At 37.6% G+C, this 72,089-nt stretch overlaps 3 protein-coding genes across 4 annotated transcripts; 2 read left to right on the forward strand and 1 right to left on the reverse strand.

Moving 5' to 3' along the window:
* Positions 1-24,739: 24,739 nt before the first annotated feature.
* On the forward strand, positions 24,740-31,557 carry LOC113045573 (uncharacterized). Its single transcript, XM_026206005.1, has 10 exons — positions 24,740-24,994; positions 26,083-26,189; positions 26,296-26,436; positions 26,662-26,813; positions 27,014-27,150; positions 27,369-27,462; positions 27,576-27,911; positions 28,054-28,240; positions 28,328-28,455; positions 28,751-31,557. The coding sequence occupies exons 2-10, from the start codon at positions 26,108-26,110 to the stop codon at positions 29,069-29,071; spliced, it is 1,578 nt and encodes a 525-aa protein (XP_026061790.1). The 5' UTR covers positions 24,740-24,994; positions 26,083-26,107; the 3' UTR covers positions 29,072-31,557.
* Positions 29,430-31,561, forward strand: LOC113045572 (uncharacterized). Of its 2 annotated transcripts, none has more exons than XM_026206003.1 (2): positions 29,430-29,900; positions 30,183-31,561. In XM_026206003.1, exons 1-2 carry the CDS (start codon positions 29,463-29,465, stop codon positions 31,494-31,496), a joined length of 1,752 nt encoding a protein of 583 aa, XP_026061788.1. In that variant the 5' UTR covers positions 29,430-29,462; the 3' UTR covers positions 31,497-31,561. The 2 variants fall into 2 exon arrangements, with proteins under 2 accessions (XP_026061788.1, XP_026061789.1); XM_026206004.1 differs by having other exon boundaries at positions 29,430-29,895; positions 30,178-31,561.
* A 25,136-nt stretch (positions 31,562-56,697) lies between these two features.
* Positions 56,698-70,352, reverse strand: LOC113045574 (cadherin-7-like). The gene is made up of 3 exons (XM_026206006.1): positions 70,217-70,352; positions 69,822-70,073; positions 56,698-58,981 (listed from the first exon to the last, which is right to left on the reverse strand). Exons 1-3 carry the CDS (start codon positions 70,242-70,244, stop codon positions 58,473-58,475), a joined length of 789 nt encoding a protein of 262 aa, XP_026061791.1. The 5' UTR covers positions 70,245-70,352; the 3' UTR covers positions 56,698-58,472.
* Positions 70,353-72,089: the final 1,737 nt, after the last annotated feature.

Below are 72,089 nucleotides of genomic sequence, written 5' to 3' on the forward strand. Positions count from 1 at the left end.
AGTAATATCAAAAGTAACAATTACTTTCAACAACATTACTTTCCATGAAAAGGAACTAAGTAACACAAATAGTTACTTTTTATGGAGTAGTAGCACAATAGTGTAATTCACTACTTTTAAAAAAAGTATAACTTTCCCCAACACTGACTGATTCTGTCTCGCAATGTGACTTAATTTCACTAGTGTAACTCTATGTCAGTTTAACATATGAATCTCACAATTCGTCCCGTTCAATGAGTTTCAGCTGCTGAGTTATTTACATATTCTTATTCTAAGGCAAGTTATTTATGTTGTGATTTTTTTTTTTTCAAGTAGTGTAAATTTTGAGACTTTTTATTTAGAAAACAAAAAAAGTTCTATCTATTAAGTACAGTATATGGAATGAAATATTTTTTGTTTGTTTTGTTTTTTGTAATTATATCTTTATTTCTTGCAGTTGACTTTATTTCTCATAATTGTGACTTCTCACCATGTGGCTTTATATCTCCCTTTCAACTTTAGCTCACAACATCCTATTTATACTCTGAGGCAGAAACAGACTTCCACATATCTCAAGCACAATATAGAGCGAGGGCCTATATATAGGGAAGAAAGAAAAGAGCTAGCTAATAATAGTTAAGTGCCCTTTATTTATCTGTCCAGGATACTTTTTATTAACCATGTCTTTATTATGATTTTTTCCTCAGAAAGGCTTTTCTCTTTTCCGACAGCTTCCTATGGCACCTTCTGAGTCGTAGGTGGAAGTGTGCGGTAAATCCTTTCCCTGGACTCACTATGCAGTCACTACTTTTTCTGTGAATTTAACAGGGAAACTTGGAATAGATAGTAAATTGAAAAATGCGAGAGAAAAAAAAAAAGAAAAAAAAATTGATTTGAAAAAAAAGTCACCAATCAGTTTACAGGAATGTATCCGCATCACTGAAAGCATTACAGACCTAGCGTGATGCTATCAGATTTCCCCAGCGCTGGCAGTATGCTGGTTCTGTGTGAAGAATTAGGTCAGTGTGACCATAAAGGTTCATGTCTTTATTGCCACGGTGACTTTCCCCTGAGAATATTGCTAGCCATGCACTTCAGAGCATTAGCTAAACCCCCAGACAAGGCCAAACTGAACGCAGGTGGTGTCACAACTGTGCTGACAACATAGTCTTTTCCATCTGTTTTCAGAAAGAGCAACCGGAACATTCATTCTCTTAAAGCCACCTTACGCACTTCAAATGAGCATGAGATATTAAAAGCATTTTACAGCCCAATTAATTGCCTTCACATTGTAATAAGTACAAAATGTATCCCTCTGGATTTAGAGGGACCTAGTTAGCTGTTAAAACTAAAATTAAGCAAAGCTATTAGAAACAGTTCCAAAATTATCTTCAAACTGCACATTGAGTGAAATAAACCTAATTCTGATGAGTTCATATGGCTCAGGGAACAATGAAACTAAGTTTAAATCTCAAAATCAAAAGATATTTCCAAGAGCTGCCACTTAAGAAGCCTAATATGATCTCCGCATATGGTTTTCCTTCAGGGTTCCTTCAGGAAGCATTCACCCCTTGAACACAAGTAAAAAGGTTTCTTCCTTCAATAACAAAATAAATGTAAAAACACATTTATAAGTCTTTTTAAAGACTACTAAGGATGCCGTGGAAGCAAATCCTCCCTGGATTTCTTCATTCCTCCCAGCCAGGCAACTTCTAACAGAGCAGAGCATAAGAAACATACACCGCCAGTACTGTGGTAATGAGCACCCTTTCACTAGAGTGATTTCAGGTTGTTCACATGTTACTGTTGTCAGTTTATTTCTTGTAGTGTAGATGTTGCTGTCCGGGGCTTGACAAGGAAAGCAGTCCAGAATAGAGGGAACAATTTAAGAGTTTCTTAAACAGGAAGTTCAAGTGCTGAAACTTAACAGCTGTTCTACTGTGGAAGTCAGAGCACGACTCATTATCCAACTGTCTACAGAGAGCGTTGTTGGGGAATTATTGGCACTGGCATATCATTAACAAGGATGCTTCAGTGCAGTGCACTTCTGAAAGACACATTCATAAGGGCCTTCAGTCTTGCTGAATTCATCCTGCCTCCGCATGGACATGTACGGTTCAGCAGTTGTCTTTATATGTTTACCTGTGAGTTTGTTATGCAGGAATTCTCTTCCTTTTGTTATATTTCTCTGCAGCTGTTGCCTTGGCAGAGATTTCCGATTCAAGAGTGTTCTCTTTGAAACTGTCTGTAACTTTATTTGGAGCATTTCTTAGTTTTTTATTGGTGCATTATTTGGCATTCATTTATCCAAACTTGTTTACTGGTACCTATAAAATACACTATCATTCAAAAGTTTGTGGTCAGTATAAGTTTTTAATTTTCAAAGTAATACCTTTATTCAACAAGGATGCATTAAATTGATAAAAATAATATAAAAGTTTGACATTTTAACAAGTTTTTGATGAATGTATAACGTTTATCACAATTTCCACAAAATTTAGCAAAAACAAACAAACAAAAAAAAAAATTGTGCAAAAAGTAAAATTTTTCTGTATTTGCAATCATATAAATGATTGGTGAGCATAAGATACTTTATTCAAAAACACTGAAAAAAAAAAAAAATTCTTACTGACCCCAGAATTAATTTGAGGCAAGTATTAGAGACAAGATCACAGACAGACACACGTTTGATTTTTTTGAATTGTGGGGACTTTCCATAGACTTCTATTATTTTTATACTAACCAAACAATATTTTTTATCCCCTAAACCAACCCTAACCTAAATATACCCTTTACATAAAACCTGTTTGCATTATTAAACTTTTAAAAATGATAAACATAATTTAATATTTGTAATATTTTCTTTTCATGTCATATTGCATTTTTTGTTTTTCAGGTTTTACTAGCATAAACAATTACACATGCCCGCACGCGCGCACACAAACACACACACGCACAGTGGAGTTCATTAGTGTCACTTTGAAAATCTGGAATACTGTAGTTTAATTTAAAACTTAAGTGTTTAGGGTTTTGAAATTTAAAGCAAATATTATGACAAAAAATAACCTGAACTATTTAATATTCTGCTTAATCTTTACAAGTAGGCTACTTTGTGTAATATAAAAAAAAAGAAAGAAATTCGATATTGGTATGCACATTTTAAAATACGTCTTTAAAATGTCACCATCATGAATTAGAAGCAGTAACACCTTTTGATTTTTTCTCATTTCAAAAACAAATTATTTGTCCTTTCATGTAATTATGTTTCACAGATGTTTTCATTTGGGACCAGATACTACCACAACTCTGAGATTTGTGTGGAGTTGGATAACCTGTTCCAGCTGTTCAAATCAGCATGTTTTGTCAGTATTAATGCAAATAGAATCTTACCAACCCAAGCAACCAACGGCGAACCGAGCCTGTGTGAGTTTCACGCAGACAGTGCACGGTCTGCTGGGAGTACTAACAATAAGAGCTCAGTCCCAACGGACCCTCAAGATGGCGGCATTAAGTCTGTGACCACACAGTGTACAATGTTACCAGGATGTTTCAGGGTTTTAGTCATTAACTCAAGGATTGAAAGCAGAACTAATCGGTAATATTTAATTTGGAACTAATTATGCTTATAGTTTACATCAAATGCTTGTGGAGAAATATAAGACAAAAAAGAAAGAACTCAAAGAGGCCAGTCACTGGAACCCAAATCATTTAATGCAAATTTCAAGAATATTGGAATCTGGTTTGCAACCGTCATAAGTGCATATCTGGTTGTAGAAAACAACAACAACAACAAACAAAAAAAACATGTTCAATATTATTGTAAGGGTTGTTGTGAGACTGACAGACTGACTTACTGTATGTTTACAATATTATCCTGACATTTTATTCTGAAACAATACAGAAAAATCTTTAAGCTTCAATATCTTTAGAGTAGAATATAGCAGAATAGTAGACAAGATAGTAGACTCTTTTACTCAATATTAATAACAGACATAGAATGTAACATAGCAAGCGAGTAAAATAAATAGTTTGCATAAACCATGTTGATCCATACCAAACACCAAAACATAAAAACCCAGCATATTACCTTTTATGAGTTCTTCCTGATTCATGAAATACAAATTATAAAGTAATAGACAGTGTAGGTTGTTTTTTTTTTTTTAAAGATAATTATGTAGGTTATGTAGATAATTATAAGAAATTTGGATAAAAATTTTTTGGTTTGTAACCAGCCTACCAGATTTCTTTAAAGATATTCATTTGTTTATAAACCGGGAAAATGCATGCATAGATGTATTCAAATCTTATCTGATCATATCAATCAAAAAAATCATTCAAAATGAATCCTATCGTATTTGCAAATGCATTTAAAAAAAATGTTTTAAAAAGTACAATTTCTTTATCCTATGCAGTTAGAAAGTGTTATCTAAATGTGTGCAGTAAGACAGCGAAGACAGAATGTACCAGTAGCTGGGTAAGGGATAAAAACAATGACAGCAGTTGAAATGATTTTCCAAATGTAAACATCAGGCTTAGTCAGCTAAGTTCATATAAGCTTCATTATTGTGTCTGCTAGGCCCAGTTAAATGTCAGGTAGATTTCATTATGTCAGGATTGCTGACCATATTGCTTTGTAAGCCTAATAATAGCAAATAACAACAGATTGCTCTTTTTACGGATGTAGTTTCATTGCTTCATTTTCCCCCCACATCTGTTCTCCCCAGACCTGCAAACACAAATTTGATTGTGAGCTGTATATTAACAGACACAGAATGTATTATTCATAATAATTATCATGTCTCCATCACAATCCATCTTCTTTGCAAACTTCCAGAATGGTTTTGCGGCAGAATCTCTATTCAATTTATTGACTCATAAACTTGTACGTAATAATGAGTTAAGACTTAGTGCTATTTGAAGCCATCTGAGAGTATGATGCCACCTAAAAATTTTACTTTTTATTTCATTTTTCTCTCTCTGTATACAGTTTTTTGATATTTCATCACCCCCTTAGCACCCAGATAATGTCACCTACCCAGACTCATTAAAAAAAAGAAAAAGAAAAAAAGATCACATGCCTATGGCATAATTTCTGCAAAATGATATTATGTTGCACGTTTCATGACACATTTAAAATGAAATGTCCAGTGAGTGGCTCTAAAAGCATGTCATTATATGTATCACGACAGTTCGGAAAGGAAATGCCCGATGAGTGGCACTGAAAGGTTAATTATCTATTGCGCTTGAAAACTAATGTGCCACCCACACTAAAAGTAACCGACAGTTTTAACAAAAGCAAAAGTGACATAAAAAAAAAAAACACTTGCTGAAGCAGCTATGAGATTTTATCTTGCATCTAGTCATTGAACTTTCAAATTGGGATGTGTGTTTCATGGGACTCTTATCTGGTTGCTCCACATTGCAAGTTCAACACTGTACCAGGTGAGCTACCAAGCAAGTTTACCAAGTCAGAAATGCCATACAACATCAAAATGTATTACTTTAGAAACGCATACACAATGATAAAAGGGTTTGATCTTGCTCAGTGCCCTTGTAATCATAATTTGTGCTAAAAGGAATAAAAATTTTGGTGTTTGCTTGCACTAATTTTCATTTCAACTGTAAACTGCAGTAAATTACATTTATAGGTATGTTTTTTGAGTTTTGAAAAAAGTCATATTAAGTAGGCCCATCCTTCTTCACTCTTGAGTGTGATCACTTGTCCTGCAGTTAAGCCAAACTCAGTAAGCTCCTCTGCAGTGCCTGGGGCTGTAGTGGGATCAGCAGCTCAGGTCAGTGCATGAAAGTAGAGCAGAAAACAGTGAGAGATAGACAGGTACTTACACACTTGTTTGCAGAATAATCGTTAAGTGAGGAGCTGAGTGTAATGTTATGTGTGATGCTGAGTAGGCAGCCCCTTTAATTACACACTCTCCTGAGCATGTCATTCCCATTCCCTAAGCAGAGGCCAGTCTGCCCTTTATAGAGAGCACCTCCTGTACCTCTCCCTGTCCTCACCTCAACCTCTGAGGCATATTGAAATGCAAACGCACACACTTGCCCAGAGACAGACGCACACATGGATAAATATGCAGACTTCTCCCACATTGCCCTTTATAATGACAGATTATATTAACTCCTTAGCTGCTTAAATTGAGCTTCCGTCTGAAAACTGACAGATCCACCAGCGCTTTTATTAAAGGATGTGTCTACAGAGCCTCTCTCAGGATTAATCTATAAAACATAACACAGCTGGATTAAAAGGTCTTTGTGAGCGCAGAGAAATGTGAGGGATATAAGGCACAAAGGCAGACACATATTACAAACTTCACACCACTTGGCTATTTGGATCCATTACATAGCTCTGCAGGAATACTTGATTCTGATTGGTCAGTTGCGGCATCAAGCGGTCAGATATTTCCTAATATTCGCTGTTGTCCATGGCAACGCTGTGCATTAAACCACTTATTCTGTAATTTAAATTAGCATTGTATCATGTCTCTCATATCAAGCCGCATACTGCCTGTGTCTAATATATATTATCGTAGTTGATTTGTTGCCAGTCTGACTGTTTTAGAGAGCACTGTAAACAGACAGTTTTTTTTTCTTTTTTCTTTTTTTGTCTAAGTGGATAATATACAAGTACAATTGTAAAATAATTGGGAAAAATCTATTTCACATAGCCATGCATGGGATAATGTACTGCACAGACAGTTTGTTATTATCACAAAAATGTATGGCAATGGGGTATTGAGGTTTTGAAATGTAAACTAAACTAAAATATGGAGCAGAGTACATTAAACCTGGCTCAATATATTACTTTAGGTCACCATCTCTAAAATGTGCACATTGTTGCATTTAGCCTATTAGTGGCACAGAACTTTTAAACTGAATGTGAACCAGCTGTTACCATTCACTTCTTTACCATGTTGAAAAAATCAATAATGAATGTGTACTTATATCCAGAAAAAAAAAATGCCTGCCAATATCTCTTCATCCCTGCACCACTCTATTCATAAACACCCAATTTAAAGAAAATAATTAAAATGTTAACACTTAACTGCTAAAATATTGGTTATTCTCTCTTCAGGCTAATGGATTTAATTAGGATAATTTGCATCCATTCAGGTGGTTGCATACACATATGTAGCTCAAATTGCATACAAACACAAAAGTTCAGATATTTGAAAACTTTCAAAGCTCAAATTACTTCCCAAATTTAAAATTAAAATATTTCAACACATCCTAAGCTCAAATCAATCGAGAAATTCCACATATCCATATGGCCAGGACTCCATGCAGCTCCAGTACTACTTTAAGTGTACTCAAGGCTTTATGTGTTGTGTCGTATCCATTTCCAGAACAGTTAAAAGTAAATATAAAGCACTCATCTGACATATTTTTGCACTCTTTCTGTGTTTATAAAGTGTATTCTGTGAACAATTTGAGGTAAACTTAGCCATGCCATTTAGATTAAGGAGATGCATTAAAGAGAGTCATTTGATTTGCCATGCACTTATTTATGTACAATATAACTACCAACTAATTAGCCCTTTGTGGTAAAAACAGTTATTTGACCTCAACCCTAATTAGCAGTGTTGCAAAGCCTGTGATCAATTATATGTAAGTCAATCTTTTATTTGGTAACCTTAGGTTATAACACAACACATGAACTGTACATGAGTCAACCTCTTCATTTATAGTTATTACTCACTTATTTGCAGGCACATTCCTTGGCAACTTATCCATTGTGATCGAAGAGAATAGCAAATATCACAATCAAAGCCGTTTTGTTATCTTTGCATTGGCTAGTCTACTTGTCAGTGTATTGAACTTGAGAACCCAATAAGTCCGACTTGAATGACTCCGTGAGACTGCTTTTGTGAACTAATTCATTGAAAAGGTCTATCTAAAAAGAATGAACATTGGACGTTTCTACTTCTTTCTTGAACATGGAGCGCAATAGTGAGTTTTGGTCTGTTTTTCACCCAAATCTACCTAATGACTTAAAGCTATGCCCATTTTTACAATATAATTGTTTTTGAACTGCATGGAAAAGCGAGACTGGCAAAGTCTTTAGAATTTCTTCTTTTGTGTTCCATGAGTCACAAGCTGTAAGTCACACGGGTTTAGAACGACATAAGGCTGAGTAAATAATGACAGAATTTTTATTTTGGGTGAACTATTCCTGTAATGGTAAGAATGTAATTGCTTGCTGGTAGTGCAGTGCAATTGAGAATAGATAGCTGCGGACAGCTTGTCTTCCTACTGTGATTGACATTTCCATTATAGTTAATTAGAGCTCTGCTGCTCAGACAGGTCTGGACAGATAGCATTACCTTCCTAATGATGAGACACTAAAACCACACCCAACCCACCAATCTTGAACAGATAAACAAAAGCACAAAATAAAAAAAGAGAGAGAAATGGATGAGCAGGGTGAAAACCAACCAATTTACAGCAATTTTTGAGTTGTCACTTGTGTGCCAGAATTGTTCTTCAACAGCTCATACTCTTAGCAAGAGCCTGTACAGATAAGCAAATATTTACTGCACAAATTCTCGCAAACGTGCTAAACACTGACTCGATATTAAACTCTGAAATTAATCCAAAATGGTTAGTTAGAAGCAGAAATATAATTGGGTCCTGACAAATACTAATTAACACTATTCTGCACAAATCCACAAGATATTTATCAGTATACAGAGGATGCTGAAAAATTCTAATAGCATAAATGTTTGAACTATTAAGGCATTTCCATATCCTCTACTGGACAGTCAGTGATGTTATTTATCATATTTGTGCTCTGTTCTTTCTAGTTTGCTGCCTTGCTGTCTACATAGGCACCATCCTAATTAAGATTAAACCTTTTATGTGACTTGAACTAGTTTTGCATGTTACTATGCTAATGAGACAATATAAAAATATGTTCCTGTGGCTTAGTAGTACATTGTGTTAGCAGCGCAAAAGGTTGTAGGTTCAATTTCCAAAGAACACACATACTGATTAAAAAAATTATAATAATTTATAGCCTGAATGCACTGTAAGTCGCTTTGGATAAAAGTGTCTGCTAAATGTATAAATGTAATATTAAAGATACTTGTACTGAATAATACATATATTATTAGTCGATATTCCTGTAATTTAATCCACTATTTTGGATTTTTTTTTTCAAGCTTTTTGCAATGTATTCAGAGAAAGATAACAGACCAGAATCAGTTGCATTCTAAATGAGGTGAAATACAAAATACTATGCCATATCTTATAGTTAAACTACATTTCTGTCATGACAACTCTCAGAGAGTTTAGCATGGTAATGTACATGATGATATTAATTTGTCTGGTCTTGTCATAATAGATCTGCAATGCTGCTGCTGTGGCAGAGCAAGAACCGGGGCTTGCTACTGCATATATATCCACAGACATTCTGCTGTGAGCATGTAGGAAATACTGTTGCTGCACATATAAGGCATTCAATATGAAATATCCCCTGTGTATAATGTACATGAAGCCACACTGTAAGCAGATCAATAAATGTGGAGCTGGGGAAGATGGAGGGTTCCTGTAGAATTCTGCAACTGCTACAGCAAGCACTAGCTGAGTATTTGAATGTTGCAAGCTCATTGGCTGCTAATGCAAAACGAAACCAATCAGCTGCATCATGTGAATGATGATGTAATTACTTCAGATTGAGTTAGAACATATTGGCCTGCACCATGACAAATCTTTGTATGTGAGCTACATTTTTGAAAAAGTAAACTGCGCACAAAAAAAAGATAACCACATTGCACAATACATAAGTGAGCAATATATTGTGAATATATTAATATTATGTGCTTAAATCATTGACTGAGTGTTTGCTACAGCTACATTTTAGCATTTAAAATGTTAGACATATATTTCATGCAAAGCACTGTGTGTGCATACAGATTAGCAATGAACCAGCAAACATGTGCTGCCAAAGAAGTTCAAGAATATGTTACTGAAATGCCAGTCATACCATTAAAATCAGTGACAAAGTCTGAAATTCACACTGAAGCAGAGGGGGTATAGCCAGCATAACCTTGATTGACAAAACACCTTTCCGGAGTTCAATTTCAGCAGAAAAGTTTCAGTCGCAGAACCTTCAGCACCACACTTTGTCAGACTAAATCCCATCTGAGCTGTAGGGACAGATTTAATAAGGCAGGGATCAGAGACACGGACTGACCGCCGCACGTGCCGCACGCGCCACAGGAGAGCTGAAACATGAGCGCTGTGAAAGTGGGATTATATTGGCCTGATGTTAAATAATGCATGTCATTATCTGACTACAGGGAGTGATTAAGAGCCGGTGTCTTGCCAAAACAGGACGTCCCTCTCCCTGCCGTCACCTCTGCCCCCTCGTCATCATAAATCACTTCCCAAATCTGATCATCCCTATGCACCCTTCATTATTTAAAAATGTTTATCATCGGGCACAGAGGGTGAAATGAGGTGAGTGCAGCGATGTGCACAGAAGGGCTCGAGCCCCCTTTCCCCTTTCAGTCCACAAACTCAAAGTGACCTTCCGGATAGCAAAAAAGATATACAATATATAAAACATAAATAATATAATACTAATATTTAGATTTATGTATAAATGATATATTATTATGTAATTAAATATGTAATAACAAACCCATAATATGCCATAAATATATAGTAATAGTAATAATAATAATGATAACAAGATTGAGATTCCTCGTTTGTACACGCACACAAATTTGTTCCAGCCCTCACTGCATTATCCGGATGAATCCGGATTATTTTGAATGGGGGCGCATGAGCAGCTGGTAATTAGCATAATACATGCCCAAATCATCTCCATATAAGGCATTTCTGCATAACCTGCCGTGTACAGCCATTTGCCACTCTCCTTATGATCAACAAAGCTGTATACTGCAAAGTGCAACATATAGACAGCTTTATCGATTATTATGGTGCCATTTTTGCACCATTACTCTCTTCCAGTGTCCAAGTCCAAATTCTGTGAAAAGATGAAATTTGTTTCCTACAAAGATTGTCACTTCAGATAAAAAGGTTGATGAGGTCAGAATGGAAGCAGCAGAGAAGAGAGAGGGTAAAGATGAACCTGTGAGACGAGAAAGAAGAGGTGAGAGAAAGTACAAGAAGACAGATGAGACAGATGAGACAGGGGAAAAAATAAAAGATAACTGAGAAACGGGGAAAGGAAATGAAGAGAATGTGAATACTGAAGAAGGTTCTGAGCAACAGGTCCCGTGCCATCATTAAGACTTTCAAAAATAAATAGAGTACTGACTGAAAGAAATTGAGGAGGTGTAATAAAGGTGTAATAAATCACCAAAACCCCGCTTTACAGCTGATTCTAAAGATTTGATTGGTCATCTCAATCACAGTGCTGATTGTCTACACAGCTCTGAAACAAATATTTACCCATATCCCTAACATTAACCTCAGCATATCCTGGCAGCATCCATGATTTATGACAGCGTGATTGAGTTGAAATCACAAATTAAATCAGCTGATTCACAAATCAGAAACAAAACACATAAGCAGCAAAACAATAAGAGTGGGAGACTCACCACACAATTGACTTAAGGTTAAGGTTAGCATGTTGCTAAATGAATGACTATGCTCAAAAAATATAGAGCACACACAAATAGTGAGTAAATTTTTTTTCAAACACACAGACACACACAATCAGTGAAATGTTCAATAAAAATTACTACTTTCATTCAGCAAGGATGTGTTAAAACGATTAAAGCAAAGATTTTATATTGATTCAAAACATCTCTATTTCAAATAAATGCTGTTCTTTTGAACTTTATATTCATTGAATCTTAAAAAAAAATCACAGTATCATGATTTTCTTAAAAATACTAAGCAACAATGTTTTTTTTTTTCAACATTGCTTATAAAAAGAAATATAAGGCACCAAATCAGCATATTAGAATGATTAATGAAGGACCGTGTGATACTGAAGACTACTTTGCCATCACAGAAACAAATTGCATATTAAAATAGAAAACAATTATTTTAAATTGTAATAATGTCTCATATTATTAATGTTTTTGCTGTACTTTTTGTGTTCAAATAAATGCAGATTTGGCGAACATAAGAGGCGTCTTTCAAAATCATTAAGCAAATCTTACAGATTGCAAACTTTTGCATGATTAATAGTAGAGCAAATGCGAGACATATCAGTATTTATCACAACTACTTGTTCAGTTCTGTGAGACTTTTCAAAAAATAGATACAAATATTTTATATTTGATATAAGATAAATTATTAAATACTGCAAAAGCAGAGTTTGCTATGTATGAGTATTAATTTATAACTTTTTAATCACCTTTTTCTCTATTTCCACCCCATAAGTCTGAGCACACCACTGAACAAGCGTACTGAAAAATGCAGAACTGAATGCTAGCGAAGGAAACAAGCACCTGAGTTCATCTGCACAAGATCTCCTGTAACTGTACACTACAGGAGACAGAGAGGCACACGAATACACAAGCTGCAACAAGCTGCCTGAGGCTTTTCATGTTTGAAGTTGTTGGAAATTGACAGGACTACTAATCAGAAGTGTGGTCAAGCTGTAGGAACAGCAGTCCGGCTGACAGCTCACAGAACTGTACGTGATGCTGTAGCTGGAGAGGAAAGGCAGAAAGCGGGTTTCCTGAGTGCATTCGACAATCTTTCGGCAGTGCCTGCGCCTCTCCAGCAGTGATCCGCCCCTACTGACTCAATAATGGAGATTTAGCATCTGACCTCAGGTTAGTCAATGCCTCGGGAGAAAAAATAATGGCTGCATCGCCATAGCTGTCTTAGCATTGCCTCCAGTGACAAAGTTTTCTTTCTAATTGGTACAAGGTGGGAGGAAGATTTGCAAGTTAACAAAACATCTGCTTGAAAACAACACGATCAATATTATTTGAGCAGAAAACAAAACAACAATCAGTTAATAGTTGTTTCAAATAACTGTAAAAATGTTTCACACGGTCGATGCTTATAGATTACACATGCACACATCGCAGGGATCTTTTGGAACAGTGACTAGTGTGCAATCAGCAGAATATAATCAGTCCAGTAAAAATAGACAATAACATTCCATTACCCTCTGGAATGGTCTGCTTCATATAAGCAAATCATCAGCTGTATCAGGCAATACACTCACCTTATTCAGTAGCATTGCATGACCATGCATTCTGATTTGAAAGGGCACGCAAGAAAAACCACTAAGTATGATAATTTGAAGTCTAAGCGCCATTTCAGACCAATTTGACACAGAATTAATATCTATTGTCCTGCACTGCAAATCAAGCATCTCAGCAGTGGTTACACCTGATATGTATCTACCATCCAACAGAGTTTAGTTGCAGCCTTGTTCAGGTGATGGTAATTTTAAGGTGTACTGGAGACTGATTAGCTTAGTTTTGGCAGGGGGTCAGGCTTTGGCTGGTTAATTATTTCAGCTTGTGACCGATGCTAACTGAATATTTCTTGATTGATGGACATTCAAAAATAATTGCGTATTCTATTTATACTGCATAACGTTATACTATTCTAGATGTGTTACTAGCCTTTTTTTTTTTTTTCAGTTAGCATAAACTGGAGTTGTTCTTTCTGTCTGCATTTTTAAATCCTCCTGGTATGTTCAGTTTAAAAAAATAATTTGTGATGAAGCAGAAGTAGCATTAGATCTTTTCTGTATATTGTGACATACATCTGAAACAATGTAGGACTGGCCTTGTTTCAATTCATAGGTTGTTAATTGGATTTTGAGATGTGAGCATTGCATTTAAAAGTAGAGACGGATGAATGTGAGCTTGCAAGGGTGAGGTTAAAGATGACTACATGATGAGGTATAAGTTACTAGAAAGAAGTCTGACATTTTCAACTGAAAACTGTCTGCAAATTATGTGAATATGTATATGGATGAATTAATCATAATGAGATCAATAACATGTATTTAGAAAATACATAAGGTGAATTTTATTTTCACGCCTACTTTAAGTGATTTTGGTTTGGCTTAAATAAACGTAAGTGGCAATTTCGTATTTATCTCTCAGTCAAGATTTTAGCACTTAACGCAAAGCAAGCGCAATAGGTGTGTAATTGAGTTTTCATATTTTGTCATCCTCATGCTCCAACAGAATTATGGGAAATTTAGTGTGGTGTGATTGCACGTCTGTCTCCTCATAAAGATGTTATTTACACATTTCTCTTGTTTTGTATATTTCATCCTTCAGTCAATAGAGAATATATACATTGCAATAGAAGGTGTATTTTCCGTGAATTGTTGCAAGTGATATTTAACATACACAATGTTTTGTCATCTTTGGTGTAATGAATTACAATTTCGAAAACACCCAAATACATTCGCATGATCAGCATGTTTCACACTGAAATAACAACCTTGAGAATGCCACCAGAAGGTTCTTCTTTCTTCTGTCTTTTTCAGACTTTGGCTCGTGTTCCTCAAGACTTACAGAGCACCAGCAGAGAAAAGATTACGTCGTTCTTAGAGTTTCATTACAATGCAAGATCGGTTTAGCACTCTGGAGGATTACTGTGGCCCAAGCCAAATGTGGCAACCAGATAACATTTTAATACATTGTACTTTTTGTTTGCTTTCTCTTTTGCACTCCATCCCAATCCACTAGAACTGAAAACATCTAAATCCAAGGCAGGAGGTACATATGAAAAAGATGATGGGGGGTTGAAAGTTATTTTATTTTATTTTTTTCTCAAGGATGGCACAATGTTAGTTCTGATAAAACATTTATTCATTTCCTGGAGGCTGATGGGGAATTCCCAGCTAATCCAGACTCTCATCCTACACAAAGCTCCACTCTTCCAGTTTATTCACCTCAGTCAGGAATAGACCATCCATGTCAACACTCATCCAGGAAGGAATATTACTACATAATGTATCTTGATTAAAATTACTTAATTCTTCTAAATATATGATGACACATTTTCATATCAAATGTATTTTTCATTTGAAACATATTGTCATTTCATTACAGCTTATACAAGTTAAATGGCAGAATAATATCAGGGCAAGTATGTAAGAGGTAACCATTATAAACACAGAAGGTCATTGTATACATGGCACTTTAAAAATCCTTATTCTGATTTGTTGGTTGCAGCATTCATCAGTCAAATATATTATTTTCTCATTTATTATTATTAGTAGTAGTTGTAGAAGTAGTAGTAGTAATGTACAAAAAGTCGTATTCATTTTATTTTTCAAAGCAAGCTATTCATGTATATGTATGAGACTTTCGATTATTTGGCTACTGTGCAATGAAAAAAAATCATTCAGAAATTTCTAGTACATTTCACAAACAATTACAAAAAAGGGCAGGTAACAACTTGAATGAAACAATTTAAGTAGAAAAACTGAAAAACTATTTACTTTTAAAACACTCCAATAATGTTTGTTTTAAATGTAATTATCTATGAAGATTCGGGAGGAGCGCGTCAGATACTTAGCCTAATCATCACAGGTGGACCACAATCAAGTAATCAATCCCACAGTATAAATATCGCTGACTTACCTCTATCCATTGACGGTTTATCAGCATGCTGGTTCGCTTCGTCAGTCACCTTATCACAGACCCAATTTTCGTACCAACGAAGAGCGCTAAACAGGGGATTTATAAGACCCGTTGCTTTTGCCGGACCCGAGATCATTTCTACCCAGCCAAACACGGCCGTTGAGCAGCATTAAGCGTCATCGCGACAGCTGCTATCCTCGCCAAGCCACACATCGTGGCCAATAGACCGTGCAACTCCGAGCTCGTCTTGCTCGATACACGATCGTGCCGCCCGAGACCGAGCTCTCGTAGAGCGCTGGATTGCAGCAGAAAGAATCCAACCACGGCTCAGCCTTTCACCACGGCGTTCCGGCCGAGTGGCAGTGTGAGGCCGCTTCCTCTAGCGGCGCAGACTAATACATTTCCAGGCGAAGACGCTAAAAAACAGGTTCTTCTTTTTCTTCATTGGATTTTTACGGCAGTTCGCATTCAAAGTGTTGCATAAAAGTGTTGCATTTAAAGTTTTGTTAAACTACGTCTTGACGTAGTTCTGTCTTCTTCTAGTAGTGTTTTATGGCGGTTTCGGCAAACCAACGTAAAGGTGCATTACCGCCACCCGCTTATCCGGGGTGTGGATCCCGCATAGATTTGGACTACAGATCCACCGTTCCGTCGGATGATGATGCCACTTTTAACCACGAAGCCAAAGGCATTAGGTTAGATTATCGTAATGCCTTGTTCTCAGGCCTTCCAGCTAAATCGTTGAGCAAGCTTCAGTATTCTGCCGCACGCTTGTACTTCTCCTCGCGAACACATTACCGGTTCTTTCACAATTACACAGGCTTCCCGTAAACGTGAGAATTGATTTTAAAATTTCTATCTTAACATACTAGGCACTTCATGGGACTGCACCTGAGCATCTTTGTGAACTCATCAGTCCTTATATTCCATCACGCTCTCTTCGCTCTACTAACTCTTTCACTTCACCAGCCATAATGTGAGCTAAAGACCATGGGGCAAAGAGCCTTTTCATATGAAGCCCCTAAGCTATGGAATGTACTTCTTCTGCACGTCAGATATGCACCTATGTTGGGTCACAAGTCACATTTATTCAAGACTGTCTGTCTTTAATGAATTGTTGTATTGCTTTTGGCGTTCGTTTCTACAAATAAAATGCATTCTTATTATTATTTACTATTATTGTTACATTCGCCTTACCGCGCACGTTTAAACCTCGCCGAAATGATACAGACATAAGTAAAAAAAAAAACTTAAGTCTCTGTATAAAAGCGCCTGCTAAATGCTTAATTTAATTTTAAAATTTTAATTTCCATGCAAGTCTCCTGGTAGGACCAAATCATTTAGGGACCTATTTTACCATTCACTGGCGTGATCACTCAAAATTAATCTAAAACGCATCTGCCCTCGTGTTTAGATAGGATAGCAAGTGTGAGTAAAATTACCATCGCCTTTTAAGGACCGTAATACGAAAAAAACCGGAAAGTAAATCTCTTTAGAAACCACTTGGAAGCGAATAGCACATAACTGCTGTTAACCCATTTGCTGCAAGCATCGCCAACGCCCCCAGTCTACGTTTCATTTTTACAGCACGTTAAACATCACTCTCTTACTTGATCTGGATAAACCGCGCATCAATTGAAGTCCAAAGACTTTGGCTTTTATATTTGACCAATATTTCGATAAAACATAATTCCAGTGATTAATTTTCCATCATGTCAGGAAAACTATTCCTATTCCTGAACGGTAAACGTCAAAGTGTTAGCTCATGGACAAATGTTGATCATGGATCTAGTCAGAAAGAATCATGAACAGAAACATCTTTATTTTGGGTATATAATTTCTGCCTCCATGCCAAAAATGGGGGGTGTCTGGTAAGGGGTTAACGTTACTGCTATAATCATGTCTTTCGGTACAACGCCTTAAAAAGACTAAACATGCTCAATCGTTTCCAAAAGCCTCTGTTTCCACAGTCCATAATACAACGTGAAAACAGCGTTCCAAACGTATCCGCTCGGGAGTCCGTCTAAAGAGCCCGGAGGCCAAATGAGAGGAAGGATGCTTTTCCAACAGGAACATAATAAGGTGGACAAGGCCTGAGGAATTGTCAAATCAGGCAACAAATTGCTAAGCTGGTAACACAGTAGGCTACCCATCCATTTTTAGCTTGCCCCATCAAATATTACTAACACTTTTTACTCTTCCCACAGCCAACATCTACAGCAGCCGAAGCAAGTAGCCTTTTATGTACCTCCTCACTGCCGCAGCAGTGTCTGCTCCCGCAGAAGCCTTTCCTGTACCTCCCCACCGCCACTGCAGTGTCTGCTCCCGCAGGAGCCTTTCCTGCATCTCCCCACCGCCGCTGCAGTGTCTGCTCCCGCAGGAGCCTTTCCTGTATCTCCCCACCGCCGCTGCAGTGTCTGCTCCCGCAGGAGCCTTTCCTGTACCTCCCCACCGCCACTGCAGTGTCTGCTCCCGCAGGAGCCTTTCCTGTATCTCCCCTCCGCCGCTGCAGTGTCTGCTCCCGCAGGAGCCTTTCCTGTATCTCCCCACTGCCGCTGCAGTGTCTGCTCCCGCAGGAGCCTTTCCCATATCTCCCCACTGCCGCAGCAGTGTCTGCCCCCGCAGGAGCCTTTCCTATACCTCCTCACTGCCGCGCAGTGTCTGCCCCCGCAGGAGCCTTCCTACACCTCCTCACTGCCGCGCAGTATCTGCTCCCGCAGGAGCCTTTCCTATACCTCCTCACTGCCGCGCAGTGTCTGCTCCCGCAGGAGCCTTTCCTACACCTCCTCACTGCCACGCAGTGTCTGCTCCCGCAGGAGCCTTTCCTATACCTCCACACTGCCGTAGCAGCCCCACTGCTGTAGCAGCGTCTGCTCCCGCAGGAGCCTTCCCTACACCTAAATATAAAAAAAAAAAAAAAAAAAAAAAAAAAAAAATACCACACATCACCTCTGCCTAAAGGCATGCAATGCATCCGAGCTTGCGGTGATAGCATCATGTATCGACAATAGCCAAGACGATATTAGGCCCATTTTCCAACCAACGTTTTTATAATAATCATTAGGCGGCCTACCTTAAATCGGCTATCAAACTGCTCCGTTATCCCATCTCAGCACTGCATTTCCCGCTCGCCCGTGCTCTCAAAGGATGATGTGAGCCCGTAGGTTAAAAAAAAAAAAAAAAAAAAAAAAAAAAAAAATTCACTGGACAAGCGAGATGACCGTAGTGCCGACTACATGACCTAGCAATATTTAAATATAGTACTTATACTTAATACCAGTGTATCAGTACGTCCGAAAGTATATATTTTTTGATTATTGGTGATTCCATAGGCTCTTTTCGTGCACCTGCATGGTCAAAATGGTAAATAGTAAGCTCAGAAAGTATAAAGAATCTTTCTCTTACTCCACCCATGCACGATTACATCGTCGATATGTACCATCGATCTCACGTGCTGACAATGACCACATTGCCGATACATGGCACCTATTTGGGGTACACTGGCACAGGAAATCCAATTTATTTTTGCACTCTTAATTTCGGATACTATGACTGCACCAAGATTTTTCGGACTCATTATCGGAAGCAGCTCATTGGATTTGCTAAACAATTATTCAAGTAAGCCTCACAGCGTCTACCCTCGTAGACAAATAAATCTTTAGTATCGAACTCCCTGCCAGGCCCTGCAAGAGGGCTCCCGGTTGAACCAACCTTTGCCTTCTCCATCCAACTATCAGCAAAGCTTACTCGTTTGACATCGCAAGTATTACAATCCTGCCAGATGCTTTCCCACTTAATCAATCTTGGACTTTCCATCCGACCACCAGCGAAGCTTACCCGATTAACCCCTTACTAGTAACCCCCCTTTTTTGGCATGGAGACCGAAATTACATACCCAAAATAAAAAGGTTTCTGCTCATGATTCTTTCTGACTAGATAAATAATCAACCTTTGTTCACAAAGCTGACACTTTAAAGTTTACTGTTCAGGAATCAGAATCACTCAGACTGTTATGATAATAGAGATATATAAGCTCAAACATAAAAACAAAATAAAAATATTAAAAACATATGTTTTAAATGTATTTAAAAAAATGTTGATGTAGGAAATGAGTTTGAAAACACAGTGTAGCTAAGGCCACAAGTCTTCCAAGACTTCATAAAAATTTCATAATCGAATCTGTAAAACTGTGAATTTTATGAAATATTTTCTAAGGCCATGTCATGTGTGTTTTTAGAGAAGGCTAATCAGATTGATTTATGGCCCTTGTCATCTCTGTAAGATCTCACATGTAAACTTTCCTGTGCTCTTTGTGTATGTTTCACTGTTGAAAACTGCCCGAATCATGATTGTATTGTTCTCACCAAACGGTTCTTTCACACCTCCGCCAAGTATGACACATTATCCGCATTATTCTTTTATCATTATTCTTTTGTTTTTATTCCACCTTTATTAGCCTTGATTGTGGTTTTTCAGGCTTTACAAAGCAACAAAGCAGCGATCTCACTTCAGTCTCTCTTTGCATTTAGCCCTTATTTATCAAAAGTCTTACTATAAAAATACAACAAAACATTTTCTTACGACCTTACGTGAATTATTGAGACAAAAATGCATTATGAAGAAGAAAAGCACCTGCTATTAGTAGCATTGGTGCTAACGTTAGCATCAAGCTACATCTGACAATTTATGAAATTATTAGTACACTTTTACTCAAAACTCACTTTAAACCCCGATCGAGTGTTTATAATAACTTCCTTTAGCGATCAGGGGTGGAATTTGGTCGTTTACTGTTGTAAAAATATGTTATTTGTAGCCTTTTTCATCGCTGCACAAGTTAGCATTTCCGATGTACATTTTCGATTTTTTTTATAAAAACGCCCCAGATCTCAAGAAATTCTCATACCAAGCTTTACTATCGTAATCGCGGCTTTATTATTCGGATATTTTGTGTGTACAGAGGTGTTTCAGTGTTGTTTTGGCCAGATAACTACCAGGAAGTGTGCAGGAAGCATGTGACACGATGGGGCGGTGTCCAGATATGAAACTCTAAGATTGATGTTTGAAAGACCCAATCAGAGTCTGAGTCACACACCGCACGAGCTGTGACTACTGCACGCACACAGAGATCGCTGGGAGAGGCTGTTTATCATCTGATCGCGTAAATCCGTGGAAAATGAATAGAAATGACGATTCTGTCTGAAGAAATATGAAGTAAACATCAGTAAATATATCCATATATCTCCGCAGATATGCATCTTTGGTCTGTAAATCCTTATTGACGCTGTTCAGTGAGTCTATGTGAACACAAATAAACCGCTCTTGACGTGACTTTATATGAGTGAGTTGTGAATTTCTATTCAAAATGTGGCATAATACGGATTTATTATTTTGCACTCCTGACATAAATCACTAAATATCTGTCACTGCAACAATGTTTTATCAAAATATTGGTCAAATATCGAAGCTTGAGTCTTTAAACTTTCCATTGATGCACAGTTTGTCCAGATGAAGTAAGACAGTGATGTTTAATGTGCTGTGAAAGTGAAACAATAATAAACTGGGGCCGTCAGCGATGTTTGCACGCAAAGGGGTTAAAATAGGCCGATTAACCAAAAAAAAAAAAAAAAAAAAAACGACATTTACCTATCGAACACCAATGAGTACATTGCAGCCCAAACAAATTTTCCCTTCGATGGCAAGATGTACCCATCCAATACCGCAAGTTACGCTTTCGCCGAACACTAACGAGCTCTTCGCAGATAAAACAATCTCAATTTTCCCTCCGATGGCTGGAGAGACTACCCATCTGGTGTCGCAATTTTAATAAATATAATAAATAAAAATAAAAATAAATATAGAAAATAAATAAATAAATGATAAATAAAAAGACACCGGATGCTGGCCATAGCCTCCCGACCAGATAACCTTACCTTTTTCAATCCTATGGCCGGCAAGGCTTCTCTCTTCGATGCCAAGAGCTTAAGCACTCCCATCGGATGCTGACGAGAGCCTCCTGGCCAGACAACCTCACCTTTTCCATTCTGCGGCCAGCAAGGCTTACCCGTTCGTTGCCAGGAGCTCACACTCCCTTCGGACGTAGGTGAAAGCCCCCGGCTACCTGCTTTTCCATTTCTGTCTTTCGTACGGAGAAGTTTACCCGCCCAATGAATGGAGTCAAGGCTCCCATTGAACGTAGGCGAGAGCTTCCCGGCTAGACAACCTTACCTTTTCCGTCCTTTGGCCAGCGAGGCTTAACCGTTCTATCCGGGAGCTAAGCTCCTGTCGGACGAAGGTAAGAGCCTCCCGGCCGGACAACCTTTTCCGTCCTTCAGCCAGAGAGGTTTACCCGTTCGATTCCTGGAGCTAAGCTCCTATCGGACGTCGGTCCGAGCCTCCTGGCTAGACAACCTGACCTTTTCCACCCTTGGCCAGCGAGGCTTACCCGTCCGATGTGAGTGCTCCCATCGGACGCCGGCGACAGCCTCCTGGCCAGCCAACCACGACCCTACTGTGTGTTTCAGGTTACTAACCTACAAGCAAGCTGCTTAAATACTGCAAGTACCTAACACACAATAAACTCTCCTTCCTTCCTATGGTCACCAAGGCTAAACCGTCTCTTGCCAGGAGTAGCAAACTCCCTTAAACGCCGACGACAGCCTAACGACCACGCAAACGTACCTTTTCCAACCTACGGCCTGCGAGGCTCACCCAGTTTGTCCCCGCCGGACGCTGGCAAGAGCCTCCTGGCCACCTATCGTTACCTTTTCTGTCCGCCATCCGGAGAGGCTTACCCGTTCGATGCGCGTGCTCCCTTCGGACGCCGGCGAGAGCCTCCCGGTTAGACAACCTTACCTTTTCCTTTTCTATGGTCAGCGAGGCTTACCCGTTCGATGTGTGTGCTCCCTTCGGACGCTGGCGAGAGCCTCCTGGTCAGACTTGCTTTACGTTTCCACCCTACGGTCGGCGAGGCTTACCCGTTCGATGTGTGTGCTCCCTTCGAACGTCGGCAACAGTCTCTCGGCCACACAACTTACCTTTCCATTTGACGGTAGGCGAGGCTTAACCGTCCGACGCCACGAGTCTCGTCCTCTCGCCAAATCCTGCAAAAAAAAAAAAAAAAAAAAAAAAAAAAAAAAAAAAAAGCTACCCTCAGCTACTCTCACATCTTTTAACCCCGTCTGGCGAGGCTTACCCGTTCGATGTTCTGAGTTTGAGGCCCCATCGGATGCTGCGAGAGTCCTCCCAGTCGGGTTTTCCTTTCCAACCCTCCCCGTCCGCCGAGGCTTACCCGTCTGTCGCGTGCGCTCCCTTCAGACGTCTGGCGAGAGTCTCCCGGACGGGCCTATGCTTGCCAGCCGCAAGTGAATCTCATCCAGCCGATGCCGTGAGTCGGGATCTCCCTTCGGATGTTGCCAGAGTCCTCCTTGTCGGCTGGCCCAAAAGCTTTTTATCTGCCTAACCGAGAGGACCCAGACGTCCGTCATCCTGAGTCTCAATCTCCTGTCGGAGGCTTCATGGGCCCTCTCGGTCAGCGTTAGGCCCTTCACCCACTGAATAGCAGGGGCTATCAGCCAGTAGGGCCCGTACGCCGACACCGTGACCTATTCCGGTCGAGGCAACTCGGGTCCTCCCGGTCGGGCACCACAACCACGCCGCTCCTCCTCATCGGCCGGCAGGGCTCACCGATCCAACGCCAAAAAACTCCAGTTGAGCATCGGCCCGAGCCCTACCGACCGGGCGCCAACAACCACGTAGTTCACTAGCTGCAGCTGGTAGGGCCTACTCTCTCAACGCCCAAGTCGCTCCCTCCGGAGTACGTAGGCCCTTCCAGCCTGCCAACGAGATAACTTCTCAGAAACCAAATCAGCCCCCGCCAGTACTCTGCTTTTTGGGGGGCATTCTTTAAACTGGCGGCTGTCCTCCTGTACATTTGCCTTTTTGGGGGGTACTCTAGCTTCGGGCAATTCCCGAGCTCGGAGCCCTTCCCCGGACAGCACGCCAAATACGCATACCATACCTCAGCTAATTATATGTAAGCGTGAACTAGTGAAATGTAATTATCTATGAAGATTCGGGAGGAGCGCGTCAGATACTTAGCCTAATCATCACAGGTGGACCACAATCAAGTAATCAATCCCACAGTATAAATATCGCTGACTTACCTCTATCCATTGACGGTTTATCAGCATCCCTCCTCCACCCCATCTCCTCACTTCAAGTTCACTTTACAATATACGGGGAAGGGGGGGTACTCTAGCTTCGGGCAATTCCCGAGCTCGGAGCCCTTCCCCGGACAGCACGCCAAATACGCATACCATACCTCAGCTAATTATATGTAAGCGTGAACTAGTGAATTTCATCTTAGAATCTGCTGTTAACGGTACAACTATCTGGTTTCATGATTACACTAATAAATAATATGATAACAAATACCAGTTTGCAACATCAAGCAGTCTAACAGTTTTTTGTACAGCGGACACTGGAAGAAAGGCATTCAAGTTAATGGTTACTTGTTTGTACATTAAGAATAAAGTGCAAAAGGAGTGCAGTAAAAGGTCAAATGTGCACTACAAACCAGTGTGTTCATAAATAAAGGTGGCATAAAATGCAAAAATCATTTTTATAAGGTGTTTTAACTGTTCAGGTGTGTGGCTGCAGTGTGTGAAAACAACCAGCCTATGATGGTAAAAATCCACTCACTCAATGTTTTATAATTCCAAAAACTCATACACCGTTGTGACGAGTGGGGCGGGGCTGAGGGACGTGGGAGGAGCGAGGCCGGTGGAGTGATTGTAGATGAGCTACACCTGTTTGACCCACCGGTCTCGAGGCCCACGGAGGAGATGGAAGGATATAAAATTGGAGCGATGACAGTGAAGGACGAGAGAGGACCAGGCCTGGGCTTTTAATTTATGTTTGCTTTTTATTTGCACGCATCAGTCGTCCGTGAGGGGCTGTTGTGCTGTTTTGTGTTTATTTTGTGATTATTAAAGTTTCTGAGTGAGAAGCTGCGGTCCGCCATTACTGTTCTCTTGCTTTAGCTGTTGGAGGTACAATGTCAGCACAATTGTTGGGTTTAGGGATGCACCAATGAATATAGGAGTCTCCATAGACCCCTGAGGACACGGTTGTTAAAGGTACAGGTTGTAGGACCTGCCACTAGAGGCAGAACATTAGAGATATTGTTACACAGTAAATTTAACAGTGTTGATTTTCCAGTGTTACTATAAAGTGTTAAAATAAAGTGTTGGATCAACACTGAACAGAATGGGTCTAACACCAGAAGTGTCAGGTTTCAAATAAGAGTTGGTGTTACTTTACATAGTTGCAGACGTCAACTCTCATTCAGAGTTAATCAGGCCACACCTCCATTAACGTGCAGACAGACGTCAATTTTAATTGAAACAGACCACATGCGGACGCCATTTTACTTCGCTGGAAGCGTGGTGGTAAGTCTTTCAATTTAATGTTATATTACAGATACAGACTGTAAATGTATTCTAATTTATAATTTGTATATAATCATTATAATTCAATCACAGATAATTATAATAATGATTGAGAAAGCCAACGAGCTCTGAAATTTGCTTCATCCTATGTCATGCCCCTTTATCAACGAATTAAAGCTTTGAATATAACTTCACGTTAGTAGTTTCGTCTGTCATTTCGTGTGTCGCACACAGCAGTCATTTTTATTGATTAAACTCTGATCGTGTTCTTTTCAAAATGAGTCTATAAAGTCTCGCGCGCGCGCGCCATTTTACAGGTGAACTGTGGCACATGGAATTTCTGCAGTCCGCTAACGTTAATAGAAAATGTATATATCAATATGGTTCTTGGCTTAAAAAAGATTGTTCAGATCGTTAACCATGCTTCTGGGACCTTCATGGTTTTGAACTGTGGTAACTTGATACGTTTTATGTCGATGTTTGAGCAGCGTTATATGATTTGTGTTTTTATACAGTCTATGGTCAGACGTGGTTAACGTTAGTTTATTTATTTTAGTGAATTAAAGTACTCAATTACATTTTAAGGATTTTAATATATTGCTGTCTCATTTCGGAGGCTGCGTCCTGGTCGCATTTGAAGGCTGCATACGTCATCGGGGAAGTCTCATTTGAGAAAAGTGGACAATGTCGACAATTAAAACCAATTTACCACAGATATTTTTATGTAAAATGTATCGGCAATAACAAGGTTTGACCATTGGGGCGCTGTACGTAGCGTAAAACTGTATTGCAAGTCTTTCCGGATACAATAGATGAAGAAACCGCGCGCTTATTTAGACTGCTCGAGGAGGAGAGTTTGAAAGTTTGCACGGAGACGAAAATGGTATCATTTCTCAAAAGTTCCCGTTTTGTCTTGTTAATGAGGGGTTATAACGGATAAAAAGTTAACCTATTTCGATTTAATTGGTATCTTTGCCGTTTTGATAAATTATTAAAGTTGTCTTGATATTTTTATTTTTTTACAATCTTGTTTCAAATTGAGTCTGTGTTTGTAGCAAACCAGTAAGATGTGTTTCTTCCTCTACAAGCCAGGAGTTCAGGTGCTTAATTACAATGATTGTCAAAGCACAATTTCGGAATAGGAAGAAATTCATAAAAATCTCAGAGGCGTGCTTTGATTTATTTCTAGCAGAGGGTGAGTGATATTTAATATCATAATAATTTAATCTATATGTTTTTTTATAGCTTTGTCAAATTATAAATAAAACTTGACTAAAATTGGTAAATATTTTGTTTTGCAGTGAAAGAGAAGTTCTCAATTCCAGACGACCTTGCTGTTACAGTTACAGATGAAACTGGTACAGAGGTGGATAAAGATGTGTTTCCTGATCTAATGTCCACCAGTGGGTTGGTTTTAGTCATAAATGAGTTGACTGACATGGGTGAGTGAAAACAGGACCTGCTGAATGATCTGTATCCCAATTTATGAATGAGTACTGGTAGTGTTTTAATATCTTCAGTGTTCAAATGGCAAGGATCATATTGAGTCTTTTTATTTCAACAACCAATGTTCTGGATTAAAAAATTCTCATTATTAGTTTTTTTTTTAATTCAGTATTAATATATACTAACATGACATCTATTAACCTCAGTTTTAACATTAACAGGATCTTCCACACCTCAGTCTTCAGTAAGCTTGGATACAGATACACTGTCTCTAACTTCAAAAAGCAGTGAAGAGAGTGACTGGTTTAGTCCAAAACGATTCAGAAAGGATGAAGATGATGATGTGGCATCACAACGAGCACAGGCCAGAGATGTGAGTCCCAGTAGCATTACACAGACACTGGGTGTTTTACTCATCATGATATTCAGTTTCTTTAAGGTTTTTTTTTTTGTAATCCCCATATATAATGGTAATATTTTTTAGATCAGGGTCATATTTAAGGGTAATTTAGATATTACTGCACTATCTTCTCTCATAATAGTATCTGTTAATAATACTCTCTTTTTTTATAGCTGATAAAACAAATTCTACAGACAAGACCAGGTGGAGGAAATGTGCTTAAGGAGTATGAAGATACAGGCACAATTAGTGATGACACAAGGAAAGTGATGGTGAACATCTTAGTTGCACACATGATGGAGACAGAAGGGTAATTCTAAAAATATAATTCGCTCTTGCATTATTCAGTTTGTTAGTGATTTTGATGCTCTATAGATTGTGAAGTAGATAGATGTAGTTGGGTGATACAAATTTGTGCAAATTGTCCAAAAAAAATTCTATTTTTTTTTTTCCCTTAAAGTTAGTTTAATTAAATGTTCTTAAACATTTCCTATCAGCGTAAAGTAACATTGTGTTCCAATTCTTCAGAAGGGTCCCACATCGACTTACCAAACAGAAGTATGGATTGGGAATTATCACCTTATTTCCCTCACTCAGAGATCCCCAAGGAAGGACTGGATATGTAAGTCATTATCACTGATCGGACATTCAATATTTTGTGCTCAGTTGGAAATGTCTAAAGATGTTTTTATTTTTTATTAAGGGTTAAATTAAGAATTTGTGTCATTTCAACAGGAACATTTCTATGATGGCCAAAAAAACACTGGATTCTTGTCATGGCGCCTCAAGACAGTACAAAGGGGGACAAGACCTTCTGGAAATAAGGAAGATCCAAAAACAGAAGAAAAGGAAGGTCCTTTGCTTGACAGACAGCTATGTTACCAAGAACATCAGCTAGATAATGATCAAAGTGTAGAGGCCATCTCTTTGATGAATCATACAAGTGAACGTGAGGTCATCATGCAGAAGATGAAGGCAACGTTTGAATACAGACAGCGCCTTGTCCATGATCCAGAGGGATCCACCACCATTCTCTCTGTTTTTCCTCGGTTCCTGGACACTAAAGGATTGGTATGGATTTTCTTTCATTTTTTACTTAAATTTAAATGTTAGTATCAGAGAACTGTCAAATGGTCTGCATTGTTGAAACTGGCCACATTATTGTAATCACAATATATTGTAATTGATTTGTGTTTTCTTCAAACTGCTTCAGATTCTTCAGGACTTCACACTCCTCTTTGGGTCAGAAACTGCTTCCAGACTTTTGGAAAGGTGGCCGACAGTTTTCAAAGCAAAGGTTATCAGACTAGGAGAAACCTTGACTCCCACTCCACTGCTGAAAAGATTACTGGCATCTGCCAAACAGAGCAAAGAAATCAGCGAGGCACAGGATTCCCCAGGTGAAACTTCCAATGACTTTGCAGTAAAATCATACTATACATACTCATTTTTGTGTAGACATTTAACAAAGTTACTTTTTTTTCCAGAGTGGGACAGTGATATATCATCCTTCCTTCTACTTTTGCATCTCCTATCACCCCAGGCTTCAGGAAGAAAGAAAATCCAAAGGATCAGTATTTCACAGGCTATTGACCATCTGGTGGTGTTTCACAAAGTAGGTATCTGGCACACTGGTGCCAAAATACAAGGCCTATAAGTGTTACACTTTGAATTGAATATTTATTTATTTTTTACTATTAGATAAACTGTAAAATGATAAATGTAAAATTAATCTAAATATGATCTAAACTAAAATTGTTGTTTGTGCATGTACGGTTTTGATTTGGAGTGCTTCCTGGTCTTTATGATGTGCAATTAAGCTAAAAAGTCTCAAATAAATGTTAACTGATAAAGCTGTACTTAATAATTTATCATTATTATTCAAAGACGTAATTTTTTCCCGCATTTAGGCATGCAGGAGCATACAGGAACACCTTGAGCTGGAAGAGAATCGTCAGCCATACATTCTTGCCTCAGGGAGCAGCAAGGAAGCCATCAGTCACTACTTCATTGTGGTGGATAAAAAGCTCATCCCCTGTCAAGAATCCTCTTCACTGGCTGCCATTGATGAACTCTTCAAGGTTCATTTTGTTTTCAGTCTCAGTTATGATCCTCCACTCAAAAATTTGTACACTTTTCTCCAGACTACAGTGTACAAAATTGATGTTGGCACCACAAGTGAGAGCCCGAGAGTAAAGGAGCTTAGAGCTAAGTTTTTGAATGATGTTTAGATGCTATGTCTGTAAATCACTGTTTGCTACAATAGCTAAATTAATTCGACACCTAAAACTTGTACATGGTTTATATCCTGGTAAGAAATTTGGTCTGGTTTGTGATCAGGATGGTTGTTCCTTGCAATTTAAAAGTTATGAAGGGTTTAGAAAACATTTAACTAGATTTCATTTGAGGGCTGTAGCATCAAGCAGTGAAACTGTATCTTTACAAAATCAGCAAGCTCCAGATCTCAATGAAGCAGTATCACTTGTTGTGTCTGACACAGAGCAAAGATTACATGATGCGAGTTTGCTTGAGTGTTCTTCTGATTCAAGGGATAGTTCGAGGGAAAGGTGTGCATCAATAATAGCCAAATTACAGGGCAATGGTGTTGCAAACAGTGTAATCATGTCAGTTGTTGAAAGCATGGAGGATTTTGTTAATGATTTCCATACAAGTTTAAGGGAAAATGTTTTAAATGTTGTGCCTGTTGACAGCACAAGTAGAAGTTCAGTTGAAGAAGTTTTTAATGGTTTTAATAATCCATTCTCTGATTTTAATACAGATACAAAATGGAGAAAATATTTCAGTGAGAAATGGGGGGTTGTTGAACCTATTGAAATACACTTAGGTGTAAGATACGATTCAAGAAGAAATAAAATCTCTGGGATGTATGAACAGACAACAGTTAATGACACTTTCATATATATCCCTCTTCTGAAGACTCTTGAGTTCATTTTTAGGAATGATAAAGTGTGTAATCTTATCCAAGAGGAACGGCAAAGTGACATGTATTGCGATTTTTGTGATGGACAGTATTACAAAAAACATCCTTTGTACTCCATCCACAGCAATGCACTTCAGATCCAAATTTACTATGACGATTTTGAAACCGCGAACCCATTAGGATCTAAAGCAGGAGTTCATAAACTTGGCTGTTTATATTTTGTACTTCGTAACCTGCCAGCACACATTAACTCTTCCTTAATGAACATACATCTAATTTCTTTGTTCCATTCTGAAGATGGAAAAAAGTATGGCATGGACAAAATACTTGGCCCATTGGTTGATGATGTGAAAGTACTTGAGAAGAAGGGATTGATGGTGTCATTTTCTGAGGAGCCCATCTTTGGTACTATTTCGCAAATTACCGGTGATAACCTAGGTCTAAATAGTATTCTTGGTTATGTTGAATCTTTTTCTGCAAAACATTACTGCAGACTCTGTCTCACTGACAAGGTGTTAGCACAGGAAGTATTTAGTGAGGATGATCCACGGATGATATTGCGTAATAGAAATCTAAATGAGGAGCATTACAAGTATCTTGCTGACAACCCTAATGAAAACTCATGTTATGGTGTTAAAAGAAATTCTATACTCAATACCTTGACTTACTTTAATGTATCTGATAACTTTGTGCTGGATATTATGCATGATATCCTGGAGGGAGTTGCACAGTATGAAGTGAAACTGCTTTTTGAATATATGAGTTGCAATCTAATTTCTGGTGATTCCATTCCTCAAAGATTGTATGCCTTCAACTATGGCTTTTTAGAAAGAAATAACCGGCCAACCAAGGTCAACCTTCAACAAGCAGGAAACAACATTGGTCTCAATGCAAGTCAGACATGGTGTCTCATTAAGAACATCCCTCTCATATTTGGAGATGTAGTCCCAGTGGGAGATAAGCACTGGCATTTGATGTTGCTGCTCTTACATATTGTTAATATTATCTTTTCTCCTTGCATCTCTGAAGGAATGATAATATTTTTGAAGCATCTGATAAAAGAGCATCATCAGTTGTTTAAGGATTTGTATCCTAGGAATCTAATTCCAAAACACCACCTTATGATTCACTACCCTGAATGCATCAGACAAATTGGCCCATTGATTCATGTATGGACCATGAGGTATGAGGCAAAACACAGGTTTTTTAAGAAAAATCTAAAAAATTTCAAAAACCTGACCAAATCGCTTGCAAAAAAACACCAGCTAGCCATTGCCTATCACTGGGAGTCATGTACTATCAGGGGTATTGAGTCTGGGCCTGTTTCAAATGAGCTGTTGTCTGACCTTGAAAACTCAGATTTTATTTCAGAGCAACTCCAGATTGATATCTCTAGCGAGGTAATGGTCACACCGTGGGTAAAGTGTCAAGGTATTGAGTATCGCAGTGGTCTTGTTGTTTTCTTAGAATTTGTTGATGATGCACCTGTTTTTGGAAAGATTGTTAAAATTTTTATTAAGGATGGAATTTATTTTTTGGTATCGTGTATGGAATCAGAGTTTATTGAACACCTTCATGCTTTCAGTGTTGTTGAACAAGAGCATTGTCTTGTACTCAAAAAACCTGAGGAATTGATGTACTACAAGCCATTTGATTTACAAATGTCCTATGGCAATGACCATCTTTTTTACATTGTCGTGGACTGTTATTTGTAATAATTTCATGGCATTTATGGTTTCTTGCTCTGTGCTGAAATAAAGTTTTGAAACCTTGACAGTGACGTTTTCTTCATAGTGATTTTCTAGTTTATTTTAGTTTTTAGGTTTTTTTTTTAGTAGGTAATACAGAACCATAAATAACTCCCGAAAAAGTGTTCTATCAACACCAGGATGGTGTAAATTTTGACCCTTTTATACACCGAGTATATTGTGATTTTCATTTTTTAAAGGTGTCATGTCAACACCGGAATAGTGTAGAATTTTAACTCTGTCAGTGTTTGCTACAAAGCTACACCCAGCTCTGTAACAGTGTTGTTTTTATCTGCATCGGTGTTGATATTTCACTCTCTTAGTGTTCACATTTTAACACTGTATTGGTGTTGCATGAGGCAACACTTTTGAAAGTGTTAAATTAACACTTTGTGGGTGGTTCTCATATATACACTTTCAAAGTGTTGAAAATAACTCCTATGGTGTTGTTTACCGGATTTCAAATTTACTGTGTATTAATCATCTGGACAAAATATTGTTATTAATCAGCTGGACAAAATATATAGCCTAGTGGTTTTTGGATATTTTACTGCAAATATCTTACAAATTGTACCTTTAACTTTCATTTTTGAAGAAAATGTCCCTGAAATACCCCTATTCGGAAAAGTCCAATACGTGTGTGCTAACATTTTACACCGGACTTGACTGCCTCACAAATGAGGGTCACTAGAAGGGAGGCGGGAGCACCAGCTCATTTTCATTTAAAAGGGACATGCACATAAACAGAGCATTTTGGCCCATACCCTTAAACATCTTCAAATATGACAATGCATGCACTGTCTTTGATTGAAATGATGTAGAAAAATAACATTGAAGCTAACCAGAGGGAAGAAAAAAAAAGAGGTCTCTTAACCATTTCAAATATTTCTCTAAGACAGAAATAAAGTTACCTTAAGATTAAATGGAAACTTTTGCTTGAGTCTCCTGCTTCGCAAACATTCTCACAATTTCTTCTTTAAAGCTTTAGAAAAGATCTCAACAACTTTACACAAGTTGCTCAGATTTTTCTCCTGCACAAAAACTCGAGAGCTCTCCTATTTGTCTCCTCTAAATTTCAGAAAATTTAAATAAATACATTTAAATTTCTAAAAAATCATTTCTCCAGAAGTGCCTCAATATGAGCTCAAACATTTATTCCATATAATATTTATTAATAATCAAATTAGTCAATTAATCATCAAGATTGAGTCATAAGCCATTTATGTGCCTTTCAACAAAGAAAGCTCCAGGTTTACATTTTCTGTAGATCAGTTTTGATTCAGGCATCAGTACATTACTATGCCCATCAACAAATTATGTGCCTAACTACATAAACATTGTCCTATAGAAAGTAACATGATCCTTATTCCTGCATAATTTCTCTCTCAGTATAGCCTGACTTGATGCACACTTTGTTCTTGAGATCCCTTCTAAAGCATTAAAGGAGACAAATATGAGACCTCCAAATTATTTAGCTTTAAAGAGAGAAATCTAAGCACAGTGTGTGATGTTCTTGAGATCTCTAATCTAAACTTTGGAGGAAACATATGTGAGAGATCCAGAGTGTCTAGCTGAGGAGAAAAATCTGAGCACAGTGTGTGATGTTGTTGAGATCTATTCTAAAGCTATAACGGAGACAAATGTCAGAGATCCTGAGTCACTAGCTAAGGAGAAAAATCTGAGCTCAGTGTGCGATGCTGTTGAGATCTTGTTTGAAACTTTGGAGGAGACAAATGTAACACACTGGTTTTTTTTTTAACAAACTTATTTAGAGAAGGTGCTTAAGTTTTGAGCCATGTATTATATCTATGAATTAGGCTACTACTATTACTATCTTGTACCCTGCAATAAAGATTTATTTATTTTATGAGTATCAGCCAAACATTTTGTCCAAAAAAAAAAAAAATCCTGATTTCTAAATATCGGCATCAACATCGGCCAGAAACAAAAAACATTATTATATGAATAGAATAATCCAGGCCAATATTTGACCTTGTTGAAATGCCTGAACTGACCAATCAACATCAAGTACTCCATAGAGCATATATGTTCTCTTTTACAAAAAGAAAGAAAAGACAAAAGCAACAATACATTAAACGGATCTGGATTTTGGATTTCCTTGACAACTTAGAATTTGGCAAGAATTCATGTGACTCTATCGGCATTTCCCTCTGTGTGAACAAAAAAGGACAAGCGGGCAAATTCGTAGCCCTCGTCAATCCAAAAAACCTCAGAGAGGACTCTCGTCAGCCTTTCAAAGGCCTTTCATCCAGTGCTGTTATTCAAGGACCATTGTTATTGTCCTCCACTGCATTTCATGAAACACTTCCTGCTTACTAAATGGCATTCTCGCTCTAAGACAAAGCTGAATAAAGCGCTGATGTTCAGAAAAATGGGCCACGCTAGAGCATGGTGCGCTATGTAGAGTGGCGTTTAGCTTTAGAAATATTGCTAGAGAGCAACAAAAGATTCTAATTTCCCTGTGGCGTCGCAGAGAGTTTTCTTTTGTTTATGATGGATTGGCATCTCAGAGCGGCAGGACAGCGTTTGAATTATTAATAGTGGAAAACACATCAAATAATTGCTGTAATGTGTCATATTAAGCTCTGAGTGTTCCCAAAAACAAGTTTGCCCTTCTTATTTCAATGAGACTATCTGGGCATTCAGAGCCTCAGAACTCTCCGCTGAGCAACTAACACGATACATTTTGAAATTTCAATTTGTATGCGGTGACATTGTCATGCAGAGAATGCAGATGCATCTAAGGGAGTCGTGGATACCCAGGAGTTTTTACTGGGTACATGCTTGAGTGTTCGGACTGTCAGGACCGATTTGAATCATGCTTCATTGTTAAAATTTAAACAGTGCCAGAATTTCATTAGAATTTGAATTGTCCTGGAATAACTGTGAAATAAGGTGCTGAGAAGATGGCTTGACACCCGATGTTCAAGGCATTTTTTTTTTTTTTTGCATATGTAAAGCTCAATTAATTACAAGAAAATGACCAAGTTTGCCTTTGAAAAATAAAACCAAGATTACAAAATAAAACTATGATTACAAACTTCCCTGTGCAATCGGTTCATTAACCTCTTAATAAGACGCTGATATATTTAAATGAGAAAGTTAGACTGTGAAATACCAAAAAGGATCTAATGGGAGGGAAAAAATGACAGCTAAACCCTCTTGACCTTTCACTCAGCCCATTAAAACGGACTGCCAGCACCTGCCCGGTAATTAATGTGCAAATGTGACTGTGTCCGTCGCCTGCACCCCTCCCCCCTCGACTCATTCTCTGACTGCACCAGCCCTCTATTTTCCTCCCTCACTTTCTCTCAATTAGGCTGGAGCTTCTAATGGAGATTCTCATTACTGAAAGCAAATTGGTTTTAAATTCCAAGTCCATCAAAGACTAAGTTATCTCAAGTCTATACAGGAATACAAACTTGCCACAGTGTCATCCTGAAACTTTTTGGTCATTGTTGTTTATTCGTTTGCTTACTATATAAAGTACTTATATCCGCTTTGTTCCATATGACTTAAACAAGTTTTTCCATGAGCTATAATAAACACAAAAGTAGATTGTTAGAACAATGCTATAATTGTTAACTAATTAACAAAAAATGTCAAATTAAACACTGCAATGTACATAACTTTAATGCACGTAAATGCTAATCATAATCACGCAATACTGTTTAGATAAAAATGAGCAGAGCTGGGTAAACAAAAAAAGAACAAAAAAAGTTTTCAGGTGTAGCAACCTCCCATCCAATAAATTGCAATAAGCTTTGTCCTTTCTTTCTTTTGATTTGAGACGAAGACTCAGATTTCAAATTCTGACTATTTTATTACAGTGTTCCAACAATAGATACCGTTTTAGTGCTGTTTAATGTGGAGTGACAGAACACTAAATCACCTCGGTTCAAGAGAAGCAGCAGCACTAATGAACTGATCATCACTTTAACCAGTTATAGCACAAAATAAACATGCACAAACATCAGAAAGCATGTTAAAAGAAATAGTATAACTTACAGAAATCACATCACATAATGTCACATTTACCTCATAAAAACATATTTAGTAAACTTTTATTCATAAACTTAGTCAGCTAGAAAGATCAACACCAATATGCACCATATAACACATTTGTTATATATTTACTGTTCTTCAGTGTTTAATTTAAGTTTGAATAAATATATCACATTTTTATGACAGCACTACTTAAATGTCTCTATTAAAAAAAACAAAAAACAAAAAAAACAATTGGAGTAGAAATTAAATTATGTAATTGTAACTTCATAATTATAAAAAAGTAATTTAAGTGAGTTTAATTTAAGTGTTTGTATAGAAATAATATTTTGTTTTACCTTCAATATTACAGTAATGTAGAACAAACTGACTTTCATGTATATTTTACAGCAGAAAATTTGCCATGTACTGTGCCTGATAAATATCCCAAATAATCAATATCGAATCGTATCGCAAACTTGTGAATTAGTGTCAAAACCCAGCCTTATAAAAATGTTTAAAAATATAACTTTGGTTATACGGTAATTTAAACCTTTCATAAAATTCAATTTTACAATATTTTACAGTAATAATACATGCAGTGTTCTGTTTAATCTAACATAACATTACCTACAGTATGTAAAGTCAAAAAGGTGACTTTGTTTTGTCTGAGTGTTTTAAAAACTGAGTCATTAGAGAAAAAAAAAAAGGTTAAAAGGTATAATAAAAAAAAAATTAATTTTAATTTAAAAGGTAATTTTACCATTTTGTGGGGGCTTAAAGGGTTAGTTCATCGAAAAATCATAATTATGTTATTGATAACTAATAACCCTCATATCATTCCAAACCCTTGAGACCTCCATTTATCTTTGGAACACAATTTAAGATATTTTAGATTTAGTCCGAGAGCTCTCAGTCCCTCCATTGAAACTGAACTCTCTCTCACAAAAGACACGAAAGAGAAGGCAATGCTGAATAAAGTTGTCGTTTTTGCAATTTTTGGACCAAAATGTATTTTTGATGCTTCAAAAAATTCAAACTGACCGTCTGATGTCACATGGACTACTTTGATGATGTTTTTCTTACCTTTCTTGACATGGACAGTATACTGTTAACTCGGACTAAATCTAAAATATCTTAAACTGTGTTCCGAAGATAAACGTAGGTCTTACAGGTTTGGAACGACATGAGGGTGACTAATTAATAGCATAATTATGATTTTCCGATGAACTAACCCTTTAAATTAAACTGTCTTATCTATATCTACACATAATATATTAAAAACCTTTTAGACTCATATGTATTCAAGATGCAAGGGACATATTATAGTCCCTTGTTGCAGTTGCTGGTAAAAATCACATTTTAAAAAGACTGGAATCATTTAATCAAATACGAATTGAAAATCTATACAATAACATCATATCTACTTTATCTCCTCATATTTGTCATTTTCATCATATCATAGATCCTTATATGTCACTTATACATATGGTTATATTTTTAGTGTACAATATTTTCATTGATTGTCTGTGAAAAATTCATGCGTGGTATATATGATGAAACCGTTTGTTTTAAGACGCACTGTCAGGAAGCAGTCACAAAAAGCGCAAACACAAGAGGGAAAATGGATCACTGTGTCCTCACTAAACCTAACCCTCTGTCTACTTCAGTATTGTCTCCTAAGAGCAAAATATAAAGAAACAGTGCATTTTACCCCATCTGTTTCTGACAGCTCATATGTTTGGGCGGATATGTGAAGAAGGGGCATAGCTAGAGGAAGAGGTTGATTGAGAGGGATTTAGCTCTGCTGATGTTCCATCACTTGCCCACAAACTTCCTGAACCAAACACCCTCCTCAAAAGACACTAAGTTAATCCACTCTAAACAAGGATGAGTGTTCTTGCCAGTAAACTAAGAGAGTGCTCTGAGGATATTTCATGTCTTGCTCCATCCAGCCTTTCTTTTGGCACAGGAGGATAAGCAGAAAAGGCTTTTGAAGAAACGGATGCCTGCTATGGCTCTGCATCAAAGATGAAACAAAGCGGCCGAGAACTTTTGTTGCTAAGTGTCTCAGTGATTTCTGCAGCATAGTTGATATCATGTGAGACTTTTTTAACGAAAACCAGCTTGGCACTGGTTTAACCCCGTTCTGCATGAAAAGAATTCTCCTCATATTCTTTTGAAATCACAGATCACCCCATGCATGCACTTTCTTTTAACCCTTTCAGTAGTGAGTTTAATACATTCTTGTGGTCCCCCCAGAGTGGCTTTTTTTAAGACGACTGTTATTTTAGAAGGTTTCCTCTTACTGTTTCCATGGCGATGCATCATGCTGACACGTGACACACTGCAACCACAATAACACAGTATGACAGATGGATCGCTATTATTTCCTTTTTCCTTTTTTTATTTTTTTATTTTTATATTCACAAACTTTCATACCATGTCATGAACTATCTGGTATTCTGATTCACTAATATGTGTAAATGAGTGTGTTTTGTCATTTAAAAACCTTTCTAAATTATCTAGTGTTCCTGTAGCTCAATTGGTAGAGCATTGCAAGGTTGATAAAAAATGATAGCCTGAATGCACTTTAAGTCGTTTTGGATAAAAGCGTCTGCTAAATGCATAAATTTCAATCTTCATCGTGATCTGGGTGCCGCCATGTTTGTTTGCGCTGTTATGTGGTTAAAAACACTGCATAATTGTGGTAATCAGCACAAGCTAGAAAAAGAAAAAAAAAACACCGTGAAAGCATTTGAATTTGACATTTACGTGATGTCACTGAACGTTTCTAAATCCCATATGTGGGACAGTACTCTCAGAGGCACGGAAATAAAAATCGCATATGTGGGACCGCAGCACTCAAAGGATTCCTGCACATTATTTTTTGGAATGATTCATCATGCATGTTATTCCAGAGGAAAAAAATATTTAACCAAAAATGAAACAAGTCACTCTTCCTCCAAAACGACTTTATTTTCCACTGATGTAATTTAGGTTCCATTAGGATACAAACATAATCTATTTCAAAGGAATGATGTTCTTTGAAGTTTCTATGCATCAAAGAAGTATATCATTTTCCACTAAAATATTGAGCAGCAAAACTCTTTTTGTTATTGATAAAAAAAAAAAAAAAAAAAAAAATATATATATATATATATATATATATATATATATATATATATATATATATATATATATTGAGCACCAAATCAGAATATTAGAATGACTTCTGAAGGATCAAGTGACAAACCCCAAACCTCTGTACCGTAGAGTAATTTTTACTAATCATTATGAATTTTACCATCCTTTTCAAGTGAATTAAATATCTGTTTCAAAGAAACGTCACATTACAAAAGTAAAATGGGGTGGCCAGAAATGATTCACATTGACATATATCTCAAACATATCTGCTCAAGAGTCTGTCAGATATGTTGTAGGCATTCTGTCAGTCCATTAGTTTTGAACCCCATCAGACTTACCCTGGAATCCATACATCTAAAATTCATTTAATGAAATATTCCCTCTTTTCTAGCATGGCCTTTTCAGTCAATGCAGCTACGCAGAAGAAAAATGATTCAAGTAACATACAGCCCTTACAGTAGCACAGTAATATACAGCAGTCCAACAAGTGCACGCATGGACTCTTATCTGATCTAACTACATAAATGCTCATGCTTAACTGTATTGTTCTCATGTAAACCCCAGCCAACTATGGCTAGATCATAATTTATAGGAAAACAATGGATTGAATCCACGTACTAAATAGAAAGATGGGACGACGTTTTCTCACAAAGCTGTTGGCGTGATCTGATGTGGAGCTCAGATTATAGCGAATATTTGTTGCAGAGCTTCAATCTCTGTTTACGTTGCGAGTCAAACTGTCACAAGCCACCAAGCATTTAGAGTCGCATGATTTGAGAAACAATAGAATGTATTCGCTCACAAAGGCGTCGAAAAGACTGAATGCCATCACATCTTTTACTTCAAAGGCTGAAAGGTAACAGCTGAAAATTTCAAGTGTAATTTACAGCGGCAAACTAATTTCAGCAATACACGGTCTTTTGAATGAGATTGCAGGAGAGAAAGGCATAATAGAGCCCATTCAACCTCTCAACTTTCTTTTTCAAAAGCACCAAAAGGATAAGTCTAATTAATTAAATCATTTACATATCAAAACATTCATTTCTCCATGATAATGGAGGAAAACTTGAGTCGTCTGAAGGGGGGAGGGGTACCTGGCTGCGCATAAACTCTGGACTGATGACACTTTTTGTGAGGACGAGGAAATAGTAGAAAGATCAGACTAACCTTTCTCTTTATCTGATGAAACGGGTCTTAAGGATGGCTTTATAATGAGCATCATTACTAGGACATAATGCTACAGTCTATAGGGATCTGGCATGTCAAAGTCAGGTGAAAGGAAACAAAGAGGTAAATACACACTATTTGGATACATTTGGCCTCTCTGCTACAAATGCTGCATTTAAATATGCAACAAAGAAGATGAAGTGTGACCTGTGCACATGATAAAGGGCCGTATGGCACTTTTCACTAATTTGGTTATATTGCAGATAACCTTGGTAGCGGTTAATGTCTGTTTAGTTTCTGTATAAAACAGATGTTCAATCATTTACCTTGCCCCTTCTCGGTCACTAAGCAGAATAATGTAATGCCTATGAGCACCTGAATAACTGAAGTTTGTCAGTTAATCTAGAAATCAATGCTACACTTGATGCAAAAAAATGTAAGGTCTAAATTTAAGATTTATTTATTTGAATTGCATGAATTGCACAGTTCCGTCCATTTTCGCATTTATGTGATGCGTATTTCTCAAACATAAATGAAACAGATAAGATTTCTGTAAGCTAGCCATATTTTCATACTTTTTAAATGTAACTGAATAAGTTGAATACATTTCACAAAAAGAAATATATGTATATATATATATATATATATATATATATATATAAAATTGTAGGCTACATCGTGTGCACGATACTAATTCGTTCCGTCACTGAACTAAAACGTGTACACGATTGCTATTGCGTTCCCTCAAATTACTATTTCGTTCACTCGATTTATAAATTGTGCACACGATTTACTAATTCGTTCCTTCGATTTGCTAAATCGTGCACATGATTTACCAAATCGAGGGAACACAATTTTAAATCGAGGGAACACAATAGTAAATCGAGGGAATGCAATAGTAATCGTGTGCACGTACAGTGAGGGAACAAATGAGTAAACCGTACATACTTTTTTTTTTTTTCTTGCATGTCATGTGCGGGGCTCCGTCATATACGGACTCTCTTAACAATTTGAATAAATGCATTTTGAAAATATGATTATTTAAATAAAAACTAATTGATGCCAATAGTTAATAAACTATGACATGCTTGTATAGGCATATGTGCATATTTTAAGTAGGTAATGTTTATATTTATATTATATAATAGTAATTTTAATGGCTGGACATTTTATATGCAATTCAAATACAGAAATCTTACATCTAGTTCTAAATATTTGTATGTCCTGCATCTGTCTCTATCACATTCAATAATAATCACTATCCTCAAATACTCTTTGAAAAGTTTGACATTACCCGATTCACTTCGGTTGTGTTCTTTCTAGAAATCTGTTGTTCTGCACAGTCAAAAACAAAGCATGTTTTGGAGCATCCTCATTATTCATATGTTGAAATGGTGCGCTATAAAAGTGTGCGTACTGTATCTGAATGTGTCAAAAGACTCACACTGGCTCTGTGCTATAGGTGTGGAATCTACAGTACTCTCTGTTGTGCAAATCAAAGCGATGGCTGATGGTGAAAGATGGAAAGGCCTCTGATGCAAAAACCAAGCCTGCTGATATCAAAGTGTGGAGATAATTCTGATTCGTGCCCCTGTCGAACACTCCTTTTTGGGTATTTTCCTGAAGCCCAGCTTGCAAGTCGAAAGGCAGAGCTGGACGTCCACATGTTGCTTTAATCTAAAACAGTTCAAGAAAAATGTCAATATCAACCCTTAGGTGCTGTTTCATCACCAAAAACAAGAACAGGGCAAATCGTATGTGTGGATTTGAAGCGTGAGGGCAGGTTCGCTCTGTCAGACCTGTCTTTTCTTTTTAAATCAACGTGTTAAGGAGTTTATCAAGAGACTACAGTAAATTAAGTGTCAAGTGATACCTGCAATGCTCAAATCAAATTAAACTTACAGTTGTCCATTTAATCGATGTTCAGGGTTTCAAGAGCACTGATACACAATCTAAAAAAAAAAAACTGAGATTTTCACAGTTTGAATCACTCCGCATATCTGTGTTTGCACCCTTCAGACAAATGTGTTGGTCTGTGTACTAGTGGTAGAGATTTTCATTCAGAGATTCTTTCTACTGCTTATACACACTTCTAAGTGTTTAGCAGAATATTAATAATTTGTCCAAATACCCACATTTGTGTTCTTTGCACTTGACTACTTATACTGTATGATGTACTTCCTGTGTTTGAAAAGTATGAAAAGCATCGTCAAAATAGTCCATCTGCCATGAGTGGTTCAACTGTAATGTTATGAAGTGACGGGAATACTTTTTGTACGAGAAGAAAACAAAAATGTTGACTTTATTAAACTATTTGTCTTCTCCGTCTATCCCCACAGTGGAGAATATGAGCTGGACACAGGCTGCTTACACTCTTTATGTAAATAAAACCAAAAATAACATTAAAAAAAACAAAAGGCCAAAAAAAAGTATCCCTCTAGTTCAGCCATCTCCTTTGCATGAAGAGTGACAAGAACGCTCTGTTTTCTTTCCAATCAAATCTATGCATTTAGCAGACACTTTTATCCAAAGCAGCTTACAGTGCATTCAGGACATACATTTTTATATATTTTTAACCAGTATGTGTGTTCTGGGAATCAAACCCACAAATGCTCTACCACTGTGCCACAGGAACACATAAAACAGTAAATACATGTAGAAAATGTATCCTTGTGGTGCCAGCTAACACAGAGGAGCGTAAGTGCTATTGTGCTATTTGGATTTTTACACAAGTTCACAAAAGATGTTTTTAGATTAAATATAACACCGATAACATTAAATAAATATTTTTCATCAGGTTATATATTTATTACTATTAACTCAAACCACTTTAAGGGCATCTCCACTTATCACAAACATCTGCTGTGCACTTTTATTTGTGTTCGTAGTTCGGAAGAAGCCTCTTAAGCACAATGGGTTGTGGGCAATTTAAGCCGTTTAAGTGTACATGGATCCACAATTCAGAAATCTATAGAAATCAGAAACTTTTGGCATAGTCTTTTCAAAAAACTATGTTTTGGGACACTTATTCTAACTTTACATACTATTTAGCATAGACAGTATGCACATTGGGGCAACTTTAAGTGTGATTTTGTTCAAAACACAGATTCTTTCAGGAAGGAAACAGAAGACTCAACAATTTTAGAACTGCACACTTCTCTTACTAATTTGACCATATTTCTTTAACAGAAATAGTATTAGCTGTATGTTAGTATATGGTTTCTGAATTCATCAACTGTTTTTATGAGTGAGTCAATGAATCATTCACTCAACTGTTTTGTTCATGGTGACTCATCACTAGTGAAACTATACATGAACTGACATTTTGTTTAAATTGTAAGTTAGTCAAATCTGGTAAATAATAATAGTAATTAAAACACTATGCCTATCACACATACAGTAGTGCTGTTGGAACATCAAACTGGCATGTGTGATGTTAATGGTACTAATCTTAATTTAATGAGGAAAATGCTTCTCCAACTACAAAGTGATAAAAAAAAAATATTTTGATAAAAGAGACTTAAATGTTAGATAAGACATATTTTTTTCTTCTTCTTCTTCAAATAATGTGATGCTCAAAACCCTGCTGCAGGACTTCAAACCACAGGGCAAAATGTATAATTTGTGTATTTCCCCCCATCAGATTTCTTCTTTATTGCTCTGTGAGTATTTCAATCTCTTGTCCTTGAACAAGCAACTAATCTGCCTCATAGAAACGGAGTGGTTATTGTGAATTCTTTCTTCATCCTAGCTGTTTAAGGCCACGCATCTTCACTGTTGTGCAGCATGTTTCGCTTCTGTTTTCTCTTCTAACCTTGAAGGTCCTTTCTTTAGGATCAAGCTCCAGCATCAACATGTCACTCATCTTTTAGCAACCATAGCGCTTAAGGGGAACATGTGAATATCTACTCTGATTTTTTTCCATAGATGCAAAGAGAAGTCAGCCTTTGAAGTGATAGCAAATATTTGGATTTTAAAGATGTTAAGATGATGCCAGCACTTGGTTTTTAATTCAAGATGAATTCTGCTACCCAAATGAGCTATTTATTTTCAGCGTTCTTGTAAAGTTAATTAATTTTGAAACAATAACATTTTGTCATTGAAATATTTCTTGTTTTAATTAATCAACCCACAAAATGAAACACTTCACTTTGTGTTTCTTTATTCAAGTATTTGTCGTCTTTTGCTTTAACCCAGCAACCTCTTCAAAATTGTGCTGAATCTCCAAGACAGTATTCCAAAAATATCAAAGTTAGGATGGCAATATGTGATAGATACAACTCAGCTAATGCAAACCCTGCTCTATATCAGTCAGAATAAGCATATGCTGATGGTATGCAGTCAGTGGTGCCTGTCAATCATTTCCTATTCACAGAGCTCAAAAATCCTTCAGATGTCGCAAGCTGAGACTTCAGCACAGAACCATGCAAATACAATATGTATAATTTAATGGCAGTGACTTAAATCAGTATAAACAGGCCTCTTGATGTTTGGACCGGGTCAAAGAATCTCCCTGCTCTCAGTCAACCAGTGATGATGTTCAAGAGAGACACCAAAGGCATTAGATTTTTTTGTAGAGATTTGTGTGTGTGTTCATGTGTACGTGTGTGTAAACAACACTACAGACTTTGATTTCACCTCAAAGCTGCTGTAAATACACACTCCTTTTACCCGCACAAACAGATGAAGACCATAACATTTCTCCTCTTCAGCTCCCATGACGCTTTCCTGGGTGGCATATTGACAGTTCATTTTGACGCTTCTCTGCTATAGTTAGTGCTGACGCTTCCCACACCCCTCGCTGTCCTAAAACTGATGACAGACCACCTTTGCAAGCTGTTTTCCATCAATAAATGTCCTTAAATAGAAACACTACAACAATGGTGTATTACATGTACATGATTAACTTAAACTTAATAAACTGCATTTGAGTTCCTTCTTGTTTTCCAGTAGCTGTGACCGATGATGGCGTCTAGGTGATAGGGCAGTCTGGAGAGTATTTGAACACTGGTGAGTTGTAATACAGTCGGTCAATAAGAACTGCAGTATATCAACACCTTTCTGAGTTGGCGGTAGAAGTATACGAAAATATATCAAAGATTTACAGGAGGTAAAAAAAACTTCTGACTCGATCGTATTAATTAATATTAAATTCAGGAATTAACAAATCTTGTCAAATTTGATACATTTAAATAATAAAGCAATAATCCCGAAGAAGCCGTGGTTTTCAGTGAATTTATAACAGCTATGGGTTCGTTGTTAGGCACAACATGAAGCGAACCCCCTTAGTTGTTATAAATTCAACCAATTTTGTGCTTAATGCACTTTATTTTGCAGAAGTAGTGCTGAAGTCCAACTAAAGATTTAAATATTTAAATATCCTGTATGTCATACAGAGATCATGCAATCCTTATCAATATTGATATTAAAATACATTTTAGACAAAAAAAAAAAAGAAATGTGCATTGCACGATAAAGATGTACTCTAAATAAAGTTTAATTATAATTTGCAGTTCCTGAGGATTTGCCTTATACAACAATATGAAAATTATACCCTTCCTATCAGTGCAAGCTGCACAACTCCTTGTCCAAGCTATTGTTCTCTCCAGACTGGACTATTATGATGCTCTCTTGGTGGGCCTTTCCTTGCATGCACTATCAAGCCTCTGCAGCTGATCCAGAATGCAGCAGTTAGAGTGGTCTTTAACGAGCTGAAAAAAGCTCACATTACACCTCTCTTCGTCAGTTTACACTGGCTACCAGTAGCTGCTCTCATCAAATTCAAGGTACTGATGCTTGCCTACAAGACAAAAACTGGTGCTGCACCAATATACCTAAACTAACTAGTTCAAACTTGTGCACCCTCCCTCCAGAAGCTAGCGTTCTGCAAGTGAACCACGCCATGTGGTGCCATCCCAAAGAGCCACAAAATACTGTGCTAGACTAACCGAGACTTGTCAACAGCAACATTATACTGTTGCTCTCTCGTTTGTCTGATTGCTTCTATTGTTCTCCTTATTTGTAAGTCGTTTTGGATAAAAGCGTCTGCTAAATTATTAAATAATGTAAATGTATAATTTTAAGTTATGTGTCAATAAACATGTTAATGGATTGGAAGTATACTTTATTATTATAAATATTAGGTTGGGGAGCAGTTTTTTAGTATTATGAAGTAATATTTATATTTCTTTAGTAATATAAATATAGTTTTCATTACTATTTTTTACAACTTTTATATTTGTTGTTCCTTTTAACATATATTTTTATTACATATATACTATATATTTATAGATTTTTTTATTAAGCTTTAATATTTTTTAATTACAAATTAAAAAGTTTGAAATATTTCTATTTAGCATTTCTTTTTATTTTAGCATTTAGTAATTGTACTTACGATGTACTTATACAGCAAATAGCAGTTCTGTATTTACCCTTTATTTACATAGCTGACAAGTGGAGAGCTGTTTCCAGGCTGTGCACGGCGCTTTATTATAATGGTGGGGTGTTGAAGTTACGAGGTTTCACTGACAGTTTGAGGATCTAATGGCATTACAAAGTTTAGTGGTAAGCTCATTTTAAATGCTTTCCATTGGTTAAATGTTTGTGAAACCAATAGCACAGCTTTATAATAATTAATAACTATAACATAATAGAGATAATTAAGAAGTTTGGAATAATTTTCCAAGGCACACCTGACTAGGCTAGGGTATACTATGCCATACGGAAACAACTCTGCAACTCCTGTTTGTGGGATTGATTATGACATAAACACTCTGTTTATGCACGGTTATGGGAACATTATATCAAAGACACATAGCACACAAAAATAAATAAATAAAAAATACGCTGAGTTACAGACTTCAAAACAAAATGCATTGCAAAACTCCTGTTTGAATAATTTAACAATATCAAACCTATTCTCCCTTATTCAGCTGCAAAGATAACCTTTTCCTCACCCCATGGAGTCTCAGTGTTTAACCATACTTACCTCAGCCCACTTAGAGCCAACTATGTGGTGCGCCCCAGGATGCAGAAATCCAGCCTTAGGCACCCCAACCCCTCACCGCCTGCCACAGGGATAGACGTACCTGCATGAATGATTCCCGGGGTAGAGCGGCTGGCATGGTCCACTGCAGCCCCAGCCTGTCAATCTCAATTGGGACAGGATACTCTGCACAGATCATCTGCATGTTTGCTGGCTCCCGCCGGCAAGCCTGGAACAACACAGGATGTGACTCAACTGCCAGGAGGCAGAGAGGAGTAGGTAAACAAGTCAGACACAGAGAGAAGCAGCTAATGAGAGCTGATGTACTGTATGCACTTGCACTGTAGATGCTATGCATGTGACAGAGAGATTGCACAGAATAATGTGAGGCTTTGGAGTTTGACAAACTGTTAAACGCTGGTTTGAAAAAAAGCAAGGAAATCTTGCAACTGTTGTTTAAATATTCATGGCTTCAAAGTAAATACTTTTTCCCCCCTCACATTTCCTATTGTATTCAAATATTATTAAGTTTAGACCATTTCAGACTCTTTTAAGGAATATTCTTGGTTCACTAAAAATTGTGGCTATAATTGCTCAATCATTAAAAAGAAAATTGAGTAACTGCATCGCTATATTTTATTATATATCATATATCGTCTTTATAACTCATTTATAGTGAAGCTTTCTTGGTGAGAACAACATAATTTAAGACATCTCGTATCAGCTTCCCATATAGGTTATATATTTAGACTGCTCCATTGGAGCACAAAATGTCAGTATGCATTTCTATGTCAAATGTGAAGTAATGCTTTACTCTGAGACACACCTGGCAAAATTTAAATAACTCCCTTCTGTTGAATATAACCTCAAGCTTAAAAAAATGTGAAATTCTGCCATGGCTTTGTGTGATACAAGAGGGTTGCAGAATGGATACAATATCACACCGTACAGTGACTGGCCACTGTATAAATATTAATCCAGCTGTTTCTCTCAAGTCCAGCAGAGCCCGAACATGATCCGGATGCTTCCATTCACACCTGCACAAGGTGAGGGTGATGGGATCAGCTTGTGAGAGCCGGTTAGGTGTGAGATGTGTGAAGCCACAGGTACAGAGGAGGATGGCACTGAGATTGCAGCAGACGTTTCTCCAGAGAGCTCTCGGGCTGCTTTTAAGCCAGGGCACTAAAGAGATTAAAATGCCAAGAGTCATGTGTTGTGATGGCCAGAGCTGCTATATATTTACTGACGTACAAAATGACCAATATCATGACTCAACTCACTGTGTCAGGTGTGACTACACAGGTTAAAAAACTATAATTCCCTGTCCACACCTTTAAAGCGTGAATCTTTCAGCCTGCCGGTTTAAGCAAGCGCTCTGCCGCTAAAATTCCTTCTGTCAGCTTGCTTTGGATCCATTTGATGAAAGGAAAGATGCAACTTCAGTGTGATTTTGGACTCTGCCCAAGGAAAATCCACAGAGTACAGTGGAATTCACTTCCAATGTTTACTTTTTATGTATAGGTGCTCAGCCTTAGCTGATGCTGTCCTCTCACCTGCCCACAAGATCTATGAGGGATACATTTAAGTTTATTTTGTAACAGCTCTGGATCTTCAAATAGCTTTAAGCATAAACTGTAAGCTGACCCAACTCAGTCCCTCTAACCATATGAGCAATTGTATTCATTGATCTAATCACCTTATTTTGTGTTTCATGTCTCAGACTGGTGTGTCACACAGAGGGAAAAGTCTGCTTGTTTCATGTTGAAATTCAGTTTATATATATATATATATATATATATATATATATATATATATATATATATATATATATATATATATATATATATATATATATATATATATATATTGTATATTTCAAAATGCAATTTATTCCTGTGATGGCAAAACTGAATTTCCAGTTCTTCAGTGTCATGTGATCCTTCAGAAATCATTCTAATATGCTGATTTTTCAAGAAACATTTCATCATCAGTGTTGTAATCAGTTGTGCTCTTTCATATTTTGTGGAAACCATGGCACATTATCAGGATTCCATCAGAATAGAAAGTTAGAATGAAAAGCTTTTACTAAGAATATAAATATTTTTGCAACATTAAAGATGGGGTTCATAAAGATTTACTGAACTATGCCCCCCCCCCCCCACACACACACACACACACACAAATTATATGATGGCATGCACCAGTCACTTTGTGCAGCATTGGTCTGCTTACTACCTCATTCAGCATGGAACTGACATCATTCCACTACCTCATCAGTCAGTTAAATAAAATAACTTCTCTTGAGCCCTTTGTCACTTGTCACTTTAATCAGACATAATAAGGTTTTATTGTGCACTAAATATCTTTTATCTGCACTGTTGTTCCCTTCATTGATTTGCACTACTGTATATATGTCATTTGCCTTGTGTTGCTTTATTTAACTTTATTTTTAATTTTATTATGTTCTTTTTTACATTCCCTTATTGTGTAGTTGTATCTACATTTTATATTTGATCTAGATTTTTAGGCTTTAATGTTAATGTTATCTGTATGCACCGGGGTCTGAGAGTAACGCAATTTTGATTCTCTGTATGTATGTACTGTACATGTGGAAATTGACAATAAAGCAGACTTGACTTGACTTGACTTGATGTCTTTAATGTTACATTTGATCAAATTAAGGCATCCTTGCTGTGAAGTACAACACTGATTCATGTCGTCAGTCCCCATAACACACACACACACACACACACACACATACACACACACACACACTGAGTTGCTTTTAAGGAACTCAGATCCTTAGATCCTTCAGGACTTTCACCACACACACAAAGTACAGAATCAGTCTTTGCTGTCTCTGCACCTTTTGTTCATACAGCTGAAACTGATGTGGAATTCATGCACAATGTCAGCAAGAGTTCCTTGTCCTACATCTAATGGCAACAATGTTCCATATGAATGTTGATTGTGGCGACAATGGCTCATCGAGTACACTGATGTGATGCAACGCTCCATACAGAGGACAACTAATGTGGCAGAACTTATGTGGCTTGTGTCTGAACATGTTACCGCAGCTGTATTTCACCCTGCACAGTCACGCGCGCCTTAAGAACAGCTCCCCATGCGCAGATTAACCTGATTATGGCTATTCTACGCCCGTGATAATCCTGTATGGTGGGTTAGGAGGATATAACCGCTCTGGGATGATAAACAGAGCTGCAGTCGTTCGACAGCAGGAGCCCATTCGCAGACAATAGGGTGGTGATTGGTGCTGCTCAGCATTAGCAGTGAGAAAGCCCTTGAGTATGACAGGCACTAAGAAGAGCTGAAAAAAACTGACAGTGTATATTAAAGTCAATAGTCATTCTCACCGAGGGCTAATGAAGGGCTGTTCCTTTTTTTCAATAGCGATCCAATCAAAGTGACTTTGCGGAGGGTCTTTTTCTCTACAATGTCATTTGCACTGCAGATAGAAGGTAAGATTTAGAAGGAGACATAAATGGCATCACAGTCGAGAGGCTTCCATTTCTCACTTATGCATTTTATCTAATAAAAATAAGAAATAGTAACATCAAGTTGCTGCCTGCCCATTCTTAAACATTGTCATCCACCAGCTTTGAGGGTGATTAAACTCTAAGGGTTTTTGAATTCCTGTAGGAGGCTTCAGTCTGGCCGGCTAATCCATCAGACCAGCCTAGATGAGTCGTGTGGATCTGTGCCCTAATCAGAATGAATGATGCCGCAGTGATCAAGGATGCAGGTCAATCTCTTTCCAAACTTCATTTACATGAAATGTTCCAGCCTCTTGTACAGCATTCAAACACCTGGCTACAAGCACAGTTTACCAAATATCTTGCGCCCTTGAGATGTTGTTCCTGTTGATGAAGATGCAGAAGTCAGCAGAACGCCCACTGGATCATTAAAATTTGGGCATTTGAGTATGGTACTTCTCATTAGCGCATAATTTCTAAAGTGTAGAAATCACCCTATATGTGCAAATTCATATATATATATATATATATATATATAGAGAGAGAGAGAGAGAGAGAGAGAGAGAGAGAGAGAGAGAGAGAGAGAGAGAGAGAGATTAGATTAGAAATCAAAAAATATTTAAAAAAATATATAATTAAATAATAAAGCTGCGTTTTCAAGATTAATTTAATTTATTATTTTAACATATCATCAATTATATTAGTATACGCTAATGTAAAAAAAATTGGTTGTGTCTCGAGAGCGGTGGGTCGAGCAGGTGTCACTCATCTCCAATCACTCCACCGGCCTCACACGTTCCCATGGCCCTCGGCCCCGCCCCACTCGTCAAAGACACTTCTTGAAAGTATATTAACAGAACATTTGGCTGAGCAAAAACTTTACAGTATAATATTTGAACAAAAATGATATGATTGAAATAATTAAATTAATTAGTAAACATCAGTCTACAATAGAACTCACTAATCACTCCTAAATTGGACCATTTGTAAATGACATCATTGCTTGTGGGTGGAGCCTCAGTTCAGCAATCACAGGTATAAGTCTCTTCACCAACTGTGGATCGGTTTTATACTTTCAATCCAGGCAACAGAATCAATAGGAGCTCAGAGTCTGCATAGGATGTGAAGTGGTATGACAATGTTCACATTCTCTTGTGGCTCGCCAACAATATTCTTCACAAAAGAATGGTCCATTTTGTGGTATGGCACTTCACTTTTTTAACATCTCTTTTGAAGATGCAAGAAGATGTATCGTATAATGACATGCTTTTGATATGAAGTGGCAGCATTTAACAGAAGGAAAGCGTAGAGAGCTGGCTGAAGAATGATGACAGAGTATCAAAGCAGATAGAGCACTTAAGACTCAACTCTAACTGAGAGCTCTTACAGCTCTCCTCAGATGAGCCATGATCTAGATATCACATTCCCGCCTGCTGCCCCTCATAAAAGTTTTTCTGCCAGCCAACACAAAACTCTGCAACTGTGACACACAGTTTCTAAGACACCTATCTACAAAAGATAATTGAAAGAGTTTACGAGACTCGAAAACTAGTTTTGCTCTGGCAGTGTAGAGAACTCATTTTGTGAGTGGCAATTTACAGTTGATTTGCGGACACTTAAGAAAGGCATAGATGGTCTGTCTTATCCTAAAGTTGTGCAGCCTGAGGCGTGTCTGTCCTAATCTGCAGATTGAGGTTCTGATAGCTTTATGTGTGTCTGATTGCTCTCAGTTCCCCAGAGGGAAGCTTCCCTCCCCCAAGCTACGTCCTCCTGCTCTTGATTGGCTATTTTTTTTCCTCCATCGCTGTTCAAGCACCCTATTTTGATCATAACAATTGACTGAGAAGATAAATACAAATGAAAATAGAAGGCAACCACACTGCAAAAACCGGTAGCTGTTCTTTTTTTTTCTTTTTTTTTTTTAAGTAAACGTGAAATTGAAGTGCGTGTTAATGATCTGCTATTTTTAAAGCAAATGCAAGAATTTGAACTTCTCCCAGCTCTGTGCTGTACCGTGTTCTTGTGAGATGTGAAATGTGCAAATGTTGCTGTAGTCTTAATAACAGGCGCTGAGAGCAGCTCTGGGACTGTTTTGGTTAGATTCACAGTATCAGATAAATTTAATGTAAAAATAAATAAATAAAAAAAGTCTATATCTTGAAAACATTTCCAGAGATATGTGATATCTCATTTATTCATCTAAAGGACGCAAATGTATGCAGCTGCACAAATAAATAATTCTGTCAATAACAGCATATTGTCTCAGCTTTAGAGTGATGAAAAAAGTGATAATATATATACATACATATACAAAACACTATTGAATATGAAAAAGATCTACTTTTCGGGAGCGAATATTCCAGTCTTCACTGCCATTATATCCTCCAGAAGTCATTCCAATGTGCAATATATATTGTTTTATGTTAGAAAACATGAAAAGGCCAACAACTGAATGATCTACAGAGTTTAGCAGCTCTGAATGGAGTGCTGGTGCACCAGTCAATCACATAGTGAATTCTGCAGAAAGCTGACCTGTATATGGGAAAGTGGCACAAAAGGCACCATTACAGGCTCGTCTGAAGATTGTCAAAAAGCATAATAGAGACTCCATTGCAAAGTGTAAAAAGATTTCATGGTTAGATCACACCAAGATAGAGCTTTCCAGCCAAAATCCAAAGACATGCATGTGGTGCTAATATAACACTGCCCACACCTCCAAGAAGCACCATACCTTCAGAAAAGTGTGCTGGTGGCGGTGCATCACACTGTGGGACTGGACTGGGCATCTTGTTAAAACAAAGAGAACATTAGATGATGCAAATGCTGAAAAATGCAGAACCGTTTTTCCTCCTGCTAGAATTCGTGAGAGCATTTTTCAGCAGGACAAAAAAAAAAGAGGCTAAATTAACATTGGAGTGGCTAAAGAACAAAAAAAAAAGTGTTGAAAAAGCCCAGTCAAATCCTGATCTCACTCCAATTGAGAATCTGTCACGCTGCTTGAAAATTGCAGAGCACAAGCATCATCCAACCAATTTGAACAAGCAAATCTGGCCTAAGAAAGGCTGAAATAGCACTTAAACTGTGCACACAGCTGTCAACTGCTGCAAAAGTATTTTTTTAAAATGTGCTTTTTTATAAAATATTAAAGAGCAAAGTTCCTTCAGAAGTTTTTTTTTTTTTTTTTTACAGTGAACAATGTTGTAATTTATACTGTATATACTGAAAGCAATGCACTGTATATAGACAGAGCAAGCAAGAGAAAGAGCAACACAAAGAAGAGGTTTTTATGTACGTGTATATATGACTGTTTTGACAGAATCGACACTTCAAAGCGGAGCATCACAGTCATCCCAAGGTCAGTTCAAAGCAAATAAAAGGCACACTCAGCAGTGTGAAGATATGTGCATGGGACTACAGCATACATTAAACAAACACAAGCCACAGAGTCAACACTCAACCCTGGGTTTAGCTTTATGGACAAACCCACGTGAATGTCAATAGACGACTTAAAAACAGCAGTCTGCACCAGACAGCTCTGCATTTGTTCGCTGCTGGATGGGCCTGATTGTGAATACAGATCTAAGATGTGCTCTTTAAAATTATCGATCAGAGCGCCATTAGAAGAGCCCTTAAAGGCTTTGCTTTGCATATCTCTCTTATTATTTTGTTATTACAACCTTGTTTTAAAACTAATATACATGGTATTCAATCTCATCCTGAATCCCGGATGTTTTCATAACATTTGCGAATTCTTCGTTAGCCGTTTGCTTGGTTTAAAACAGCCATTGCTTGCATAATTATCCTGGCTGTTTTAATGAGTTTTCCAATGGCTTGAAGCGGTAATTGGATTTTCCTTGGAGCAATCTTGTTAAATGCATAAAATCGTATATTTAATTTAGAGAGGAAATCGATGGCGAAGTGAGTGTCGTTGGCAGCGCTTGGGCCGTTGTGGAAATACAACAAGCGCTGCTGAGAAGAAGGAGGCAATATATTAACACGCACACTAACATCTCGTTACTGTAATGAAAGCTGTAAATCCAAAGCATGAGCTTTATAAGTGTTTCATGGGAACCGTATAAGCAAGAATTGGGGATTCTGTTGTGTTAGGGAGACTTTATTAATGTTGTTAATTTTCTAAATGGACCACAATTTTTCACAGAAAGCCTGAAGTCGTCATATTTTAGTCAAACAGGAACGGACATTTCCAATCAATATTGCTGAGCTCTGTCTCTGACAATTGTGTCTGTCAAACTGATTTAAAATCTGTGAGGGCAGTGAAAGTGTGGGGGCCGAGCCTCTGATACCTCTACATGACTTTCTTCCAAACAAAATGCTGTAGGCTACATATTCTGACAGTATGCCATAGCTAAAGCCCATTGAGTGCAGCAGTCAGGTTCTAGAAGTAAAAATCCCATTCATTTTATCAATAGGGTAATTGATTTTGAAAGCTAACTTGTAAATCATTAACAACATACCTTCTGTGAGCTACAAGATGGTTAATCAATGGTTTAGTCTCTTGTTGAAGACATCAGTCCATATTATTTCAACTTATTTATTTAAAATATATATTCAATGGAGAAAATCCTAGTGAAATACTACATTACCCAAGAAATCTCCATTAATCAGACAACTGCGAAAAAGAAATCAGACCATTAGAACACCCACAAGTGCTGCAAATTATGAAGATTTCCCCCACACTCTCAAAATACATGCTTATTTTACAATAAACATAACATATATCGTTCATATATATGATCAGCATGTTCAATAGCTTTATTTGCTTCAAATCTAAGTTTGCAATGTTGTGATTAACCTTAACCTAGCTGTTTTTAGTTTTTAACTAACTTTTAACTCTTTTAAAAAATACTTCCATGTCTGTCAATATCCCTTTCCCGTTTCATATGAAAAACATCACTGTGCACGTCAATCAAAGCAATTTAATGGTATGAGTGCCATTTCAAAACTACTTGTTAAATCATGCTAATCAACTACTTCTGTCTTGTTAAACTCATTTTATAAGTCATTTTAATTCCAAATAATCAGCCACTGGACTGGAGTTGTCATTATCACACTTTTAAATCACTCCGCAACCAAGCAGCTGAAATGACCTCGCGTTGTACTCTCATTGCAACAGTTTCAATTATTTTATTAAACATTGTACATAGAAATTGAAGAGGGTTCCTTTACAAACATGAACATGTCCCGCTGTACACCGTGTTTGAGAAGAAACTGTTGAATATCAGGGCATTGATTGTCTGCCACAATAAAGATAAGCCTTCTCCTCCGTTCCGACAGGACAAACCACTTAGACATCCAGGCATTCACTCCCAGCCTGACACTGAGTTCACGTTACTTAATGAAAACAAATATATGAATCCATTAAGAAAAGACATAACTCAATGTGAAGTAAATAAAAAAGAAACAGAGGACAAGATGAGCAGGCTTTCTATTCAGAGCTGTTCTTTTAATTATTCTGAATAAATTATGAATGTCTGCTTGCGAATGCATTATTTTTCTTTTCAGTATGTTTTAGCTCCATTTCGTTCACCGGCCACTTGTAACAAGCCCAGCATTCCTCTCATGTGCCTTATGAGATCATTCACAAATATTGACCGTAATCCCGAATCAAACAGCGAACAGTTCGGAAAAGTACACAGAATCAAACTCATGAAAAGAAAAAGGCGACATTGATTTCCAATCCCTTTGATATATTTGTTATAGAGTCTCATGTCTGTAAAGAGAACAATGATGGGGTGACCCTATCCTCCTTTGTTTGCATTATCTGCTCGCTGCAGTGACTTGCTTAATTAAAACTGTATTTATTATTACTTAGTGCCAAGTCAAACGAGATTTCAATTGCCCTTTTAGTTTTCATTTAGCGAGCCAGTTAACAAATAATTACATTTGCTTTCTGATAGCAGCTTCCCTCTAATGATCACAGACGGTATTCTCAGTCTTTATTACCCTTAGTCAGATAAACAAACAAAATGACAAGTTATCGCTTGCGCTGAAAGCCAAATCCATTATCGATGGCATAAAATGATCACTTTATAATCATCCGGACTGGACAAAAGACAATGTATCCTACTGAATTCATATTGAATTTATATCTCCGGCTTTGACAGGCACAACAACAGTTGATACGGAGCGTGTGAAGAAAGTGACAAATTGAAAGCGCATATTGTTTGGACACTGAGATTCAATCTCCAAATGCTTATGCCATCTGAAAGACAGTTTACAGCATCCATGCGAATGCCAGATTTGTTGGTGGAGAAACCAAAATGGAACATGTTACATGACTCAGGCAAGATCACAGCTATCTCACACTGCGATCGCGGAGGCCAGGCTGCAACAGGCATTCGCAGAAAAACTGCCATCTTTACATGTCAAGCTGTGTTCGAGTCCGACAGCGAGACTAGGCTCAGTCTGAACGCACTCATTGGAGGGATCTAACTAGGCTGGGTGAGACGATTTATAGGCTAAGCTTCGTGTCCGACCGTGTCGTCGCACACCCAGTCTTCCCGCTCTTAGACGTGTGATCGTATTTCTGGATGTATGCTTGCATTCGCTAACTGAATCATCAATCTCCTCTCTCTGAGGCTAATTTAGCCGAGGCCTTTTAAATGCTCTGACAAGCCTTGTGTCATTCATCAAACTCAAGGCTCCGTTGGCTCTCTCGTCTAGCCTTGATTACACATCATGTCTGTGTGCACACCACCCTGTTCCATAAACAAAAGCAGCCCATTTAGCAGTGAGATCTCCATATCTAAATATGCACCACTGTCTGGCTGTCCGAATGAATGAATGAATGAATGAATGAACTCAGTCATGAGGAAATGGCCACACTGTGTGCTGCGATTTGTGTGCTTTATTACAAAAGTATGTACAAAATTTCTTCTCAGCTTTAGGACTGAGCATGTGTTACTGTCATTTCATATCGTTACAATTCGAAATCCTGAAAATAACCTGTCGGACAACAGCTAAACATTGAATATACTGTAGTAGTAGTAAGGTCTGTGTTGTCCGTATGTTATACACCATTTCACACGTTGCCGGATATTATTTAGGATAATTTCTTTACATTCTTTTTTCCCTTACATTTTGCCACTCATATCGACTACAGGCCTGCTTTAAAACAAACAGCTCTCACAAGATATTCAGCAAGAACCACTGCGAAAAAAAAAAAAAAACCTGTACACGGGACAGCATTGAGCACTACAAATACATTTCGCTGCTTTGAGTTTTTCCACTGAGACTGAGGTTTTCGAGAAAGGAATAGGCTTAATACAAAAGACTCCCCTTCAAACGCTCGCTGTCATAAGGGTTCGCTCTACAAACTTACAAAATAACATCTCAAAATAACTCAGGTTGACAGCCTCAACTGAAAGGCAAGTACTATACATTTTCAATGATTAAATCCACTCCGGCCTGTCCTGCTCGATACATCAAAGTCTATTCAATACAAGTTTGACTTGTATTTCGGTCGGCGTAGCTGCAGGATACTTCAGAGGTTGTGATAGCGATGCGCCCCGACCCAAATTTTGGCGTGGAACTAAGGCCTGATAACAGACGTGAAGCTATGCGTAAAGGATATTTTACAAAGCAACAGTTGCGGTTCCTTGCAAAGGCGATGCGTTTGGAAAGGATAGCGGTTGCTGAATTCGTATTGATTTTTTTCGAAGAACCTATGAGTCATAGAAACATCTGATAGAACAGAAACATTGATCTTTCGAGCATCGCTGCTGGATGGCACTGTTCTCATTTATAACCATGGGGAGAGCGCTTCAAATGTCTCTTTGAAACAATTGGTATTCCTGGACCAGCTCACATGGCCCTGCGGTCCACTGTCCATTATTCTCTTGGGCCTGAAGATCACTCTTTGGGAGCTTGCAACCACACCCCGAGTCCAGTCTTGGCATCTAACTGCAATTTAAATAGAAGTGCTTCCTACTCGAATCCCCACTGTCTATTGGCTATCAAAACCGCTGCTCTCTGCAGATATAATTCCCCCCTGCATACTGAATGTTCCCCTTTTTTGCTCCCCTCTTCTGTCAAGCATCAGTGAGTCAGTGGTATTCTCTTGATCATTGTTCATTTCCATTATGCCCTTGATTGAGCAGACCTTGGCAGGAATTTTAATCCCGGCTAGGAGGAGAATATATTGCTGCTGTCGCCGTGGCCGTACAGGTCGGCTAGCTTCCTGAAGCGAGGTCCCCAGTCGCTCAGATAGTCATAGTTCTGCTCTGAGTCTGTGCTGAGGGAGTCTAGGGAGCTAAGGGATTCGGCCACTGAGCCACTGCCCTCGAAAGCATATGTCTGCAGGGAGTCGTAAGGAGGTGCGGAAGGATCAACGTCGGCGTCTTTCAGGCGGTCCCATATAAACTCCCTGAAGATCCCGTTGTCTGGGGTGATTTTATAAGGTGGAGGGCGGGAGCAATAAAGAGTGGGCACCTCTGGAGTGACGTCTCGGCGGGCTTTGCTGTCTCTCACTACATTAAGGTTTCGCAAGGCCACCATATCAAATGCCTCAGTGTCTTCCTCACCTCCACCTTCGTCGTCGTAGCGCACAATATTCTCCCGCACGTCCCGGTCTTCGTCCAAGATCAGAGGCTCCTTCTTCCTCCTCCTCATTGTCACAATCAGCAGCACCAGCACTGCGGAGACAAAAGAATCACATGCTGTTAGTAAAAAAACCAGAGCTATCATCAGTGACACAACATACTAGCATTACAATACTGTTCAAAAAGAAATGAATACTTTCATTAGGCAAGGATTTACTAAGTGATAGTAAAGACATTTATAATGTTAGAAAATAGTTGTATTTCAGATAAAAATACTGCTCCTTCAAACTTTCTGTTCATCAAAGTTTCCTGGAAATAAATATCATGATTTCCACAAGAATATGAACCAGTGCAGCAGTTTTTAAACACTGATAATAAGAAGCAAGGTTTCTCTAACACTAAATCAGCATATTGCTATGATTTCTTCTGAAAAATATATACATGTACATATATTTTACATCATACATTTATTATATTATATATAAAAATTGAAAACAGCTCATTTAACTTGTAATAATATTTCATAATACAGCCTTTCTGAACAGAAAGCGAACCCCAACCATTTGAATGACAATGTACATATTATATTACATATGCATAGCCAACTATTAACTTTCTTTAAAAAAAAATTACAATATAATATGTAGTAAAATTGTGTGTGTGTGTGAAGCATTATATTATATGCTTAATAATAACATATTCTTAAGTAATATGATAAAATGCATATGTTTTATTTCCTATAGTAGAAATAGCATAAAAGTTTGTTTTTATTGATACTATTATATAAATGTAAATATATACACACTGTAACAGTCAGATTTTTTTTTCAGAGTTAAGTTGTAAATAAAACAAATATTTTTTTTTATTGGTAATTCTAAATAGTATTTAACAAGAAAATACTATTTCAGTTTTGCTTCAAATTTGTATGTTTAATTCAGTATGTTACTTGCCTGTTCATTTGACTATTTATTTATTTATTTTTCTTTTTAATAATAGAGATAGTAAGAGTGGATACTGGATAGATAAGTTGGTATGCAGAATTACAAGTCAGATTAAAAAAAACAAACAAAAAAAAAACGAAGATTTCAAGGCTGCTTCTCTGACAGTTCATTTGTTCCTAGTTCTGTTGGTTTCCACCAGACTATTGGAGTGCAAATAGCTCCACAGTGCTGTTTACACCTCGTGCAAATAGTCATTACGATTAAACAATTTGCTAACAACACAAACAAAAAAACTTTTATATGGGAGTAGAGTGTTTAATAAATTGCTTCATTACAGTTTCATGCCCCACCACCGTAAACAACAATTCCATGAAATATCAGGCACCAGGTAAGATTTAGAGGCACCAAAGCTTTAAAACACACACACACACACACAACCACACACCTCCCAAGCAGTCCATTTACCCTCCATTCAAGATAAGCAAAGACATAAAAGGTGTAGAATCAGATAGCACTCGACCATGACTGTATCTCTACAATATTTATGACACCGAAACAAAATATTACTTTCTCATTGTTTTACACTCTATAGAACGATCGTGCCTCAAGGCCTGACACTTTAAGCTACAACATGAGAGATAAGCTGAATTATCTCTACAGTTCAATTAGGGCAGATCTGGTACATTAGTTTTATCAATAAGTTCATCAGATTTGGTTGTAGAGATTTTAATAACGCTGCTGACAAATCCCGAGCAGGAGGTGTTTCATCATGGGGGGTGCTCCTGGGAGCGGGAGGTGTTAAAGGAGTTACAGTCTGATCTAATCTCATCCTGCATGTTTGTTTACAATGGTTATTAACTGTACAGACCCATATCCGTGCACAAAACACATGCACGGCTGGGAATTAAACGCATGCTAGCACTTTCGTCTTCTCACTTTTAGCTCTGTCATGTGTGAACATAAGCAAACAGACAGAGATGAACACACAGAAGCACGGAGAGCGAGATTTAGAGCAGGATGTGTGCTGTAAATATGGGGCTTTAACGACCACTTGCTTCCTTCCCGCTCATGCACAAGCTGCTTATTCAGAAAAGGCCAGCATTAAATCCTTTTAATGAGTGCGGCATATGCCTACTGTACATGCAAAATAAGACTGGATTATATGTCAGTCAGAAAATATCACCCTGCCCTGAAAGCACAGACCCCGTATACAAGCACATCAAAACTATCAACGAGAGGCAAGGCTGTACCGCCGCACAAAAGATGTGTGTCTCGGCGATTCAAACCGGGGATCAAATAATGCACAGAAAAAGATGCTGTGAAAGAGACTGAGAAATTCTGTCAATACCGAAAAAAGGAAAGGGGAAGCGCATAGCGAGAAATAACTAACATAACAAGACACATGCACAAAAAAAAGTGAAATAAATCCATTTTTTGTGGTGTGTGCAATGCAAAAACCAATCCTCCGTGTTGCCGCTCTCAGACCCATGAATGCGAGGGATCTTGCTGTACAGCCACAACACCGTCCTCCCACGGGAGTCTATATCTCTCTCAATGTAGATAGCGCATATGTGTATTTGGCTGCCAATACCAAGCTCGAGGGGGAGGGAAGGGAGCAGATAAAGTAGGGAGAGAGAAAGAGGAGGTGTAAGTGGGAGCAGGCTGAAGTGAGAGAGCAAGATAGAGTGGAGGGAAAAGGGAGGCAAACGTCTAATGATCCATCCTTCAGGCCTGCCACAGCGAGTATGAAATATGGTGCCAAAGTCTCATACTTCATCCTCAGGCCTAGAGTCGTTTTGCAGGGGCAGACAAGCTGGGCGAGTGGGCTGGCGAGGCAGCGGCTGCACGTTTGCAGTCATAATCACAGCACACACACACACACACACACACACACACAGGATGATATAAACAAAAGCAAAGCCAATATCGACCTTAAATTCAAGAGCAACAGACTTACAAGGTGGAAACAAAGAAAATGCTATAAACTGAAGATAAAGAAACAGAAAAATGAAAATGTTCTTCCTTCTGTGGAGCACAACAGGATATTTTATGGAGAATGTCCAAACTGCTATCTGCCATACGATGAAAGTGAAGGGTGATATGTACAGCTATTTCATGGATGTTAAAAGTTTTTTTCTTTATTTATAAAACCATTAATACCATAAAGAACTTTCAGATTTAAGAGTGTATCTTGTATACCAAATACAGACAATTCTGTATGATAAGACAATAGCAGAGAAATCTCAAAAAATATAAAACAAAGAGTTTCTACAAAAGTTTGAGACATGACTATCGGAGTTCAGTTGTGTTGAATAAATAAGGTATGACATTTCTGGATTTTTCCAGATCTGGGAATTGTTTTTTAGGAACCTTGAATATAATCATTGGTTTCAGTAAAAAAAAAAAAATAGCTCAGGTTACTTTGGATATGATTTCCAGGGTATAACAGAGAATACAGTATAAAACATGAAATGGTGTACAGTAATGAATACAACTGGGTGATCTGCTATAATCTACTTGGTACTGAAACTTTGTTTTATGTTTTAGAAATGCTTTATATATTATTTCTGTCATTATTATCGTTTGTTTGCTTGCCTTGTAAAATTTGAAATGCTTTAAACAAAATATTCAATCTTCCATATGGAAAAATAGCAGCTTGAGCATTATGCGAAAATATATTTTGCGTTCCACAAACAAAGGAAAAGTAAAAACACGACGGTGAGCAAATCATGACAATTGGCATTTTTGGGTGAAATATCCATTAATAATGTACACATATGCATATCCTACTTATGCAATTGTGTTTTCAATGTTTTCAAGAACCAAAAAAATATATAGATATTATTTTAAACTCAAATGAAACTTCTATTTTGCTGAAATCATATTTACCCCTAGAAGGCTCATATTAGTACCTTTGAGTAGTAGTGTGTACCTTTAAGGCACTACTATGAACATTTTAGGTTTAAATAAGATACGAAAAAGTATCTTTAAGTGCACTGCTCCAGTGACGAGTTGTTGTATCCCTAAAGAGAAACTTTTTTATTTTTCTGATAGTGCAAGGTTAGATTTTTTTAAGCCATTCTTATGTGATTACAAGGAGTTATATAGGTCTAATGCAGTCTTAAGTCTTAACTGCTACAAACTGCGCCCACTTTAAGGCTTGATTTACCCTCTCTGCAGTTTTGACACAAGATGGATGTTCATCGGGAGTAGCAGATCAATTTAACATTATCCTCAATTTGCAGTAATTGGATTGAGAAAACAATCCGTCATCCAGAATCAATTAAACAACAAGTGGGATATTTTGTGGGGGCCTCGTTCTCATCGACCTCCTAAAAATGAGGCAGCGACTACTAGATTATGCACTGCCCTTCATTCTCTCTTTCGCTCCCTCTCTCTCTCTTTCTCTCACTCTCATGCGTTCCCTTCACATATCTCAACTACTGCCAATAGCCCGGGGCAGTGAAGACTAATCAAGATATACTGGCGATATGCGGATCTATCTGGCTGTTGACATTTATGCCGCTGCCCAACACAAGGTGTTTGTGCTTTATGACACCTGTCTGTCCCTGGGTTTTCACAGTGGTGACATTATCTGCGAAATAAAATATGATTTATTCTGGGTGATGCAAGAGCACACTACATCGCCTTAAGGGCCCTCATAAGTATTACTGACTGCCGTCCACTTGCACTAACGGAGGCCATAGGGGAAGCACGCCTGGAAGACAAGATGCCCTGCAATCGTTCGAGCAGAGATTGAAAAGGTGATGTCACCGTTGCGAGGGTGACCCGTGGACATGAATGTATCGGAGTGCCTCGGGCTTACCTGACCTCTCTGTGTTCCTCCACCTAAGCCTGAAATAATGAGCACAAGGTTCCCCTCAGAACAACTAGAGCGAAACAGCGGCTGTCATCATGTGATATGTCCTCCTGAAATCTTTTAGATTACGTTATGCAAACACTGATAAATAGCTTTGTGTTTACCACAGCAGTCTGGTCGGATCCCTCCTTTTGAACTCCGTTTTCTTCCTATCAAATATTTTATGAACCATTATCAAGGTTTGGGCTTGACAGCGCCACTGGGATGTTGTAACGACACTAGGCAAGCAGAGTTTGGCTGAAAATCTGTCATCATTTACTCGTCCCATGTTGTTTTAAACATATACGAGTTTCTTTTTGTGTGTGTGTGTGTGTGTGGAATTCTAGAAGAATTGTTTATGGCAGAACATGCTCTTTTTCTTTTAATGAAGGTGAATGGTGACCAGGGCTTGACATTAACACCCGCCAAATGCAGGTGGATTTCAGACATAACACAGGCGGGTAACACAGTCACTCCCACTAGCCACCTTGGCAGTTTGAATTTTATATACAGTAACAATGAACAATGCTCGACAATGCTCATCACTGCAGTGATGCTGCTGACGTACACCGCTGCTGACGTGTTATCTTTGTTATTGGGCGCGCCAGAAAACACGTCAGCAGCGTCATACGTCAGCAGCATCGTGAATGCGATCACAACAGACCCGGAAGAGAAGATAATGCTGAATGAAGTCGGAATATTTTTATTTTTGGACCAAAATGTATTTTCGATCCTTCAACAAATTCAAACTGACCCTCTGATGTCACATGGACTACTTTGATGATGTTTTTCTTATGGACAGTATACCGTGCACACAGTTTCAATGGAGGGACTGAGAGCTCTCGGACTAAATCTAAAATATCTTAAACTGTGTTCTGAAGATAAACAGAGGTCTTACAGGTTTGGAACGACATGAGGGTGAGTCATTAATGACATAATTTTCATTTTTGGGTGAACTAACCCTTTAATGCTTGTCTGGGACAAGTGGATTTTTTTTTGAAGGGGCACATGAAGGAAGATAATTTTCATTGCCCGACAACTAATCTGATTAAAACATCCAATTAATTTTGGCGCGAATGATTCGGATTTTATAAAATTTTGGTGTAAGCAGCAATTGTCAATGGATAATCAACAGTAACAACAAGGTCGTTTTTGCCCGATTTGGTTAATTAAAAAATAGTTGCAAACAAAGATCACAGCAGAACAGTCGCACAGTGTTTCGTTACTGAATGATTCACGTTTTCTTGAATTTAAATCATTGGAGTCAATGATATATATAAAGTTCCCAACAGCAAAATTGTTCCCAGTAAAAATGCAGAATGGCTAGTAAATTTGGATAACCACTAGCCACAGTGGCTGGTGAGCAAAAAAAAGTTAATGTCAAGCCCTGATTGCGACCAACTGTCAATGTAGGATTTTAAGTGGATATTGACTATTTCCTCACATACAGCTATTATGTGGTTTCAGTAGCCTTGGAATATAGAGTATGTCATGGACTAATTTTATGAAGTTTTTTGGTCTTTTTGGAGCATGATGTCTAGTCACCAACCACTTTTGGGTTCCTTAAAACCTGAAACTCTTTTTTCTTCTTAGTGTAAAGAACATTTTAATTCTAAAGAGCTTCTGAAGGTTCTAAAAGAATTCTAAAGAACATTTTTCCGCTATAAAAAATATTTTGTGCAATGGAAAGGTTTCAAACTACATTAAAAGGGTCATATTATGCTTTTTTAAAGATCATTATTTTGTGTATTTGGTGTAGCAGACTATGTTGACATGCTTTAATGTTCAGAAAACACATTATTTTTCAAATACTGTACATTATTGTCGGTCCTCTATGCTACGCTTCTCTCAAACACATTGTTTACTACAAAGTCTCTCCTTCTGATAAGCGCAGTTTGCTCTGATTGGCCAACTGACCCAGTGCATTGTGATTGGCCGAACACCACAAGCACTCATCAGAAATGAAATGTCCCTTTCCATAATCGTGGACTTCATCTTTCAAAATAAATGTAAAGACAGTTAATAATGTATTTAGTTTCACCATCTTTTTAAGCCTGAAAGGGGAACAGAGTGTCGTGATAGACATTGTGAATACATAGAAGACATAGAAGCTTGTATGTGTTTGTAGTACACAAGCCACTGACGGTTAAGACAGCTGATTCCACTGTGACTCCACACACACACGCGACACTCAAAAAACTGCATTTGAACATTTAAAAGCAAATACTTAAACTAATAACAAAACATACTTACAGTAGCTGATTCCGAAGCACCAGATTGTCATAGCAAAGCCAGAATTACCTTCTCTCCTAGATTTACGAAATGGTCGTCCATAAAATGCGTTGCTGTTCTGTTGTAAGAAATCTTAAAGATTCCTAAATGCATCTACTTTCAGAAAGCCAAATAAAGTGTTTTTACTTTCACCTAGATACACACAGCATCTCCCTGACATGGCTGCTTCAACACTAACTGCGGTTACTGAAACCACACCTTCTTTCTTTGCGTGAACGTTTGGACGGCATTACGCAAATATTTACACATTGTGATGTGGACATGTGGGTGCGTGTCTGAATTAGTGGCAGAGTCTTAACTTTGATTAAGAATATTTCTTAGGATTTTAGACTTTTAGTCTTTGCAACGTTACAGATCTCCAAAGAGAAAGATAAAAAAAAAAAATTTAAATCTCATCATATGACCCCTTTAAAAGTTCTTCATGAAAACATCGACAACAACTTAATTGTAAAAAGTTATTTTTAAAAGTGTATATGCAGCATGAACATTCTTTTAAACATCTTTTATGTTCAACGATGGAAAAAAAGTCATACAGGGTGAAATTACACTAAGCTGAGTAAATAATGGCAGCATTTTCATTTCTGGGCGAACAAATCCTTTAATGGAGAACGTCATTTGTATGTTATTAGATAAAAAAAGACAAAAGACTTAAAGCTGACATGTCCTTGTGTATCATTCATTCCCTGGCATGGTTTTAGTTGTGCACTGCTTTGATAACTAAAGCAACAGCAGACAAAAAGCTTGTTGATTCATTACTCCAAAAAAAGAGATAAAAGCAGAAACAGAGGATTCTTTTTTTCTCTGCAGTTCTCCTCCTCTGAAGCCATCCTCCTCCGTCTCCTCCTCCCCTCAACCATGAGTGAGCAGTCTCGAGCCCCTGGGGCCAGACTCTCTTTGCCAAAAATAACTGCATTGCTCAGATCAGGCAGTGCAGTGGTCTAATCTAACTCTTGTAGTTTGGGAGGAGAAGGGGGTGGGGGTGGCGGCACTGGAGAACCCTACATTCACACGAGACGGCAAAACCACAGGAATGACTATTCCACATCAGTTGCAGCTGTTAGTTGAGCTCAAATTCAGATGATAAAGGCTTAGAGACAATGATCAATAAGCACAAGGATGGAGTCTGTTACTGCTGGCCACAAGCTGTGCTCTTTAGTTTAGATGCCATTTTTCACAGACTAATGTGTATTGTTTGTGCTGTTGAGTAAAAACATCCAATATGTCTTTAAAAAAGATCCAATGTGCAAATTAAAAAAAAAGCTGTGCAAGATATTAAAGTGTTTTCTTATATTCCGAGTATTTCTCTTGAATGACCGTTCAAACGTTAGCTAGATTTTTCTCCAAAAGTGACAGTAAAGACATTTATAATTTATATTTAAAATAAACAGTGTTCTTTTGCACTTTATATTTATTAAAGAATCCAGAAAAAAAAAACACAAATCACAGTTTATAATTATAATAATAATAATAACAATAAATTGTGAGAGATCGCGAAGGATCGTGTGAGGCTGAAGACTGGAGTAATGGCCGCTAAAAATTAGCTTTGCCATTACAGGACTAAATGACATTTTAAATTATATTCAAATAGAAAAGTACTAATATTTCAAAATACTACTCTTACAGTACTTCTGTTAAAAAATACTACTGTTAATAATACTAATATTACTGTATTTTTGATCAAATAAATGCAGCCTTGGTGAGTGTCTTTCCAAATCTTGCAGATGCCAACATTTTAAACTGCTGTGTAAATGTATTTTTTAACCCCTGTTGTTTTTCTTCAGTATGTTTATGCTAAAACCATGAAAAAAGCTGTCTGGCAGTGGGGTTAGAAAATTAAACTCTGGAATCAAGTCTTAATGCCTCATGCAATTTTGAAAAATTCCTCTTTTTTTCCCTTTTTAACTGGAAAATAAAATGATTTTTTTTGAAGTGATGTTATATATGGTGCTCCAAGTCATTTGTGAGAACAGCAGAGTTCTTAAGGAACGTGAAATTGAAACGTATTGCACTCTGCTTCACTGCGGTGTATTATTTCAGATCTACCATTTAGTTGCAACGTCCCTATGGAGATAAAAATGAACTAGTTCATACTTAGATGTAATGGCACCAAGGAAGCAGAAAGAGCTTCCTTTGTTACTTATTCGTCATCTGTGCAGTCAGTAAAAATAAATAAATAAATAATACAATTATAGTCGTCAAACAATGGATGGGAGTAATCACACAATGGAAATTACTGAGGCTCGGTTCAAGATGTGTGTGTGTGCACAAATTCCCCTCTTGCCACAATAACAGCACTCTTTTTTAAGACAGAGACAACATCTGTCAGCAAATAGACTTGTGGTTGTGTCCGTGCACAGATCTCCACACCGCCAGCACAGCCAGAGAGACAACCTATCAATGGTATAATCAAGAAATCAATCAAACCATCAGGACTGCATTCACTCCCTCTGTGCAGTCTTCAGGTCACCAAATCAACACAAAGACTCGCCAGTCAACCAATCAGACCAAGTGAATGGTACATATTGGGTAGAGGTCACTCATCAAACAATCAGCTAATAAGGCTCCAAATAATAAGTAATCATACAGACCAGCAGCCTCCCTGGAGAGGGTAAACAAGTCAATTGTGGCCAAGCAGTCCTCTCAGTGCACACCACGTCCCAACTGTTGGAGCTGTCGAGCCAATGCTTCAAAAGTAACGGCAGCCCGACTGTGTGCTAAATGTCAGTAAGGGGGAGGTGGAAATGCACGAAAGCTCTTAAAAATGGTTTTGAAAACAATAACAAAAATTGGACAAATATCCTTTGATTGCAGGCTGCAGCCAGAAAGCACAGTAGCTTTGTCTTAAAGACAACATGAAATCAAAATCAACCCTATATGCTTTATTAATAAATGTTCCATCATATTAATAAAATAAATAAATAAAAACACACTACTGTTTAAGTAATAGAAAGTAGTAGTCTTTTTTTTAAAGAAATCTCTGCATTAAAGCTGCATTAATTTAAAGATAGATTAATAAAATAAAATGTAATATTGTGAAATATAAAGACAGATAAGACAAATAACTGTTTGTTTATTATTGTTTGTTTATGTTTGTTTATAAATGTAGTTTATTACTGTGATGGCAAAGCTGAATTTTCAGCAGCCATTAATGTAGTTTTTCAGTATCACATGATCCTTCAGAAATCATTGAAACATGCTGATTTGAGGCTCAAGAAACATAATATTATGTTATTATGTTAAAATCCATTTTATTTAAAATAGAAATCTTATTTTGTAAGGATGTAAAAGTCTTCACTGTCATTTTGGATCAATTCAATGCATTCTTGCTGAACAAAAGTTAGTGACCCCAAACATTTGAACAGTAGTGCATTTTGAAAAAGCATTTTCTTTATGTTTAACAAAATATAAAGTTTCAGCCCTTTTCTTCAGTCAAATCAAACCCAGATGAACAAGCTGAAATCACTTCTTGCTGAATATTCAGTTTTTACGCTAAAATAATTCACATTACAAAAGCTAAATGCTGTTTTATAAACACCCATTTGTATGTTGATTTGCTCATCTTGACCAGCAGGACAAAGCTACACTGGTTCAACCAGTGGTGTGATTTTGATCTGGGACTGTCCCATAGATGTCCATTTATCACATATATGGGCAGACCGAGGAAATGTTTGGCACGCAAAGAAAGAAATGCAGCACTTTGTCAAACTCTGTTCAGGCTTATTAAAGAGATAATTATGTCTCATTCAAAAAGTCATACAGGCTTGGAAATACATGCGGGGTGAGTAAATGAGGGCAGAATTTATGTGTTTTATGTGTCCACAAGGTTCAATGTATTTCCTACCAAGTAAAGTGATGATGCAGGCCAGGATGGCGACGAGAGCTCCAGTGCTGAGTCCAGCTGAAAGCGTGAAGGCCTCTGTGCCACAAGACTGGGGCGTCCCATCAGGATCACAGTCACACACTCTAATAGACAGCGTGTTAGTGCTGCTGAGAGCAGGGGTCCCGCTGTCCATTATCAACACCGGCAGTCGATACATAGACTGATCCCTCCTCTGAAAACCACCCCTCTTAGTTAGAATAGAAGCCGTATTGTCTGCATAGAGAAAGAGAAAGATATCATGAGAAAAGTGAAAAAATATGACTCATACGAATAGATAAAAAGTGTTTTTGGTCTTATAAGGAAGAAGAACAGAGTTTCAAGGATTCGCTTTAAACTGTCTTAATGAAATCACGTACCTTTATTGTCTCGGAGGGTGAAGTTCATGTTCCCTGCTGTCTCTGCAGTGAGGGAGAAGAAGAAGCGATGCCCGCTGGGCGGTTCATCTTTATCCACCGCACTTATGGTTTCAATGACCTAAGACAGTGTCGAAGAGGGAGTAAAGAACAGGAAGATGAATACAGCTGTTATTGCCTTGCTCCAGACAAAATAATCCAAAGTCCTCGCTCTCAAAACGCTGCAGTGTTGCCATAATAATGAATGTTTGGGATTATAGTTAAACCTCAGTATTTTATGACTGGACTCAATTACTTAATATGCTTATTAATTAGTAAAATAATAACTGAAATGAATAGCATATATCAATATCCCCAAAAGTGAGACTATTTAAGTCTTTACAGGTTGAAACCAATAATAAGCCAATTGATTATGATTATTGAATGAACTCATTAATATTTTATCTCCATATAATTGAACATACACTGTACAAAGATATTCACAGCTTTGTGAAGAAGTTATATCTACCTGACCTGAACATTACTGCTTTTGTTCATGTACCCTAATGTAATCAAACTGAACCAGTCAAACATACATTATTTTATTTTATTTTTGTACTTGCTTTAAATATTTAGATGCTACTGAATAGTTCTAGCGTATTTTTTACCATCCACAGCAACCCGTTTTGCAAAAAATAAATTGTTTAATGTACATAAACAAACTTCTTTGGCTGTTTTGTTGTGTCTCGGTGGCTTTTTAGAATCTTCCACAATGAGAGCCATATTTAAAGACTGAGAGACATGTTGAATTGATGTACAAATTTTATGTTTTAACACAGTAATAAATTCAACCATCAGCTGAATTTAATGTGGTGAACTTGGAGGAAAAAAAAAATAGACAATTTCAAATCATGCTGAAAAAACAACATTAGGAGGATATACCAAGCCAGGAAGCTATCAGTGTGAGACGATGCTCATACGGTATCCTGGGATTTAGCAAAGTAAAGGGCCATCCCAGTCTAAATCTGGACCGAAACCCCTAAAGCTGGGTAAAGTGCTGCGTTTAAGAGATGAATATCAGGGTGACCCATCAGGTGGTACACTAAGAAGATTCTTATGACACACTGTTGTGGCCTAATCTGCGGGCTTTGGCTGGGTTAAATACTGTGTGCACAGCTCTTCCCTTGCAGTCAGCACAAACTCAATCTGCTTGAAAAATCTCCTAAAACCTTACGCACAGGATAAATGCAGTGGAGCGGTGGCTAACGGACACTCCTGTATCATTCCCTCCTTCGTCCCAGGAATATGACCTTGTACTCACCGAAAGCTTTTCAGTGCTTTAATTCTCCACTCAGTTATTTTTTAACACCACCCTCCATTTACACTAAGTGAGTATTTGGCAATGGGAACTCTTGACGGATTTATCATTTATCTGTAAATATTTTTGAAATCGTAAAATGTTGCGCTATTAAAAACCCGCATAAATGACACAAGCAGAGCGGATGTTCCCTCAGCACCGAGCGCTGATTACAGTAAACTGTGACAAAATTAATTACAGATAGTCCATTAAGGCGAATGCAAAGTGTATTGATAAAATCACCGAGGCACTGGGTTCAATTTAAAATGAATAAGAACATCTTGCCAAGGCAAAAACTTCTTAAACCAAACCTGATTCTGCATTTACCAACCTGGGAGACATGGGAAAGTAAATTGTTTTTAGAATAATAGTGTTAAAAACACTAAATGACTCTTGTGCAGCCAAGAAGCACATTTTTATGGAAAAAATATGGGTGATTTAAACCTTTTTGCAGTACATGTAAAAATGGCTTGGAGGGCAAGGAATGTCTCCTGTGCCACCTGATTATACAGAGGGGGAAATCTTCACTTTAGTGAGACC

This window comes from Carassius auratus, chromosome 27, assembly GCF_003368295.1.
Source record: "Carassius auratus strain Wakin chromosome 27, ASM336829v1, whole genome shotgun sequence".
Lineage (NCBI taxonomy): Eukaryota > Metazoa > Chordata > Actinopteri > Cypriniformes > Cyprinidae > Carassius > Carassius auratus.

What these genes read in the sequence shown, in the direction of transcription:
- LOC113045572 (XM_026206003.1), top strand. Translation starts at nt 29,463, where the DNA reads ATGTCAGTTGTTGAAAGCATGGAGGATTTTGTTAATGATTTCCATACA. An exon ending in AACATCCTTTGTACTCCATC is followed by an intron (nt 29,901 to 30,182) that starts CACAGCAATGCA and finishes GAGGAGCCCATC; the next exon opens with TTTGGTACTATTTCGCAAAT.
- LOC113045574 (XM_026206006.1), bottom strand. Translation starts at nt 70,244, where the DNA reads ATGAACTTCACCCTCCGAGACAATAAAG. An exon ending in CACCCTCCGAGACAATAAAG is followed by an intron (nt 70,074 to 70,216) that starts GTACGTGATTTC and finishes TTCTCTATGCAG; the next exon opens with ACAATACGGCTTCTATTCTA. An exon ending in CTGCATCATCACTTTACTTG is followed by an intron (nt 58,982 to 69,821) that starts GTAGGAAATACA and finishes TTGTCTCCGCAG; the next exon opens with TGCTGGTGCTGCTGATTGTG.
- LOC113045573 (XM_026206005.1), top strand. Translation starts at nt 26,108, where the DNA reads ATGATTGTCAAAGCACAATTTCGGAATAGGAAGAAATTCATAAAAATC. An exon ending in AAATGAGTTGACTGACATGG is followed by an intron (nt 26,437 to 26,661) that starts GTGAGTGAAAAC and finishes TAACATTAACAG; the next exon opens with GATCTTCCACACCTCAGTCT. An exon ending in CCCAAGGAAGGACTGGATAT is followed by an intron (nt 27,463 to 27,575) that starts GTAAGTCATTAT and finishes TCATTTCAACAG; the next exon opens with GAACATTTCTATGATGGCCA.